This window comes from Procambarus clarkii, chromosome 21 (assembly GCF_040958095.1).
Source record: "Procambarus clarkii isolate CNS0578487 chromosome 21, FALCON_Pclarkii_2.0, whole genome shotgun sequence".
Lineage (NCBI taxonomy): Eukaryota > Metazoa > Arthropoda > Malacostraca > Decapoda > Cambaridae > Procambarus > Procambarus clarkii.
In genome coordinates this window covers 13,414,747-13,482,967 of record NC_091170.1, presented here as the reverse complement: position 1 = coordinate 13,482,967, position 68,221 = coordinate 13,414,747, and the positions used below count along the sequence as shown (strand labels likewise).

At 43.8% G+C, this 68,221-nt stretch overlaps 14 protein-coding genes across 14 annotated transcripts; all 14 read right to left on the bottom strand.

Annotated features, from left to right (window-relative positions):
* Positions 1–5,311: 5,311 nt before the first annotated feature.
* LOC123760791 (uncharacterized) lies at positions 5,312–5,782 on the bottom strand. The gene has a single exon (XM_045746577.2). It carries the CDS (start codon positions 5,780–5,782, stop codon positions 5,312–5,314), a length of 471 nt encoding a protein of 156 aa, XP_045602533.2.
* A 745-nt stretch (positions 5,783–6,527) lies between these two features.
* On the bottom strand, positions 6,528–7,163 carry LOC123760792 (sarcoplasmic reticulum histidine-rich calcium-binding protein-like). Its single transcript, XM_045746578.2, has one exon. It carries the CDS (start codon positions 7,161–7,163, stop codon positions 6,528–6,530), a length of 636 nt encoding a protein of 211 aa, XP_045602534.2.
* Positions 7,164–14,466: 7,303 nt separating this feature from the next.
* Positions 14,467–15,237, bottom strand: LOC123753834 (putative uncharacterized protein DDB_G0292636). The gene is made up of 2 exons (XM_069328494.1): positions 15,127–15,237; positions 14,467–15,039 (listed from the first exon to the last, which is right to left on the bottom strand). The coding sequence occupies exons 1-2, from the start codon at positions 15,235–15,237 to the stop codon at positions 14,467–14,469; spliced, it is 684 nt and encodes a 227-aa protein (XP_069184595.1).
* Positions 15,238–16,772: 1,535 nt separating this feature from the next.
* Positions 16,773–17,246, bottom strand: LOC123753832 (putative uncharacterized protein DDB_G0292636). The gene has a single exon (XM_045735783.1). The coding sequence runs from the start codon at positions 17,244–17,246 to the stop codon at positions 16,773–16,775; it is 474 nt and encodes a 157-aa protein (XP_045591739.1).
* A 5,181-nt stretch (positions 17,247–22,427) lies between these two features.
* On the bottom strand, positions 22,428–22,805 carry LOC138367092 (uncharacterized). The gene has a single exon (XM_069328493.1). It carries the CDS (start codon positions 22,803–22,805, stop codon positions 22,428–22,430), a length of 378 nt encoding a protein of 125 aa, XP_069184594.1.
* Positions 22,806–25,094: 2,289 nt separating this feature from the next.
* Positions 25,095–25,502, bottom strand: LOC138367091 (salivary glue protein Sgs-3-like). The gene has a single exon (XM_069328492.1). It carries the CDS (start codon positions 25,500–25,502, stop codon positions 25,095–25,097), a length of 408 nt encoding a protein of 135 aa, XP_069184593.1.
* Positions 25,503–25,718: 216 nt separating this feature from the next.
* LOC138367090 (sarcoplasmic reticulum histidine-rich calcium-binding protein-like) lies at positions 25,719–26,582 on the bottom strand. Its single transcript, XM_069328491.1, has one exon. The coding sequence runs from the start codon at positions 26,580–26,582 to the stop codon at positions 25,719–25,721; it is 864 nt and encodes a 287-aa protein (XP_069184592.1).
* Positions 26,583–26,878: 296 nt separating this feature from the next.
* Positions 26,879–27,510, bottom strand: LOC138367089 (uncharacterized). Its single transcript, XM_069328490.1, has 2 exons — positions 27,490–27,510; positions 26,879–27,343 (listed from the first exon to the last, which is right to left on the bottom strand). Exons 1-2 carry the CDS (start codon positions 27,508–27,510, stop codon positions 26,879–26,881), a joined length of 486 nt encoding a protein of 161 aa, XP_069184591.1.
* Positions 27,511–29,431: 1,921 nt separating this feature from the next.
* Positions 29,432–29,959, bottom strand: LOC123753831 (sarcoplasmic reticulum histidine-rich calcium-binding protein-like). The gene has a single exon (XM_045735782.2). It carries the CDS (start codon positions 29,957–29,959, stop codon positions 29,432–29,434), a length of 528 nt encoding a protein of 175 aa, XP_045591738.1.
* Positions 29,960–31,158: 1,199 nt separating this feature from the next.
* On the bottom strand, positions 31,159–31,476 carry LOC138367088 (uncharacterized). The gene has a single exon (XM_069328488.1). The coding sequence runs from the start codon at positions 31,474–31,476 to the stop codon at positions 31,159–31,161; it is 318 nt and encodes a 105-aa protein (XP_069184589.1).
* Positions 31,477–31,592: 116 nt separating this feature from the next.
* On the bottom strand, positions 31,593–31,955 carry LOC123753829 (uncharacterized). The gene has a single exon (XM_045735780.1). The coding sequence runs from the start codon at positions 31,953–31,955 to the stop codon at positions 31,593–31,595; it is 363 nt and encodes a 120-aa protein (XP_045591736.1).
* Positions 31,956–33,010: 1,055 nt separating this feature from the next.
* Positions 33,011–34,009, bottom strand: LOC138367087 (ribosome-binding protein 1-like). Its single transcript, XM_069328487.1, has 2 exons — positions 33,304–34,009; positions 33,011–33,243 (listed from the first exon to the last, which is right to left on the bottom strand). Exons 1-2 carry the CDS (start codon positions 34,007–34,009, stop codon positions 33,011–33,013), a joined length of 939 nt encoding a protein of 312 aa, XP_069184588.1.
* A 110-nt stretch (positions 34,010–34,119) lies between these two features.
* LOC138367085 (uncharacterized) lies at positions 34,120–34,687 on the bottom strand. The gene is made up of 2 exons (XM_069328486.1): positions 34,497–34,687; positions 34,120–34,393 (listed from the first exon to the last, which is right to left on the bottom strand). Exons 1-2 carry the CDS (start codon positions 34,685–34,687, stop codon positions 34,120–34,122), a joined length of 465 nt encoding a protein of 154 aa, XP_069184587.1.
* A 2,069-nt stretch (positions 34,688–36,756) lies between these two features.
* On the bottom strand, positions 36,757–42,205 carry LOC138367084 (putative uncharacterized protein DDB_G0292636). Its single transcript, XM_069328485.1, has 2 exons — positions 41,874–42,205; positions 36,757–36,895 (listed from the first exon to the last, which is right to left on the bottom strand). Exons 1-2 carry the CDS (start codon positions 42,203–42,205, stop codon positions 36,757–36,759), a joined length of 471 nt encoding a protein of 156 aa, XP_069184586.1.
* Positions 42,206–68,221: the final 26,016 nt, after the last annotated feature.

The following is a 68,221-nucleotide window of genomic DNA, read 5'->3' as shown; positions in this document are numbered from 1 at the left end:
CTAGTAGCCAGAACGCACCTCTCAGCCTAATATGCAACGCCCGATTTGCCTAATAAGCCAAGTTTTCATGAAATAATGTTTTTTCGACTACCTAACCTACCTAACCTAACCTAACCTAACTTTTTCGGCTACCTAACCTAACCTAACCAATAAAGATAGGTTAGGTTAGGTTAGGTAGGGTTGGTTAGGTTCGGTCATATATCTACGTTAATTTTAACTCCAATAAAATAAAATTGACCTCATACATAATGAAATGGGTAGCTTTATCATTTCATAAGAAAAAATTAAAGAAAATATATTAATTCAGTAAAACTTGGCTTATTAGGCAAATTGGGCCTTGCATAGTAGGCTGAGAAGTGCGTTCTGGCTATTAGGTACGACATATATATATATATCAGTCGTGTTTTTAAATATAAAATTTCCATTTTAACGTCATATCTTAAGTGATTAGCGAAGCTGAAGATCACGTGATTGGTATACCATCCTTGCTATCTATGTAAATAATAATGGAAATGTTTGTTTATTCAAAATCGCTAATCTTCGAAAGTTCTTCACTGATTGCTTTGAAATTTTCACACAACATTCCATTCGCAGCCGAGCGGGTTTTTATATTCATACTATATGGGTGTCACGTCGGTGAGGAAAAAAAAACGTTTTTTTTTTAAAGCTGTGTTTTCCGTGTTTTTCATGTGAGGGAAATCTGAGAAACCTCTTTACCGATTGCTTTCAAATTTTGACACAACATTGCATTCGAATTGTCGAGTGTTTTTTTTTTATACCTACTATATACATACTTCACCTGTGACAGGAAAAAGATACTTTTTTTGAAAAACAGCGCCATCTGTAGGACGTAAGAGCAACACACGCTGTAATCTCCAAAAGTTCTTCACTGATTGCTTTGATATTTTGACACAAGGTTCCATTCGAATACCTGCATATTTTTATATACCTACTATTTAGATGCCACACCTGTGATATGTAAAAACGGGCATTTTTTGAAAAACAGCGCCATCTGTTGCACGTAAGAGCAACACACGATCTACAAAATATGTTACAATTCCATTTCAATGCTTCCGATTGCACTGATAAATGGAATTTTCATAGATTTCGATTTATTTTCAATTTGATTTAATTACTTGCGTTGGAATTGAGCTGTGTTGTTTACCATACCGTTCATTTCTTGTGTTTAGCTTATTTGTTTCTTTTTTCATTGCTTTTTTTTATTTTTCCTAAGTTTTCTTCTTATTTTTCAGTGCAATTGGTGGTGAAATTGATCTGTGTCGATTGATCTGCGTTTAAATTGAAATATTTCGTTAGTATTTTTTTATTTTTGTTTTGAAAACAAGAAAATGGACAACACATTTATTTCACAGCTGCAGATGTGCAGCAAACAACTATGAATCCACCGGCTACAACGTTAACTGCTTTCTTCACGTTATGTCAAAATGACGCGTTTTCGAAAACACTGCTGTATTCGGAAGTGCCTACGTATTACACATGGAATGCCAGTAGAAAATAATTTGAACGACTCAAACAAAGAGAGCGAGTCGTCGGACAACCTGGCATATTCAAATAAACTACGATAGGCAGACTGTATACCGTGCATTCCAATCATGATGAATGCTTCTTTCTTCGCATGCTGTTGGTAAATGTGCCCGGTCCAACGTCTTTCCAGCCATTGAGGTTTGTCAACGGCGTAACACAAGCTATTTCCCATAGTGCATGTCATGCTCTGAATTTATTGGAGAACGAACAACAATGGGATGTATGCATTAGTGACGTGTCCAACACGTCACATCCAAATCAAATTCGTGCATTGTTTGGTATCATATTGACCGCCGGCTCTCCTTTATCTCCAGCAGAGTTATAGGAGAAATATAAATCGCATATGGCTGAAGATATTATCCGTCGAATACGCAAGGAAGATTCAAATGCAAACATGGATTTCACAGCAAAAATATACAACGAAACATTGATAATGATTGAAGACTTGTAGTTAGAAATCGCGAACGAAATTCTAAATCAATTGGGAATGCCATCACCGAATCGATCTGCTGCTGCTTCGTTCGAAGCAGAATTGCGTCGTGAACAAAATTACAACACGGGTGATCTGTTGTCGTATGTGCAATCAAATATTCCTAAGCTAACGCTTGAGCGAAAAAGCATCTTAGTTAGTTTAGTTCATTTATTATGCACCCCATACCCATCTTGTGGGCGGTAGTGGAAAGGGTTACAGAGGCACATAATGGGCTCAGGGACTGAACCCCACAATTCATTTAATTCAAACTGTCAATAAAGGGATTAGAGAAATCTTCTTAGATGCGCCAGGAGGAACTGTAAAACATTCCTAATTAGATTGATTCTGGCAGCATTTCGATCCCAAAATGGCATAACCTTAGCTCTGGCATCGTCCGGATTAGCTGCGACATTGCTACCAGGTGGAAGAACTGCTACTTCGGCTTTGAGATTGCCATTGAACATTCAATTCATTGAAACTCCCACGTGCAACATTTCCAGAGCATCTGGCATGAGAAAAGTATTGCAGAAATGTAAACTTATTGTTTGGGATGAATGCACAATGACCCACAAAAAATCGGTCGAGGCTCTTTATCGATCATTGCAAGATTTGCGTGGAAACATCAGGTCATTTGGGAATGCATTAATATTACTTGCAGGAGATTTCAGGGAAACAGCACCTGAAATTCCTGGATCGACACCAGCGGACGAAATAAATGTTTCCCTGAAATACTCCACTTTGTGGCGCCACGTAAAGACGTTAAAATTAACTTCAAATATGCATGTCCAGCTGCAAAACGATCCATCAGCTGAGATATTCTTACATCAATTTCTGGAAATTGGGAACGGAAACGTACCGGTTGATCTAACCTCAGGACGAATTTCATTGCCACATAACTTCAACAATATAGTGACGTCAAAAGAGAATTGGTTTAAAAAATATTTCCCATTATTCAAACCAATTATATGAATCACGATTCGCTGAATGAACGAGCTCTTCTTGCGGCGAAGAACAAAGTCGTCTACGAACTTAATAACAAGAACTTCAGTCTAACATCCAAAGCGAGGCAGACACATATAAGTCCGTCAACACTGTTGAGGAAGCATATGAAGCGTTTAATTATCCAACAGAATTTTTGAAGTCACTCTGCCGGGGATACCATCACACGTACGGCAATGGAAAATCGGCGTGCCAATTATCATGTTGCGAAATATCAACCAGCCAAAACTTTGCAACGCCACGCCCCTTGCTGTAAAAAAAATTAATTAGCAACGTCGTAGAAGCAACAATCTTGACAGGACCTTTCAAATGTGAAGATGTCCTCATTCCTTGCATTCCTATGATTCCAACAATTATGCCATTTCAGTTTAAGAGATTAAAAGTTCCAATTCCATTGGCGTTTGCAGTCACCATCAACAAAGCTCTGGGCCAATCTTTAGAATTTTGCAGTTTATACCTAGACACGGATTGCTTCTCACATGGACAATTAGATGTTGCGTGTTCTAGAGTCGGCAAACCAGACAATCTCTATCTCCACGGACAATGGAACAACAAAAAATATTGTATACCCACAGGCACTGTGAAATTAAACGTATTAGGAATGTACGCTTTCACTTTTCTTTTCCATTTAACCAAACTGAGTCACTGTAACACGTGGCGGGTACATCTAGTTATAAATAATTGCAATCAGTCCCATTCTATTTATCTATGAAAATAGATTATACATATTAACATATCTATGCAACAACGATCATGGAAACACTTACACAAGTTTGGAGAACAACTACTTTGAAAATTATAAGAACGCTTAACGTGTTTTCATTCGTGTGGCCTTCATCTGCGTGGCCTTCATCCGTGTGTCCTTCATCGGTGCAGCCTTCATCCGTTTGGCCTACATCCGTTTGGCATTCATTCGTGTGAACTTCATCCGTGTGGCCTTCATCCGTTTGCCTATCGTCCTTGTAGCCTTCATCTTTGTAGCCATCATCCTTGTGGCCTTCATCAGTGTGGCCTTCATCGGTATGACCTTCATCGGTGCAGCCTTCATACGTGTGGCTTTCATCCATGTGGCCTTCATCCGTGTGACTTTTATCCGTGTTGACTTTATCCTTGTAGCCTTCATCTGTGTGGCCTTCGTACATTTTTCCTTTATCTGTGTGTCCTTAATATGAGTGGCCTTCATCTGTAAGGCCTTCATCCATGTGGCCTTCATGCATGTGGCCTTCAGGGGCCATGGTACCCGAAAATCCGAAGAAAAATGGAATATTTACGAAAAATTACGAAAAATACTACAACGTTCTGGCAACATTGTGGTCCAAACCGTTTAATGTTATCTTGAAAAATAACGTAATTAGAGTCAAATTTCCCGCTGCAACTTTCGTGAATCTGGTCCTCGCGGCGTGAGTGCGCCGCGGGGTATTGTATCTTACGTTGTAGAAGTCTTTTTTTTCGTAATAGCGTTGAAAATAACATGTTATGCATAAAATGAATACAAACTCACTCATTGGCAACAGTATCGTGTGAGAGAGAGAGTGGTACGTGGCTCAGCCCCTCAGTCACTGTGTGTCTCATAGGGAGTGGAGGTATCGCTGACGCGCTCTCACAATATCTCCCAGAACTCATGCTATTTTTGCTATTTGTACTGCAATATGACTTACCAAACGAACACGAGAAAAGCATTGAAAGCTAGATGCATGCGAGCTCTCCATAGAAGGTACGAGCTTGCCGCAATGCGTAAATCACGCATTGTCACGAGTGAAGATCGTGACCGCGAGTATGAGTATCTTGTCGCGGCGCGTTTATGCCACTGCAACTTTTACAACTAGATCTGCTCTCACAGCCTTTATTTATTATTCAATTTACATGAAACTTGCACATTATATGTAGAGTTTACGCCTCTAAAAAGGATGTCATTATTCTTATCTACGTAGATTTATTGATTTTATAAATAATGATACACTTCATTTTGTTGCATACGTTTTTGGGAAACTTTTAAAAATCAGTATTATTGCACTAAATACATCTGGGATAAAGATGTGACAACCAAATCTTTATTATATAGTAAGGTCATAGCTGAGTGTCGTAGAAATGATTTTGGTTCACAATTGTGGGCTGTGAAATCAATTGAACATGGTTGAAAAAATTCTTTTTTTTTTTTTCTTTTTTTTCTCCTTCTCTATTTAGGCTGAGTTCATCTGTGTTGCCTTCATCCGTCTGGCCTTCATCCATGTGGCCTTCATCCGTTTAGTCTTCATTTGCGTGGCCTTCATCCTTGTGGCTTTCATCCTTGTAGCTTTAATCCTTTTGGCCTTCATTCGTGTGGATTTCATCTGTGTGGCTTTCATCCATGGAGCCTTCATCCATGTGGCCTTCATCTGAGTGGCCTTCATTCTTGTGGCCTTCATCCTTGTGGCCTTCATCCATGGAGCCTTCATCCGTGTGGATTTCATCCGTGTGCCTTTCATCCTTCTGGCCTTTATCCACGTGGCCATCATCCGTGTGGCCTTCATTCTTGTGGCATTCATCCATGTGGCCTTCAACCATGGAGCCTTCATCCGTGAGGCCTTCATCCTTGTGGCCTTCATCCGTGAGGCCTTCCTCTGTGTGACTTTCATCCGTGTGGCTCACATCCGTGTGGCTTTCATTTGTTTGGATTTCATCCGTGTCGCTTTCATCCGAGTGGCTTTCATCTGTGTGGCCTTCATCTGTGTAGCCTTCATCCTTGAGTCCTTTATCCGTGTGGTTCTTCATCCGTGTGGCATTCATCCTTGTGGCGTTCATTCATGTGGCCTTCATCCTTGTGACCTTCATCCTTGAGGCCTTCATCCGTGTGGCCTTTGTCCTTTTTGGCCTTCATCCTTGTGACCTTCATCCGTGTGGCCTTCATCCTTGTGGCCTTCATCCTTTAGGCTTTCATCCGTGTGGCCTTCATACGTGAGGCTTTCATCTGTGTGGCTTTCATCCGAGTGTCCTTCATCCGTTTGAACTTCATCCGTTTGGCCTTAATCCGTGTAACCTTCATCCGTGTGGCCTTCATCCGAGTGGCCTTCATCCGTGTGGCCTTCCTCCGTTTGGCCTTCATCCGTTTGGCATTCATCCATGCGATCTTGATCCGTGTGGCTTTCATCCGTGTGGCTTTCATCTTTGTAGCCTTCATCCGTGTGGCCTTCATCCGAGTGGCCTTCATCCATGTGGCCCTTCATCCGTTTTGTCTTCATCCGTGTGGCCTTCATATGAGTGACCGTCATCCGTGAGGCCTGATCAACCAGGCTGTGACTCATACGTCAGGCTGCGAACAGCCGCGTCAAACTGCTTGGTTTATCAGTCCAGCAACCAGGAGGCCTGGTCGACGACAGGGCCGCGGGGACGCTAAGCCCTGGAAACATCAGTTAAGGTAAGGTAGGCCTTCACCCGTGTGGCATTCATCCACGTGGCCTTCATCTGTGTGGCCTTCATCTGTGTGGCCTTCATCCGTGTGGCTTTCATCCATGTGGCTTTCATTCTTGTAGCTTTAATCCTTGTGGTCTTCATCCGTGTGGCCTTCATCCGTGTGGCCTTCATATGAGTGGTCATCATCCTTGTACCCTTCATCCGTGTGGTTTTCATTCTTGTGGCCTTCATCCGTGTGGCCTTCATTCTTGTGGCCTTCATCCGTGTGGCCTTCAACCATGGAGCCTTCATCCATGTGGCCTTCAACCAAGGAGCCTTTATCCATGTGGCCTTCATCCTTGTAACCTTCATCCATATAGCTTTCATCCATGTCACCTTCATCCGTGTAGCTTTCATCTGTATGGCTAGCATTCGTGTGTCTGTCATCCGTGTGGCCTTCATCTGTGTGGTTTTCATCTGTGTGGCTTTCATCCGTGTGTCCTTCAGCCTTGAGTCCTTCATCCTTGTGGTCTTTTTGCGTGTGACCTTCATCCTTGTGGCTTTCATCCTCAGGGCGTTCATCCCTATGGCCTTCATCCTTGTGGACTTCATCCTTGTGGCCTTCGTCCGAGTGGCCTTCATCCTTTTTGGCCTTCATCCTTGTGGCCTTCATCCTTGTCTCCTTCATCCATGTAACCTTCATCCGGGTGGCCTTCATCCTTGTACCCTTTATCCGGGAGGCCTTCATCTTCCTGGCCTTTAATCTTGAGGCCTTCATCCTCGTGGACTTCATTCATGTGGCTTTCATCCTTGAAGCCTTAATTCGTTTGGTCTTTATCCGTTTGGCATTCATCCTTGTAGCCTTCATCCTTGTGGGCTTCATTCTTTGTGCCTTCATCCTTGAGGCCTATATCCTTGAGGCCCTCATTTGTGTGGCTTTTATCAGTGTGGCATTCATCCTCGTGGTCTTCATCCTTGAGGCGTTCATCTATGTGGCCTTCATTCCAGTGGCCTTCATCCTTGTGGCCTTCTTCCTTGTGGTCTTCATCCTTGTGGCCTTCATCCTTGTGGCCTTCAACCTTGTGATCTTTATCCGTGTTTTCTTCATCCTTGTGGCCTTCATACATGTGCCTTCATGTTTGTAGCCTTCAATTGGGTGGCCTTCATTCGTGTGGCCTTCACCCGTGTGGCCTTCATCATTGTGGCCTTCATCCGTGTGGCCTTCATCCTTTGTCGGAAACCCGACATACATAAGTTACCATTAAAGAAATCAGAGAACAGGTATTCTGTGACGTCATCCAATAATACGTGATATATTTAACTCTTATTTCTTTTAAACCTCACTCTAGTATATAAACTCAATAAAGTGTTTACTTGAACTGAATATAATTTCCAACACCTGGAATATAGCTTAACTCCCTATTCCTTAATCATAAATAGAACCACCAAATATTTTAGGACGTCTCCGCTAAGGAGGCGTCGGCATGTACACAACACAGAATCATAACAAATGACACGCTGTAGAGGTGCCTCCTTACGAGCCGGTCAAAACTCGTTAAGATACCCAAATTACGTGTCAACAAGCGAGTAGCAACCACAACAGCCTCTCAGCAACCACAGCAATGCTTTAGTATCTGAGTGCTTTGTATTCTGGTGTTATTTGGTGCTCCATATAATATAGATTATGTAGCCGGTTATTAGCATGAGAAAAACACAAACACAGTGAGTAGCATTTTACTCAGCTCTTTACTACATACACAAATATTCATGTCACCTGTACCTTATATGTTAATGTACACCCACTAATTCTAAACATCCCAAACAGTTAATTGTGAGGGAAGTTACTGTTGCAAGCTCAGCTGGCCCCCAACGTAACGGTGTATATCAAGCTACTAGCATGCCCAGGCAGCCATTTTATGCACACTGACTACATGTAGCCACACTCTTAGCAGATATTTGGAGAATGCTAGCCCTAGCAGGCCCCACCTACAGTATCAGATAAGACCTAGAATTCTTTAAAACTGTAATATAATAGTAGATTAGACCACAATATGTGGTATAATTTATAATTTAATTTGTAACAATAAGGTAAACATTTGCTTAAAGTTATTCACTCACAGTGGTGTAAGCATTTGTCCCTCCCTACAAATAGACGAAGTATTTTTACAACCAAATCTTACACAAGGGTAGGACATTTTAGGCTGGTGTTGTACAGCAACCTAGTCTAACTTATTGTGCTAACCTGGTATAAGGTTTTTTACTTGTCTAGAGTTGATCCTATATTACAACCTAGCAAGCATATATTTTATGCAGTTTCTTATGAAAACCCGAGTTGTGTTGTCTTCATAATATTACCATAAACATATGTAATTTAACTATAATAATTTTGCCTTTGATTGCTATTCTGTGTCTCTGTACCAATGAAGAGTGATATTAAAGAGCTAACTTGAGGTAAATCCAGCATAGTTGTCGGAAAATCCGACACCATTTAATATAACATACAGACAGATAATAATTGCTGTATTGTATAAACAATTTCCCATAGAAAACGTAACTTGTAGTGGAATTACCGTCTATAGAAAACGGGATATCATCACCACATACTATTATAAATTCACCAGCTATTCTGCTGGGAATTATTCTTAAATACATTAGTCTTTGGACTTTACCATCATAAAACATCTCATATAAATTAACTTAATTATCAATATTAAAGTAGAGTAAATGTGACCCTTCTATCACTTTCTGTCATCTGGACAATGTAAGCCAGGCGTCAGGAGTGAGGAAGGAGGGGCAGCCATTGTTATACTAAGACCACAGAGGCTCACGGGAGCAAATACAGCTCCTGTTAATTTTACTTGGACGTAGTGTTATGGAAACCAAAGGTGTACCATCTTCAACACGCTGTCAACAAATCAAGTTAAGTGTTCTTCCGAAACCCATTTATCTTTCATTTGTGGCCATTAATGTCAGTGTATATAGGGTGAGCCGGTTAGAGCACGAGATAGCCTCATACTAAAGGTAATTAAGCCAGGTCTTCATGGTTCCATGTACAGTGCTTTCTCTGATATAGTTGTCATATATATAGGATTCTGGCTTCTTAGCTAGCGCCCTTTTGACAGGTCAAGACGAGGAAGCATGCTTTGTGCATCAGTTACCAGGGTGATGGAAGCTACCTCACACGAGGAAAATGTGGTGTCTACATCCTGGTTATACCTGGTGGACTAAGGCCTGCTGTACTATAAGATAAGGAACCTCTTCAATGTATGTAGTCAAATACTGTAGTTTGATTGGCTGCATATCTATAAATTCAATTAATATAAACCCCCCTAATGTGTAGAGGATCGATTTGTGAGATTATGAGATTATTGCAGAAATACAGTCCACTTATCATTATACAAATTGCTATCAAAGTATATAAATTAATGTAAATATAAATTCTATATATATTCATATAAATTAAATAAATATAAATCTCACAGGTCAGTTCCCACAATAGTTACAAGGTTACTACTCAATTTATAGTGTGTATGATTATATATTGTGTGCATTTGTAAATGATAAACAGCTTTAGTTCGGAGACTAATAGCTTTACTAGCTCAAACGCTAGTAATTGTCCAAATCAGAGGCCAACAAGGCTTGGCACTAGTACATCTGCAACAGGGCTAGCTAATACAGCCATCATGTCTACTCCAAAAATTGTAAAAGCAACCCTTGCAGGCATGAAGGGCCATTTAGCGCGACAGATCAATAAATGTGATGATTTATGTAAACAAACTCCAGTTGATTATGTAGAACTGGAGGGCCATCATAAGGTTGCAGAGAGCAAATTAGAGCATGTAAGAAACCAAATCCTGAAATATCAGTGTGCTAGCTGATACTAACATAGATGAAGAAACAACGGAAGCTGCTATAAATGAAAATGCAGATTATGAAGATGCAATACAAACAAATTTACAACACTTTGACAAGTTAATAACCATACACAAGGCCACTACGAACATTGCAGCCACAGCTTCCCAAAACTCGACACAACCAGAAGTCAAATTACCATCACTCAGTCTAGCAACTTTCTCTGGTACAGAGGATGAAAGTTGGGATAACTTGTGGAACAAATTTGTCAATTCAGTGGATTCTAATGCCACTATAGCCAAGACCACAAAATTTACACATTTGCAGAGTGTCTTAAGGTATGAAGCGTTAAAAGTGGTCTGCAATTTTACATTAACAGATAATGGTTATGATAGCACAGTGGAGCTCCTTAAGGAAAATTATGCTAAGCCTGAAAGGGCTATCAGATTTCTAACCCAAAAACTGTTAGATATACTTCATCCAGATGGATCAGCTGACTCACTCGAAGCCTTTAGATTGGCGATTGAGTCCTTGCTCAAGGCGCTTAACAATAAAGTGAATCTGGATGAATTAGACTGGATAATCGAAATCCATATGAGATGCAAATTACCCAGTGACGTACTATATAAGTTGTTATTCATATACAACAAATCTTATCTGACAGTAAAGGAGATAACAGAAGGTTTGCGATCCATCATAGAAAGACAAAGAGATAACACAGATGGAAAATCAACATCTAACCACTAATAGTAAACAACAGAGTACAAACAGTACTCCAAATAAATCTAAAACAACTTCCCCTTCCCCAAGGTAGAATCATGGTAGTTTGGGCACATATGCAGTGGGTCCCTCCATACCTACAGTTAATGTGTCACCCAAACCGGTGACTCCCGAAGTTGCTGTTAACATCTGGAGGCCATGTCTGTTCGGTGAATAACAACATACCATGTACAACTGCAGAGCTTACCCTTATCGTGCAATATGTATAAAACGACTCAAAGAGTTACGTCAATGCACCAGGTGTATAAGGTCACATAATCCCGACACCTGTACAACTCAAATACATACCTGTAATAGATATGATAAGGGTATACACCATACAGCATTCTGTGGGGAATCAAGTACAAAGTCTCCCAAACCACAAGTGGAGGAAGGAACTTCCACTTTAGTACAGCTCTGTACCATACTGCCAGACATAAGTGTCTGAACAACCAGGTCTGATCATAAATCAGGTCTACCCACTGCTCAATTGATCATTAAAAATGGAAAGTCCAAGGTCACCATACGTGGATTATTTGACCAAGGATCCCAAATGACTTTTATCTCAAAGGAGGAGGAGAAATACAGATGCCTTGAAACTCAAGCCTGTACGAGAAACATGAATAGACATAGCAGCATTCCTGACTAACTCAGGAGCCCGAGTCTTCAAGGTAGTTCAACCTAAAGTACGTTTAGACGGTTATGTCTGAACGATACAAGCTTTTGTAGTAGATAGATTCCCTTCAGATCTGTATGTGTATGGTTTAGGGACAACAGCCAAATTCCTGGAAGAAAAGGCAATCAAATTGTCTGAAAACATTACGTCAGACAACCTCTCCAATATTGGAATCCTTATGGGTTCAGATGTCTACCATAAGTTTATCAAAGGACAGGATGAAAAACAGGGAATGAACCTGTTACCGTCTGCAGGTGGCTACTTGCTAATAGGCCCAGTATTACGGCTGAAGCAACCCATACCTGTGGACCACCAACATGCCAACCCAATAATGGTTGCATGACTAGAACAGTCTCCATTACAATTCAGAGACATGACCGAGTATTAGCTTGATCCCTCTGTACATAAATTATAGGACCTGGCAACTCTCGGCATTGTCCCTGAACAACCTAGTCCAGATGGTGACTGGACTTACAAATAATACCTAGACTCAGTTATGTACAGAGATAATCATTACTGGGTCAGGTTACCATGGAAGCTGAATCACCCTCAGCTAACCATCAACCCTTTTATGGCACAAAACCAATTAGGATCACAGGTGTTGCACTTACAAAGACATCCTGAGAACTTGAAATTGTACCACGTATTAATACAGAAACAACTCGATGACAGATTTATCGAAGTTGTCACAAATGATAACCCCAAAGTAAGGACACTACCTGCCTCACCACCCTGTACTGAAAATTGCAGCTACTACCCCACTACAGATAGTTTTTAATTGCAGTGCAAAGACCAGGCAGAATAGTGTTTCCTTAAATGACTGCCTTCAAACTGGCCCTAGCCTGACTCAAAGGCTACACGACGTGCTGTTAAAGTTCTGCATTAGGACTTACACATTTATGGCCGATATCAGCAAGGCCTTCCTTATGGTAGGTCTCCAAGAAGAAGACCGTAACTACACCAAGTACTTACGGATTAAGGATCCTAACAATCCAAACAGTGAATTAATTAATCACTGTTTGCGTCTGTTTTGTTTGGTGCCACTTCTCCGTTTCTGCTTCAAGCTACCTTAGACATGCACTTGAAGAAGTCCAATAACCCAAATAAAACAGAAATTAGCAATAGCTTGTATGTGGACAATTTCAGAGGAACAGCCAGCAGTGAAAGTAAACTGCTGAACATATATGACGAGGCCAATCGAGAATTAATTGGAGCAAATATGCCTCTCCAGTCATGGTCTCCAACAATGCCAAATTAAATCAACTGATCGAAAAAGAGTTTCACAACTACCAGGTACCCAAGAAGACAAAGGTACTAGGCGTTGAATGGGATACAACAGCAGATCAGTTGACAATCAAGTCAGTGGAGCCGGATACCACCAACCTAACAATGAGAAAATTACTCTCCCTAGTCAGCAAACCCTTCGAACCATTGGGACTATTAAGTCCAATCTTAATAAATGGGAAGTTGATAATGCAGGAATGTTGGCTACAAAAGATAGGCTGGAATGATCTTATAACGCCTATCTTACAAGTAAAATGGCAAGGGCTGGTGAAAGATTTAAGTATCCTACTGTTTGTCAAGTTCCCTCGGAACACAGTAAATGAAAAAGAACCAATTAAGATTCATGTATTCTGTGATGCCTCAGGAAAGGCTTATGGCGTAGTAGCTTACCTGGTCTCAAATGGGCAAGCCAATTTGCTCACATCAAAGGCCAGAGTGGCACCGTTAAAGAAACGATCATTGCCACAACTGGAATTAACAGCCTTACTGCTAGGAACAAGATTGGCTCATTATCTGATCAAGGCCTTAAGCAACATCCACTTTGAAGAAACAGTGGTATGGTCAGATAATGAGGCAGTTCTACAGTGGGTGAAAAACAATAATAGTAAAAATCCTTACGTGAGTAACTGCATTAAGGAAATAGGCAGAGATGTGGTTCAGTGGACCTCAGTGGCAAGTCAGCGACCAGTGGCCTGAACAAAAGCCACAAGTCATTGTGACCAATGTCACTGTTCCCACTGAGAACCTAGAACTAACTCGAACTATAGTAATTGATCCTAATCGGTACTCTGAACTGAACAAACTAATGGGTGTCACCCAAGTGGTGTTTGATTTTCTAAAGAAAATAGGAATCAAGCATAAATTCCCTAACGCCCTTAGGTACTGGGTCAAAAGCTCAGACAGACACATGCGTGACAGAATTTGATAATGTCCCTAAGAAGCTTCAAAATGATTTGGGTCTCTGGTAGGCAGACTGTAAAATCCATAATTAAATCCTGTGTTATTTGCCGGAGATACGATGCCAGAGTGTGTCCATATCTGGGACCTCCTCCACTCCCGAGGGAACGAGTTGTACATATTCGTCCCTTTGAGACTACAGGAGTAGATTTCACAGGAGAACTAACACTAACAGGCAGCAAGGACAAAAACAATAGTAAAGGCATATATCTGCCTTTTCACTTGTGCCACAACAAGGGCAGTCCATCTAGAAGTGACTCCCGATATGAGTGCCAAGGCATTCTTACAGGCTTTCCGCAGGTTTGCTTCACGTACATCCTGTCCAAAGTTAATGATCTGAGACAATGGGTCCAACTTAGTGACAGGAGAAGCATGTATGAGGAAAATCTGGAACCACCAAAAGGTGCGCACGACCCTAAATCAACGGCAGTGCTACTGGAAAGTCATACTTCCCAGAGCATCATGGCACGGAGGCTTCTATGAACGCATGATTGGTACGGTGAAACGTTCTCTATGGAAAACCCTACACCATCAAACGACTGACCAGCAAGAGCTAGGATTTTTCCACAATCCTTGTGGTCTTCATGCGTGTGGCCTTCATCCTTGTGGCCATTATACATGAGGTCTTCATCTTGTGTCCATCATCCGTATTGCCTTCATCTTTGAGAAGTTCATTCTTCTGGCCTTCATCCGCGTGGTCTTGATCCTTGTGGTCCTCATCTTCGAAATCTTCATCCTCATGACCTTCATCCGTGTTGCCTTCATCCTTGTGTCCTTCATTCTTGTGGCCTTCATCCTTGTGGCCTTCATACGTGTGGCCTACATCCTTGTGGCCTTCATCCCTGAGGCCTTCATCCTTGTGGTCTTCATACGTGTGGCCTACATCCTTGTGGCCTTCATCCCTGAGGCCTTCATCCTTGTAGCCTTCATCCTTGTGGCCTTCATCCTTGTGGTCTTCATACATGTGGCCTTCATCCTTGTGGCCTTCATCCTTGTAGCCATCATCCTTGTGGTCTTCCTCCTTGTGGCCTTCATCCTTGTGGCCTTCATCCTTGTAGCCATCATCCTTGTGGTCTTCCTCCTTGTGGCCTTCATCCTTGTGGCCTTCATCCTTGTGGCCTTCAAGCTAGTGGTCAACATCACTACGGCTCTCATACACGTGGCCTTCATTCGTGTTGCCTTCAACCTTGAGGACGTCATCCTAGTCGTCTACACCCCAGTGGCCTTCATCCATGTTACCTTCATCTGTGTGGCCTTCATCCGTGTGGCCTTCATCCTTGTGGTCTTCATCTTTGAGGTCTTTTTCCGTGTGGCCTTCATTCATGTGGTCTCCATTCGTGTTACCTTCATCCGCGTGGCCTTCTTCCGTGTCGCCCTAATCATTGTGGTCTTCATCCATCGTGCCTTCATCTGTTTGGCCTTCATCCTCGTGGCCATCATCCTTTTATCCTTTATTCATTGGCCTTGATCAGTGTGGCTTTCATCTGTATGGCCTTCAACCTTGTGGCCTTCATCCTTATGGCCTTTATCCATGTGGTCTTCATCCATGTGGCTTTCATCCGTGTGGCCTTCATCCGTGTGGCCGTCATCATTGTGGTCTTCATCTTTGAGGTCTTTCTCCGTGTGGTCTTCATCCTTATGACCTTCATCCTTGTGCCCTTCATCGATGTAACCTTCATCCGTGAGGCCTTAATCCTTGTGGTCTTCATCCGTGTGGCCTTCATCCTTGTGGTCTTCATTCGTGTCATCTTCATCCATGTGGCCTTCATCCGTGTCGACCTAATCCTTGAGGTCTTCATCCATGGTGCCTTCATTTGTTTGGCCTTCATCCTCGTGGTCTTCATCCTTTTGTCCTTTATCCGTTGGCCTTCATCTGTGTGGCTTTCATCTGTGTGTGGCCTTCAACCTTGTGGCCTTCATCCTTGTTGCCTTCATCCTTGTAGTCTTCATCCGTGTGGCCTTCTTCCATGTCGCCTTCATCTGTGTGGCCTTCAACCATGTGGCCTTCACATGTGAGGCCTTCATCCTTGTGGCCGTCATCCTTGTGGCTTTCATCAATGTGACTTTCATCTATGTCGCCTACATCCTTGAGGCCTTCATCCTTGTGGTTTTCATTCATGTGGCCTTCATCCTTGAGGTTTTCATCCTTGTAACCTTCATTCTTCTGGCCTTCATTCATGTGGCCTTCATCCGTGTGGCCTTTAACCTTGTGCTCTTTATCTTTCAGGTCTTTCTCCATGTGGCCTTCATCCTTGTGGTCTTCATCTATAAGGTCTTTCTCTGTGTGGTCTTCATCCTTATTACCTGAATTCTTGTGGCCTTCATCCGTGAGGCCTTATTCGTTGTGGTCTTCATCTGTGAGCCCTTCATCTTTGTTGTCTTCATTCGTGTGACCTTCATCCGTGTGGCCATCATCCGTGTGGCCCTAATCCATGTGGTCTACATCTGTTTGACCTCAATCCTCGTGGCCTTCATCCTTGTATACTGTCCCCGTTGGCCTTCATCCTTGTGGCCTTCACATGGTTGGCCTTCAAACTTGTTGCCTTCATCTTAGTGGTTTTCATCCCTGTGGCCTTTATCCATATGGCCTTCATCCTTGTGGCGTTCATGCTAGTGGCCTTCAGGCTAGTGGCCATCATTCTAGTGGTCTACATCCCTGTGGCCCTCATCCGTGTGGCCTTCAACCTTGTGGATGTCACCCTAGTGGTCTATATCCCAGTTGCGTTCATCCGTGAGACCTTCATCCATGTGGTCTTCATCCATGTGGCCTTCATCATTGTAGCCTTCACATGTGTGACCTTCAACCATGTGGCCTTCATCTTTGTGGCTTTCATTCTTGTGGCCTTCATCCTTGTGACCTTAATCCCTGTGGCCTTCATCGTTGTGGTCTTCATCCTTGTAGCCATCATCCTTGTGGCCTTCATCCTTGTGGCCTTCATCCATGTGATCTTTATCCGTGTGTTCTACATCCTTGTGGCCTTCATCCTTGAAGCCTTCATCCTTGTATCCTTCATGCTTGTGGTCTTCATCCATGTGGCATTCGTGGTTTTTGTTTTCTTCCTTAGGACCTTCGTTCTTGTGGCCTTCATTCATGTGGCCTTCATCCGTGTAGCCTTCATCCTTGTGGTCTTCATCTTTGAGGTCTTTCTCCGTGGGTCCTTCATCCTTGTGGTCTTCATCTTTTAGGTCTTTCTCCGTGTGGTCTTCATCCTTGTTACCTGTATGCTTGTGGCCTTCATCCGTGAGGCCTTTTTCGTTATGGTCTTCATCCTTGAGGCCTTCATCCTTGTGGTCTTCATTCGTGTGACTTTTATCCGTGTGGCCATCATCCATGTGGCCCTAATTCATGTGGTCTTCATCCGTTGTGCCTTCATCTGTTTGGCCTCAATCCTCGTGGCCTTCATCCTTGTTTCCTTTATCCATAGGCCTTCATCTGTGTGGCCTTCATCTGTGTGGTTTTCATCCGTGTGGCTTTCAACCTAGTGGCCTTCACACGTGTGGCCTTCACACTTGTTGCCTTCATCCTAGTGGTTTTCATCCCAGTGGCCTTTATCCATGTGGGCTTCATCCTTGTGGCCTTTATCCGTGTGACCTTCAAGCTAGTGACCGTCATTCTTGTGGTCTACATCCCTTTGGCCCTCATCCGTACGGCCTTTAACCTTGTGGACGTCATTCTAGTGGTGTTATATTCCAGTTGCGTTCATCCGTGAGACCTTCATCCATGTGGTGTTCATCCGTATGGCCTTCAACCTTGTGGACGTCATCCTAGTTGTCTATATCCCAGTTGCGTTTATCCGTGAGACCTTCATCCATGTGATGTTCATCCGTGTGGCCTTCATTATTGTAGCCTTCACCTGTGTGACATTCAACCGCGTGGCCTTCATCAGTGCGGGTCTTCATTTGGAAGGCATTTTTCCATGTGGTCTTCATCCGAGTGGCCTTCATTCTTGTACCCTTCATCCGTGTTGCCTTCATCCTTGTGACTTTTTTCCGTGTGACTTTCATCCGTGTGGCCGTCATCCTGGTGTAACAAACTAGCTGTTGTGGGAATGATCTAGAATGTTTTATCTCAGACATGGGAGTTTGGTAAGATTGGAGTCAAGTGGTAGTGACCTGACTCTGGAAGCACAAGGCGCATCCCCCTGGGAATTAGCAAGTCTGAGTCACAAAATGGCTGGCGCCCTTTGTCTCATAGCAACGTATAATGAATCATTCTATAGTATTCACCCTGGAAACACAAACCGAAACTGTCCCTATTTTCCGCTTGTTACAACTTGTAATAAAGTTGTTACATATTGGCTTAACGTGTTTATGACGTATTAGAACGTTGTTACAACTTGCTATATTGGTTGTTATAACTGGTTAGGAGGCGTTAAAACTTGTTCGAACGTTGTACCAACGTCGTAGTTTCAGTGTGTGTTTGGCGGGCACTTATTTAGAGAAATTAGTCTTCATTCAAATTGTATAATATTACTGATTATAATATCAAGAGGATTCTAATTGTCAGGATAATGAGTTAAGTCACCATCAGGGACGTCACGAGCCAGGACTAGGCTGTAGCGCGGAGTGACCTCGGCGACCTGGCGGTCACAGGTCAACAGAGTTTCCACATTCAGTAATTCTCAAAGGTCAAATAGCCATTTTGTAATTGAGAATAGCTCTTCCCTAAGATGCTTGTGTAAGTAACTTCAGTTAAAATAATTCAACCAATCTGAATCATTCAGTGCAACAGAGGTTAGTTGTTAAACTTAAGCTTTGCTAAGTAAGTTGGTAAACTACCTTACCTTGAGGTTACCTTGAGGTGCTTCCGGGGCTTAGCGTCCCCGCGGCCCGGTCGTCGACCAGGCCTCCTGGTTGCCGGACTGATCAACCAGGCTGTTGGACGCGGCTGCTCGCAGCCTGACGTACGAGTCACAGCCTGGTTGATCAGGTATCCTTTGGAGGTGCTTATCCAGTTCTCTCTTGAACACTGTGAGGGGTCGGGCAGTTATGCCCCTTATGTGTAGAGGAAGCGTGTTGAACAATCTCGGACCTCTGATGTTGATAGAGTTCTCTCTCAGAGTACCAGTTGCACCTCTGTTTTTCAACAGGGGTATTCTGCACATCCTGCCATGTGTTCCGGTCTCATGTGATGTCATTTCTGTGTGCAGGTTTGGGACCAGCCCCTCTAATATTTTCCACGTGTAAATTATTATGTACCTCTCCCGCCTGCGCTCAAGGGAGTACAGTTTTAGGCTCTTTAGTCGGTCCCAATAGTTTAGATGTTTTACTGAGTGGATTCTAGCAGTAAAGGATCTCTGCACGCTCTCCAGGTCAATAATTTCTCCAGCTTTGAAAGGTGCTGTCATTGTGCAGCAGTACTCCACTCTAGAGAGCACAAGCGTTTTGAAAAGTATCATCATCGGTATAGCATCTCTAGTGTGAAATGTTCTTGTTATCCAACCTGTCACTTTTCTTGCAGTTGTGACGGCTACTTTATTGTGTTCTTTAAAGGTAAGGTCTTCCGACATGAGTACACCCAGATCCTTTACATTGCCTTTTCGTTCTATGTTATGATTTGCCTGAGTTTTGTACGTGGTTTCCGTTTTTATATTTTCATTTTTTCCATAGCACATGAGCTGGAACTTATCTTCGTTAAACACCATATTATTTTCTGTAGCCCATAGAAAGACCTGATCTACATCTGACTGGAGGTTCGCCGTGTCCTCTATGTTGCCTACTCTCATGAAGATCCTAGTGTCATCTGCAGAGGATGATACAGTGCTATAGGTTGTGTTCTTGTCTATGTCCGAAATGAGGATGAGAAAAAGCACTGGAGCAAGCACAGTACCCTGGGGGACTGAGCTCTTCACGGTTGATGGGCTGGATTTTATTTTGTTGACTATTACACATTGGGTTCTGTTGGTCAGGAAATTGTAGATCCATCTGCCTATTTTTCCGGTTATTCCTTTTGAACGCATTTTATGTGCAATAACACCATGGTCACATTTATCAAAAGCTTTTGCGAAATCTGTGTAAATTACATCCGCGTTATGTTTGTCTTCTATAGCATCTAATGCCATATCATAGTGGTCCAGCAACTGCGACAGTCAAGAGCGCCCTGTTCTGAAACCATGTTGTCCGGGGTTATGGAGTTGCTGTGATTCCATGTATTTTGTGATTTTACTTCTTAGCACTCTCTCAAAAATTTTTATGATGTGCGATGTTAGCGCTATCGATCTGTAATTTTTTGCCTCTGCCTTATTTCCTCCTTTATGAAGTGGTGCTATCTCTGCTGTTTTTAGTATATCAGGAATAACGCCAGTATCTAGGCTTTGTCTCCACAGAATGTGGAGGGCCTGCGATAGTGGTTTTTTACAGTTCTTTATGAATATGGAGTTCCAAGAGTCCGGGCCTGGTGCAGAGTGCACAGGCATACTGTTTATGGCTTCTTCAAAATCCAGTGGGGATAGGGTGACGTCTGATATATGATTTGATGTTGGTATCGTATCCATGAAAAATTCATTTGGGTTATCAATCTTTAGTGTGTTTAATGGCTCGCTGAAAACAGAGTCGTACTGCTTCCTCAGTAGCTCGCTCATTTCTTTGTTGTCATCGGTGAATGTTCCATCTCTCTTTCGCAGGGGCCCGATACTAGATGTGGTTTTTGATCTTGATTTTGCATAGGAGAAAAAATATTTCGGATTTCTTTCTATTTCACTGATGGCCTTTTGCTCTCTTTGCCTCTCCTGGGCTTTGTATGATTCTTGTAGCTTCCGTTCAATTGTTTCTATTTCTCTACCTAATCTTCTTCGCCGTTCTTGAGATAGGGTGCGACTCTCAAGTTGTTCCGCGATTCGTTTTCTTCGCCTATATAGGGAACGACGTTCCCGTTCCAATCTGCATCTCTTCCCCTTTTTTCTTAGAGGTATGCGATTTGAACATATTTCTAGTGCTACTGAGCTTATTTTTTCCAGGCACTGGTTCAGGTTTGCATTTTCTAGCTGTTCTTCCCAGTTTATTTCTGTGAAGTCCTGGTTTATTTGCTCCCAGTTTATCTGTTTATTATTGAAGTTGAATTTGCTGAAATCTCCTCCACCGGGAATCTGGACTGGTTGTGCAGGTCTACTCCCCATGGTTGTCATAACTTCAATTAAGTTGTGATCTGAGTAACAGGTATTTGTAATCATTATGTTCCTGATCAATTCATCATTATTAGTGAAAATGAGGTCCAGCGTGTTCTCCTTCCTAGTTGGTTCTACTATTTGCTGGTTTAAGGCAAACCTGTCGCACATCCGTAGCAGGTCATTTGCATGTCCCTGTTCATTTAGGCGGAACTAGGCGGAACAATACTCTGCTCTGGGCTCCTGGGTAGAGGAGCATCAGAGAGAGGACAGTGTGGTATCCGGATCATCCCAGGAAAGGTGTCCACTCCACCTCTCCCCAAGACCTTAGCACAAACATCTAGCTGGTCGCCAAAAGGGTAAAGGTTGCTCAGAATTTTTGTATAGGGAATAGGTCAACTCATTGCCGATAAGGTCAAGTAGGAAGTGTTCAGGTTAGGGAGTGAATTGATTTAGATTTTGTTTAGTTTTTGAATAAACCATTTAGCTATTAAATTTTCTTTTTTTTATTAATTTCCATTTTTGTGTAATTTATGTGAATTGGTCAATACCACATGGGTAGCCGGCGAGGCCGAGTTGAGTTGGGCGCCAATTCTAACACCGAATCATAATTCAGTATTCCCTTTGATTACTAATTAATTCCACACTTAGGGATACCCAAGTCATCTAACTAGTGGGGATCAAGCCCCAAAGTTATTGATTAGCATGATCGATCCAGACCTCGGTCATCGATCAGTGTTTCTGGTCTGGTGGTGGCAGCAGAGGCGACTCTAGAGCTTTGCTAGGAATCTATATCACGTTATACGAGTTGTAAAATCTTAAGTCGGTCAATCGTCTTAAGACCACGTGGCGTGGGGTCGACTCGAGTAAAATTTGTGGGGTCCCTTGGATAGAGAGTTTAAGTCAGAATATGGCTACAGAGAGAATTAGAGAGAACAATGATACGAAGTACAGAACGAATACCCCTCCCGTGTTACACTGGTGGTCTTCATCTTTGTGGCCTTCACCTTGTAGCCATCATCCGTGTAGCCTTCATTATTGTGGCCTTTTTCATGTGGCCTTCATCCGTGTGGCCATCATCCTAGTGGTCTACATCCCTATGGCCTTCATCCTTGTGGCCTTCATCCGTGTGGCCATTTTCTATGTAGCCTTCATCCGTGTGGCCGTCATCCTAGTGGACTTCATCCATTTGGCCTTCATCTGTGTGGCCTTCATCCTAGTGTTTTACATCCCTGTGGCCTTCATCTCTGTGGCCTTTATCAATGTGGCCTTCATCCTTGTAGCCTTCATCAATGTTACCTTCAATTGTGTGGCCTTCATCCGTGTGGCCATTTTCTATGTAGCCTTCATCCGTGTGGCCGTCATCCAAGTGGACTTCATCCATTTGGCCTTCATCAGTGTGGCCTTCATCCTAGTGTTTTACATCCCTGTGGCCTTCATCTCTGTGGCCTTTATCAATGTGGCCTTCATCCTTGTAGCCTTCATCAATGTTACCTTCAATTGTGTGGCCTTCATCCGTTTGGCCTTCATCCATGTGGCCTTCATCCGTGTGATCTTCTTCCATGATGTCTTCATCTGTATGGTCCTCATCCTTGTGGCCTTCATCCGTTTGGCCTTCATCTGTGTGGACTTCATCCTTGTGTCCTTCATCCGTGTGGCCTTCATCCTTGTGGCCTTCATTCGCGTGGTCTTCATCCGTGTGGCTTTCATCCATGTGGTCTTCATCCTTGTGGCCTTCATCAGTGTGGCCAGGCTTCATCCTAGAGGCCTTCATCTGTGTGACTTTCATCCATGAGGGCTTTAATCCATGCGGCCTTCATCAATGAGGCCTTCATCCGTGTGGCTTTAATTCTCTTGGTCTTCATCCATATCGCCTTCATCCATGTGGCCTTTATCCTTGTTACCTTCATGTTTGTGGCCTTCATTCGTATGGGATTCATCCATGTGGTCTTCATCCGTGTGACTTTCATCCTAGTGGCCTACATCCGTGTGGTCGTCATCTGAGTGGTTTTCATGCTTGTGACCTACTTCCGTATGGCTTTCATCCGCTTGGCCTTCATCCTTCTAGTTATCATCCGTGTTTCCTTCATCTTTGCAGCTTTTATCTGTGTTACCTTCGTCCTTGTGTCAATCATTCGTGAGGCCTTCATTCGTGTGACCTTCAAACATGAGGCCTTCTCCGTGTGGCCTTCATCCTTGAGGCCTTCATCCCTGCGGCCTTCAACCATGCAGCCTTCGTTCATTTGGCCTTCATCCATGAAGCCTTCATTTGTGTGGCCTTCAGCCTTTTCGCTTTCATATTTGTGACCTTCGTCCATGTGTCCTTCATCAGTGTGGACTAAATTCATAAGACCTTCATCCGTGTGGCCTTCATGCTTTTGATCTTCATCTTTGTGCTCTTCATCCAAGTGGCCTTCATCCGTGTGGCCTTCATCCTTGTGGCCTTCCTCCCTGTGATCTTGACCCTTGTGGCCTTCATCCTTGTTTGCTTTCGTCTGTTGTTTTCATTTGTGTGGCCTTCCTCCTTTTGACCTTCATCCGTGTGACCTTCCTCCTTGTGTCTCTCATTCGTCTGGCCTTCATCCTTGTGTCTTTCATTCTTGTGGACTTCATCTTCGTGGTCTTCACAATTGTAACCTTCATCCATGTGGCGTTTATCCGTGTGGCCTTCATCCTTGTGACCTTCATTCATTTTGCCTTCATCCTTGTGACCTTCATCCATGATGCCTTAATTATTGTGGTCTTCATCCGTATAGTCTTGTGGTCTTCATTTGTGTGATTTTTATCTGTATGGCCTTCATACAGATACAAATTCTTTTGGCCTTAATCCTTTAGGCCTTCATCCGTGTGTTCTTCATTCGTATGACCTTCATCCGTATGGCCCTCATCCGAGTGGCCTTAATCTTTGTGGTCTTCATCAGCATGGTCTTCATCCGTGTGGCATTCATCCGTGTTGCCTTCATCCTTATCGCCTTCATCCTTGCAGACTTCATCCTCGTGGTCTTCACCCGTGTGGCCTTTATCTGTGTGGCCTTCATCTGTGCGGCCTTCACCCGTGTGACCTTCATCAGTGTGGCTTTTACCCATGAGGCCTGCACCCATGTGACCTTCATCCTTATGGCCGTCATCCTTGTGGCCGTCATCCTTGTTAAGGTTATCTTGAGTTGATTTCTGGGCTTAGTGTCCCCGCGGCTCGGTCCTCGACCAGGCCTCCACCCGCAGGAAGCAGCCCGTGACAGCTGACTAACTCCCAGGTACCTATTTACTGCTAGGTAACAGGAGCATCAGGGTGAAAGAAACTCTGCCCGTCGTTTCTCGCTGGCGCCCGGGATCGAACCCGGGACCACATCAATCACGTGCTGTCCAGCGTGCTGTCCGCTCGGCCGGCCGGCACCCGACCCTTCATCATTGACCTTCATCAATGTGGCTTTAATCCATGTGACCTTCATCCGTGTTTCTGTCATCTGTTTTGCCTTCATCCTTGTAGCCCTCATCCATGTGGCCTTCATCATTGTTGCCTTCATCTGTGTTACATTCATCATTGAGGCACTCATCCGTGTTGCCTTAATCGATGAGACCTTCATCCTTGTGGCCTTCATCCGTGTGGTCTTCATCAATGTGGTCTTCACCGTGTGATCTTCATCATGGTGGTCTTCATCTGCGTGGCCATCACCCGTGTGGCCTTCATCCGTGTGACCTTCATGTGTGTGGCTTTCATCCTTATGGTCTTCATCCTTGTGCTCTTCATCCTAGTGGCTTTCATCCTTGTGGCATCCATCCTTGTAGTCTTCATCAGTGTGGCCTTCGTCAATGTGGTCTTCAGTCTTTTGGCCTTCATCCATGTTCTCTTCAACAGTGTGTCCTTCATCAGTGTGGCCTAAAGCTATGTTTCCTTCATCTTTGTGGCCTTCATCTTTGTGGCCTTAAATATTGTGGTCTTCATCCTTGTGGCATTCATCTTTGTGGTCCTCAGCTTCGTGATCTTCATCCCTGTTGCCTTCCTTCTTGTGGCCTTCATTCTAGTTGTCTTCATCCATGTAGCCCTCATCTTTGTGGTCTTCATTCTTGTGACCTTCTTTCATGAGGCCTTCATCCTTGTGACCTTCATCCGTGTGGTCTTCATCCTTGAGGCCTTCATCGTTGTGTTCTTTATCCATGTGGCTTTAATCCATGTAGCCTTCGTCTTTGTGCTCTTCATTCTCGTGACCTTCATTCTTTTGGCCTTCATCCATGTGGCCTTCATCATTGTGGCCTTCATCATTGTGGCCTTCATCATTGTGGCCTTTATTTGTGTGGTCTTCATCTTTGTGGTCGTCATCCGTGTGACCTTCATCCGTCTGGCCTTCAACCATGAAGCCTTCATCCTTGTGCCTTCATCTGTGTGGTCTTCATCTTTGTTGTCTTCATCCGTGTTGCCGTTATCTGTGTGGCCTTCATCATTGTGGTCTTCATCCTTGTACCCTTCATCCTTTTGGCCTTCATCCATGTGGCATCCATCCTTATATTCTTTATCAGTGTGGCTTTCAATAATGTGTTCTTCATCCTTTTGGCCTTCATCCTTGTTGTCTACAACAGTGTGGCCTTCATCCGAGTGGCCTAAATCCGTGTTTCCTTCATCTGTGTGGCCTTCATGTGTGTAGCCTTCGTCCTTGTGGTCTTCATCCTTGTGACCTACATCCTTGTGACCTTCATCCTTGTGTCCTTATTTTTTGTGGTCATCATCCTTGTGGCCTTCATCCTTGTTGCCTTCATCCTTGTAGCCTTCATACTTGTGGCTTTCATCCTTGTGGCCTTTATCCTTGTGGCGTTCATCCTTGTGACCTTCATTCTTGTGGTCTTCATCCTTGTAGCCTTTATCCTTGTGGCCTTCATCCATGTGGTCTTCAACCATGTGACCTTCATACGTGTGGCCTTCATCCATGTGGTCCTCATCATTGTGGTCTTTATCTGTGTCGCCATCACACGTGTGGCCTTCATCCGTGTTACCTTCATCTGTGTGGCCTTCATCCTTGTGGTCTCCATCCTTGTGTCCTTCATCCTTGTGGCCTTCATCCTTGTGGCATCCATCCTTGTAGTCTACATCAGTGTGGCCATCGACAGTGTGGTCTTCATCCGTTTGGCCTTCATCCATGTTGTCTTCAACAGTGTGTCTTTCATCCGTGTGGCCTAAAGCTATGTTCCCTTCATCTGTGTGGCCTTGATTGGTATTACCTTCAACATTGTGGTCTTCATTCATGTGGCCTTCATCCTTGTGGCATTCATCTTTGTTGTCTTCAACCTCGTGATCTTCATCCTTGTGCCCTTCCTTCTTTTGACTTTCATCATAGTTGCCTTCATTCTTGTAGCCCTCATCCATGTGGTCTTCATCCTTGTGATCTTCATCCTTGTGACCTTCATTCATGAAGCCTTCATCATTGTGGCCTTCGTCCGTGTGGTTTTCATCATTCTTGTCTTCATCAGAGTGGCCTTTATCCGTATGGCCTAAATCTGTGTTTCCTACATCTGAGTGGCCTTCAACCGTGTGGCCCTTATCCGTATCGCCTTCTTCCTTGTGGTTTTCATTCATGTGGTCTTCATCCTTGTAGCCTTCATCATTGTTGCGTTCATCCTAATAATTTTCATTCGTGTGGCGTATTTCCGTGTGGCCAACATCCATGTCGCCCTCAACTTTGTGGTCTTCATCTTTGTGACCTTCATCTTTGTTGCCTTCGTAAATGTGGCCTTTTTCCGTGTGGCATTCACCAGTGTGGCCTTCATCCTTGTGACCTTTGTCCTTGAGGCCTTCATCCGTGTGGCCTTCAATCTTTTGGCCTTCATTCGTGTGGCCTTCAACCTTGTGGTCGTCTTCCTAGTGGTCTACATCTATGTGGCCATCATCTGTTTGGCCTTCATCCATGGGGCCTTCATCCTTTGGCCTTCACCCATGTGGTCTTCATCCTTGTAGAATTCTTCCATGTGGTTTTCATCTGTGTGGTCTTCATCCTTGTGGAATTCTTCCATGTGGCCTTCATTCGTTTGGCAATCATCCTTGTGGCCTTTATATGTGTCATCTTCAGCCATGTGGCCTTCATACTTGTGGTCTTCATCCTTGTGGCCTTCATCCGTGTGTACTTCATTCTTCTGGCCTTCATCCTTGTTGCCTTCATCTTTGTGCCCTTCATCCTTGTGACCTTCATCCTTGTGGCTTTCATACTTGTGGTCTACATCCTTGTGGCTTTCATCCCTGTGACCTTCAACCTGTTGGCCTTCAACCGTGTGGCTATAATGCTTGTGGTCTTCATCCGTGTTGCCTTCATCTGTTTGACCTTCATCCTCGTGGCGTTCATCCTTTTATCCTTTATCCGTTGGCATTTATCCGTGTGGCCTTCATCCGTGTGGCCTTGATCCTTGTAGCTTTCATACTTGTTGCCTTCATCTATGTAGCCTTCACACGTGTGGCCTTCAAACTTGTGGCCTTCATCCTAGTGTTCTACATCCCTGTGGACTTTATCCATATGGCCTTTATCCTTGTGGCCCTCATCCGTGCGGCCTTCAAGCTGGTGGTCGTCATTCTATTGGTCTACATCTCTACGGCCCTCATCCGTGTGGTCTTCAACCTTGTCGCCGTCATCCTAGTGGTCTTCAACCTTGTCGCCGTCATCCTAGTGGTCTTCATCCGTTTGGCCTTCATCATTGAAGTCTTTATCTGTGTGTCCTTAGCCCGTGTGGCCTTCATCTGTATGGCCTTCATTTGTGTGGCATTTATCCATGTGCTCTTCATCCAGTTGGCCTTCATCCTTCTAGCCTTCATCCGTGTGGCCTTCATCCTTGTGGTTTTTTTCCATGTGACCTTCATCCGTGTGGCCGTCATCCTAGTGGTCTTCATCTTTGTGGCCTTCACCTTGTAGTCTTCATCCATGTAGCCTTCATCATCGTGGCCTTTTTCAATTTTTCCTTCATCCGTGTGGCTGTCATCCTAGTGGTCTACATCCCTGTGGCCTTCATCCTTGTGGCCTTCATCCGTGTGCCCTTAATCCGTGTTAACTTCATCCTTGAGGCCTTTTTTTCATGTGGTCTTCATCCGTTTGGCCTTCATCCTTGTGGCCTTCATCCGTGTTGCATTCATCCGTGTGGCCTTCATCCGTAAGGCTTTAATACTTGAGGTCTTGATCCGTGTGTCCATTATCCTTGTGGTCTTCTTTCGTGTGACCTTCATTCAAGTGCCCTTCATCCATGTGGCCTTAATCCTTGTGGTCTTCATCCGTGTGTCCTTCATCCCTGGGGCCCTTCGTCCTTGGGTTTTTATCTTTGAGGCCTTCATCTCTATGGCCCTCATCCTTGAGGTCTACTTCACTGTGGCCTTAATCCGTGTTGCCTTAAACCTTGAGGCCTTCACACGTGTGGCCTTCAACCTTGTGGCCGTCATCCTAGTGGTCAACATCCTTATGGCACTCATTCCTGAAGCCATTATCCATGTGGCCTTCCTCCATGTAGCCTTCATCCATGTGGCCTTCAAACGTGTGGGCCTCAACCTATATGGCCGTCATCCTAGTAGTCTCCATCCGTGTAGCCTTCATCCGTGTTGCCTCCATCCATGAGGTCTTCACCCGTGTGACCTTCATCCTTGTAGCTTTCATTTGAGTGGCCTTCATCCGTATGGCGCTCATCCGTGTGGCCTTCATCCGTGTGGCCGTTTTCCATGTGGTCTTCATCCATGTGGGCTTTATCCTTGGGGCATTATTCAGTGTGGCCATCATCCTGGTGGCCATTTTCTATATTGCCCTTGCCCTTGTGGTCGTCATTCTAGTGGTCTTCATCCTTGTAGCATTCATCCCTATAGCCTTCATCCGTGCAACGTTCAACCGTGTGGCCTTCATCCGTGTGGCATTTTTCCATGTGGCCTTCATCCGTGTGGCAGTCATCCGTGTGGCAGTCATCCTAGTGGTCTACATCCTTGTGACCTTCATTTGTGTTGCCTTTATCCGTGTGACCTTCATCCATGTGGTCTTCTTCCGAGTGTGGCCTTCATCCTTATAGCCTTCATCTGTGTGGCCTTCATCTTATTGGTCTACATCCCTGTGGCCTTCATACGTGTGGCCTTCATCCTTGTTGCCTTCATCTGTGCTTCCTTCATCCGTGTGTCCTTCATCCGAGTGACCTTCATCCATTTGGCCTTTTTCCATGCAATCTTCATCCGGGTGGCCTTCATTCTTGTGGCCTTCATAGTTATGGTTTCCATCCTTGTAGCCTTAGTCCGTGTAGCCTTTTTCCGTGTGGCATTCTTTCATGTTGTCTTCATCCGTGTGGCCTTCATCCTTGTCGCGTTCATCTTTGGGGGCCTTCATCCATGTGGCCTTATACCATTTGGTCTTCATCCAAATGGCCTTCATCCTTGTGGTCTTCATCCATGTGGCTTTCATCTGTGTGGCCTTCATCCTAGAGGCCTTCATCGGTTTGGCCTTCATCTGTGCGGCAATAATACTTGAGGCCTTCATACGTGTGGTCTTCAAATTTGTTCCCATCATCCATATTGCCTTCATCGTTGAGGCCTTCATCCTTGTGGCCTTCATCTGGGTGGCCTTCATCCTTGTGGTCTTCATCTTCGTGACCTTCATGCTCGTGACTTTCATCCATGTAGTTTTCATCCTCGTGGCCTTCATCCATGTGGCTTCCATCCTTGTGGCCTTCATCTTTGGGGCCTTCATCCTGTAGGCATTCATCCTTGTGGCCTTTATCAGTGTAGCCTTCATCCATGTGGCCTTCATCCTTTTGGCCTTCATCCTTGGGACTTTCATCCTTGTAGCCTTCATCCGTGTGGTCTACATCCTTGTGGCCTTCTTCCTTGCGGCCTTCATTCGCGTGGTCTTCCTCTGTGTATCCTTCATCCATGTGGCCTTCATCTGTGTGGCCTTCATCTTTGACGGCTTCATCCGTATGACCTTCATCCGTGTGGCCTTCATCCATGTGGCCTTTTTCCATGTGTTCTTCATCCGAGTGGCCTTCATCTGTGTGGCCGTCATCCTAGTGGTCTACATCCCTGTGACCTTCATCCATGTGGCATTTATCTGTGTAGCCTTCACCTGAGTGGCCTTCATCCTTATGGCCTTCATATCTGTGGTCTACATTAGTGTGGCTTTCATCCTTGTGGTCTTCATCCTTTTGGCCTTCATCCTTGTGGCCTTCATCCTTGTTGCTTTCATCCGTATGACCTTCATCCTTCTGGCCTTCATCCTTCTGGCCTTCATTCGTGTAGCCTTCATCCAAATGGTCTACATCTCTGTGACCTTCGTGCTTCTAACCTTTATCCGTGTGGCCTTCATCCTTGTTGACTTCATTGGTGTGGTCTTCATCTGTGTGGCCTTCATCCTTCTGGCTTACATCCGTGTGTGGCGTTCATCCTTGTTGCCTTTTTTTATGTGGCCTTTTTCTGTGTGATCTTCATCCGTGTGTGGCACTCATCCGTGCGGCCATCATTTGTGTGGCCTTCATCCGTGTGGCTTTCATCCGTGTGGCCTTCATCTGTGTGGCCTTCATCCGATTAGCCTTCATCCTTGTGAACTTTTTCCATGTGGTCTTCATCCGAGTGGCCTTCATCTGTGTGCCTTATTCTGTGTGGCCTTGATCCTTGGGACTTTTTTTCATGTGGTCTTCATCCGTGTAACCATCATCCGTTTGGCCTTCATTCTACTTGCCTATATACAATTGGTTTTCATCATTGTGTCCAGCATCCGTATTGCCTTTATCCATGAGGCCTTCATCCTTCTGGCCTTCATTAGTGTGGTTTTCATCCTTGTTGTCTTCATCCTCGTGGCCTTCAAGCTCATGACTTCCATCCGTGCTGCCTTCGTTCTAGTGGTCTACATCCCTGTGGCCTTCATCCGTGTGGCATTTATCTGTTTAGCCTTCATCTGGGTGGACTTCATCCGTCTGGCCTTTATCCGAGTGGCGTTCATCTGTTTCGCCATTTCCCTGAGGTCTTCATCCGTGTGGCCTTCATCCATGTTGCCTTCATCTTTGAGGCCTTTATTCTTGTAACTTTCATCCGTGTGGCCTTCATCCATGTGATCTTCATCCGTGTGGCCTTCATCCTTGTAGCCTTCATCTTTATGGCCTTCATCCTTGTGCACTTTTTCCATGTGGCCTTCATCCGTGTGGCCGTTATCCTACAAGCCTTGATCCGTATTGTCATCATCCTTGTTGCCAAAGTCCATGTGGCCTTTGTCCGTGTGGCCTTCATCCTTGAGGTCTTTTTCCATGTAACATTTTTCCATATGGTCTACGTCCGTGTGGCCTTCATCCGTGAGGCCTTCATCCGTGTGGCCTTCATCCGTGTGGCCTTCATCCGTGTGGCCTTCATCCGTGTGGCCTTCATCCTTTGGGGCTTCATCCGTGTGGCTTTCTTCCTTGTGTTCTTCATCTTCATGGCCTTCATGCTCGTGACTTTCATCCGTGTGGGCTTCATCCTTGTAGCCTTCATTCATGTGGTCTTAATCTGAATTTTCTTCTTCCGTGTGGCCTTCATCCTTGTGGCCTTCATCCTTGTGGCCTTCATCCTTGTGGCCTTCGTCCTTGTAGTTTTCATCCTTGTGGCCTTCATCTATGTGGCCTTCATCCTTGTGGTCTTCTTCCGTGTGGCTACATCCTTGTGGCTTTCATCCGTCCATCCATCATCTGTTTGGTCTCCATCCTTGTGCCCCTGTTCCGTGTGACCTACATCCATGTAGCCTTCATCCTTGTAGCCTTCATCTACGTGGCCTTCATTCCAGTAGCCTTCATCCTTGTAGCCTTCATCTACGTGGCCTTCATTCGAGTAGTCTTCATCAGGATGAACTTCGTCCTTGAGGCCTTCATCCGTGTGGCCTTCATCCTTTTTGCCTTCATTCGTGAGACCTTCATCTGTGTGGCAGTCATACTTGTAGCCTTCATCTGTGTGGTCTTCATCCGTGTGGCCTTCATCCATGTGGCCTTCATCCTTCTGGCCTACATACGTGTGGCGTTCATACTTGTAGCGTTTTTCAATTTAGCCCTTTTCTATGTGATCTTCATCCGTGTGGCACTCATTCGTGTGTCTTTCATTCGTGTGGCCTTCATCCGTATGGCTTTCATCCTTGTGGCCTTTATCCGTGTGGCCTTCTTCCGTGTGGCCTTCATCCATTTGACCTTCATCCTTGTCGCCTTTTTCCATGTGATTTTCATCCATGTGGCCTTAATCCATGTGCGTTCATTCGTGTGGCCTTCATCCCTGTGGACTTTTTTATGTGGTCTTCATCCGTGTAACCTTCCTCCGTGTGGCCTTCATCCTTGTTGCCTACTTACAATTGGTCTTCATCTTTGTGTCCATCATCCTTATTGCCTTCATCCATGAGGCCTTCATCCATGAGGCTTTCATCCTTCTGCCCTTCATCCGTGTTGCTTTTATCCTTATGGTCTTCATCTTCGTGACCTTCATGCTCGTGACTTTCATCCGTGTAGCCTTCATCTATGTGGTCTTAATCTGAATTTTCTTCATATGTGTGGCCTTCATCCTTGTGGCCTTCATCCTTGTGGTCTTCATCCTTGTGGTCTTCATCCTTGTGGTCTTCATCCGTGTGGTCTTCATCCATGTGGACTTCATCTTTGTGGCCTTCATTCTTGTGGTCTTCATCCGTGTGGTTTCATCCTTGTGGCTTCCATCCGTGCATCCTTCATCTGTTTGGTCTTCATCCTTGTGTCTCTGTTCCGTGTGGTCTTCATCCTTGTGTCTCTGTTCCGTGTGGCATTCATCCATGTGGCCTTCATCCTTGTGGCCTTCATATTTGGGGCCTTCATTCTTGTGGCTTTCATCCGTGTGGTCTTCATCTTTGTAGCCTTCATCCATGTGGTCTTATTCTGAATTTTCTCCATATGTGCTGCCTTCATCCTTGTGGTCTTCATCCTTGTGGTCTTCATCCATGTGGCCTTCTTTGAGGTCTTCATCTTTGTGGCCTTCATCCATCTGGTCTTCATCCGAGAAGCCTTCATCCATGTAACCTTCATCTACGTGGCCTTCATTCGTGTAGCCTTCATCCATGTGGTGTCATCCGGATGGAATTCGTCCATGTAGCCTTCATCCGTGTGGCCTTCATTCTTGTTGCCTTCATCCGTGAAGCCTTTATCTGTGTGGCAGTCATCCCTGTAGCCTTCATCCGTGTGGCCTTCGTCCTTGTAGCCTTCATCCGTGTGGTCTTCATCCATGTGGCCTTCATCCGTGTGACCTTCATCCTTCTGGCCTACATCCGTGTAGCGTTAATACTTATGGCCTTTTTCCATATAGCCTTTTTCTATTTTACTTGTCGCGTTCAACCCGGTAGCCTTCATCCGTGTAGTCTTCATCCGCGTGGCCTTCATCCATGTGGTCTTTATCCGTGTGGCCTTCATCCTTGTAACCTTCGTCTGTGTGGCCTTCATCCGTGTGGCCTTCACCTTTTTTGTCTTATCCGTGTGGCCTTCATCCGTATGGCTTTTATCAGTGTGGCCTTCATCTTTGTAGCTTTCATCCGTTTGGCCTTCATCCGTGTGGTATTTTTCTGTGAAGCATTCATCTGGGTGGCCTACATCACTGTGGCCTTCATTCGTGTGGCCTTCATGCATGTGGCCTTCATCCATATGGCCTTCATCCCTGAGGCCTTCATCCTTGTAGCCTTCATCCTTGTAGCCTTCATCAGTGTATCCTTCATCCGTGTAGCCTTCTTCCGTGTGGCCTTCATCCATGTGGACTTCATCCAAGTGACCTTCATCCTTGATGCCTTCATCTGTGTGGCCTTCATCCGTGTGGCCCTCATCCATGCGGACTTCAACTGTGTGCCCATTTTCCATCTGGTCTTCATCTATTTGGCCTTCATCCTTGTGGCCTTCATCCACGTGGCCTTTACTCATGTGACCTTTTTCCATGTGGTCTTCATCTGTTTGGCCTTCATCCTTGTGGCCTTCATCCACGTGGCCTTTACTCTTGTAGCCTTTTTCCATGTGGCCTTTACCCTTGTGGCCTTTTCCCATGTGGCCTTCATCTGTGTGGCCGTCATCCTAGTAGCCTTCATCTGTATGGTCTTCATCCTTGTTGCCTAAATCCATGTGGCCTTCGTCAGTGTGGCCATCATTCTTGAGGCCTATTTCCATGTGGCCTTCATCCGTGAGGCCTTCATCTGTGTGGCCTTCGTCCTTGTGGCCGTGTTGTCTTCATCTTTGTGTCCATCATCCGCATTGCCTTTATTTTTTAAGCCTTCATTCATTTGGTCTTCATCTGTGTGGCCTTCCTTGTGGTCTTCATCTTCGTGACCTTCATTCTCGTGACTTTCATTCGTGTGGCCTTCATCCTTGTGGCCTTTATCCTTGTGGTCTTCATCTGTATTTTCTTCATTCGTGTATCCTTCATGTTTAGGCCTTAATCCATGTGACCTTCATCCTTGTTTCTTTCATCCTTGTTTCTTTCATCCTTACGGTCTTCATCCGCATGGCTTCATCCTAGTGTCTTTCATCCATGAACCATTCATCCGTTTGGTCTTCATCCTTGTGACACTGTCCCGTATGGCCTTCATCCGCGAGGCCTTCATCCTTGTAGCCTTCATCAGTGTGGCCTTCATTCGTGTAGCCTTCATCCATGTGGTTTTCATCCGTGTTGCCTTCGTGCTTGGTGCCTTCATCCGTGTGGCCTACATTCTTGTTACTCTCATCCATATGGCCTTCATCTGTGTGGCCATCTTCCTTTTAGCCTTTATTCGTGTGGCATTCATCCTTGTAGCCTTCATCCGTTTGGTCATCATCCTTCTGGCTTTCATCCGTGTGACCTTCATACTTGTGGTCTTCATCCGTGTGGCCTCATCCTTCTAGCCTTCATCTTTGTGTCCTTTATCCGTGCGGCCTTCATCCGTGTGGCGTTCATGCGTTTCACCTTTTTCCATGTGGTCTTAATCCGTTTGGCCTTCATCCATGTTGCCTTGATCTTTGAGGCCTTCATCCTTGTAACCTTCATCCGTGTAGCCTTCATTCGTGTGGCCTTCATCCATGAGGTCTTCTTCTGCGTAGCCTTCATCCTTGTAGCCTTTTTCTGTGTGGCCTACATCCGTGTGGCGTTCATTCGTGTGGCCTTCATAAGTGTGGACTTTTTCCACGTGGTCTTCATGCGAGAGGCCTTCATTCTTGTGGTCTTCATCAGTGTGCCTTCATCCGTGTGCCTTATTCCGTGTGGCCTTCATCCTTGGGCATTTATCTGTGTTGCCTTCATCCGTGTGGCCTTCATCCGTGTGGACTTTTCCCATGTGGTCTTCATGCTTGTGGCCTTCATTCTTGTGGTCTTCATCCATGTGGCCTTCATCCGTGTGGTATTTATCTGTGTTGCCTTCATCAGGGTGGCCATCGTCTGTGTGGCCTTCATCCTTATGGTCTACATCCGTGTGACCTTAATCCTTGTAGCCTTCATCTGTGAAGCCTTCCTCCGTGTAGCCTTCATGGGTGTGGCGTTCATCCGTTCGGCCTTTTTCCATGTGGTCTACATTACACGTGGCCTTTATCTTTGAGGCCTTCACCCATGTAACCTTCATCCGTGTAGCCTACATCCGTGTGGCGTTCATCCATGTGGTCTTCATCCGTGTTGCCTTCATCCTTGTAGCCTTCATCTGTGTGACCTTCATCCATGTGGTATTCATGCGTGCGGCCATTTCCCATGTGGTCTTAATCCGGTTGACCTTCACTCTTGTGGCTCTTCCCATGTGGCCTTCATCCATGTGGCCATCATCGTAGTAGCCTTCATCCCTATGGCCTTCATCCGTATGGCCTTCATCCCTGTTGCCTAAATCCATGTGGCTTTCGTCCGTATGGCCTTCATCCTTGAGGCCATTTTCCATGTGGAATTTTTCCATGTAGTCTTTATCCGTGTGGCCTTCATCCGTGAGGCCTTCCTCCGTGTGGCCTTCATCCATGTTACCTTCATACATGTGGCCTTCATCCGTGTGGCCTCATCCTTGTATCCATCATCTTTATGTCCTTTATCCATGAAGCGTTCATCTGATTGGCCTTTTACCATGTGGTCTTAATCTGTGTGGCCTTCATTCATGTTGCCTTCATCTTTGAGGCCTTCATCCTTCTAACCTTCATCCGTGTAGCCTTCGTCTGTGTTGCCTACATCCGTGTGGCGTTCATCCATGTGGCCTTCATCAGTGTGGACTTTTTCCATGTGGTCTTCATGCGTGTGGCCTTCATTCTTGTGGTCTTCATCCGTGTGGCCTTCATCCGTGTGCCTTATTCCGTGGGGGCTTCATCCTTGGACATTTATCTGTGTTCCCTTCATCTGGGTGGCCTTCATCCGTGTGGCCAATTTCCACGTGGTCTTAATCCGGATTTCATCCTAGAGGCTTTCATCCATGTGTCCTTCATCCGTGTGGTCTTCCTCCTTGTGGCCTTCATCCGTGTGGCCTTCATCATTGTGGCCTTCATCTGTTTGGCGTTCATCCACATGGTCATTTCCTTGTGGCCTTTTTCCAAGTCTTTCTCATCCGTATAGCCTTCATCCGTGTGGCCTTTATCTTTGTGGCCTAAGTCCGTGTGGCCTTCATCTGTGTGGCCTTCTTCCGTATAACCTTTTTCCATGTAGCCTTAATCTGTTTGTCTTTTATCTGGGTTGCCTTCATCCTTGTGGACTTATTCCATGTGGTCTTCATTCATGTAGCCTTCTTCCGTGTGGCCTTCATCCTTTTTGCCTAACTTCATGTGGCCTTCTTCCGTGTGGCCTTCATCCTTTTTGCCTAACTTCATGTGGCCTTCATCCGTGAAGTCTTCATCCGTTTGGCCTTTTCTATGTTTTCTTCATCCGTGTGGCCTTCATCCTTGTGGCCATCACCCATGTGGCCTTCATCCTTGCTGTCTTTTTCCGTGTGGCCTTCATCCTTGCTGTATTTTTCCATCTATCCTTTTTCTAAGTGATCTTCATCCGTGTGGCCTTCATCCGTGAGGGGTTCATTCATGTGGCATTTATCCTTGTGGTCTTCATGTGTGATCTTCATGTTTGTGACCTGTCGTGACGCTGAACCCCGGTTCATTCCGAACACAGCGATTACACAACACATAACACCTTGCCTCAGCAACCGTTACTACCACCGTGTACTCCTACACACACCAGACCCTTGAGGCGTACCACTAGGTTTGTACTGGAACACAATGAGTGAACATATGGAAGGTATTTAAAGGCCGTCGGGTTTTGTCATTTAATTACAAAGAATAGACTCTGACAAATAATAATATATTAACATACTCTATTAGGTCAATACACTTCCAATACCCATAGACCACCTGACCTCCGCGATCACCACCCACACTCGTAACTTCCGCCTAAGCCCCTAATACGGAATGATTACTACAACGCTCCACACCCGGTTAGTCTTACATTCAATACTCACATACTGCAGACTTAACTTGGTCACTAAGATCACAACAGGTTCTCGCATAGCTGTCTGCTACACTTCGCTGCTGCCACAAGCGGAGACCTCAGAGGACTTGCTAGTTCCACTTCCACAACCAGACTGACTCTAGCCAACCGTGGCCTCAAACATTTCACCACTCCTCTCAAGGAAGGTATAATCCGATTAACCTTATCCCTAGAGCGGTAACCTTGTTCCTAGAAGCCTGACGAAAAATAATTCCTCTTTCCCGGAATTATTAATTTGGCTAAACAGCTTCGGTCTTAATCCATTGACCTTTCTTAGATATGTGATCCATAGTCTGTCTACTTACATGTACTTTCAATCATCATTCGTTAAGTGTTGTAGTAATGATCCTCTAGCTAATAATTCCTACTAACTTGTGGATTACAACACCACTCCCCTCCTTAAACACGCATATGTCCCCATATGCATCATTGCAATGGTTCCATTAGTGCAAGGACCTGGAGGATGCACCCACCATATGTGTACAACTAAAAAATCATCCAATAAGTTCATCATACACACAATGAAATAAATTAAAATTTTCCCCGACATGACTCACAACACTTCTCCAACATATACATTATATTCACATCATAGTACAGGTAAAATAGTCTGAAATAATTTTTCCCATCTCCAACAATGCACATATACCTAAACTGCTGACATAATTACATACAAACATAACCATAAAATTACATGGACCAGAATGCTGGCACTTAAACAGAAATGACACTAGTCATTAATATATACACAACACATATATATCTAAGGTTCTTCATCCTTAGTAACACGTTAATAATTTAACATCTTGCCCTGTACTGTTAACATAAGGGCTTACAATGATCACACAATGTTGCACTAGCCTCCTCCACAATTGGCAGCATCACTTCTCTTGTCTTCGTGTCCCATGGTTGCTAGGTCATAGATCCTCCATGACCCAGACAAAACCCAGGCTGTCCAGCCTGGTGAATGTTGTCAATGTCCCATCGTTGCTCTGAGGTAACGTGATCCTGGCCTCCAGAGCAACGGAGATTCCTACCCCAGGGTCATTTTCCCTTGGGTCTGTGCTGACGTCTCGTTCCAGGGCACCAATCCCAGAACGCTGTAGATCCCTCACAGCTCTCTGGTCTAGGCCCATCCGCCCAGAGTGTGTCCACCTGTATTCACACCTTCCCGACCGCTGTACCTGCAAAATATTCCCTCGGAGCCCCCTGGCTCGATCCCATTACATAACCCCCTCGGCTCCTTACTCTCTCCCCGTATATAGCCTGAGCGCAGCTGCAAAACCATTGCAGCTGGCCCTTATCCCTGCTTTGATGTCAGGGGGCGAATTTCGCCTATAACGTCACGTTGGCTTCACTTCCCCTTTTTTTTCTCTAGAATTACTGAGTGTAGCCTCATGGCTTCCCTTCTACTCTACCTGAAGCTCTGTGACATGATCCCGGGGGACCTTCTCAAGCCTAACACTCAGTAATGGTGCCGATGAGGTAATATACAGTATATACATACACATACATTATCACAATAAATACTTCATTAAAATAATTTCACAACTAATGTTACTAAAGCATCATACTGCCACTGGCTCGCCTCAAGCGAGATTCCTGTAACAACTTAATTAATGAGACATTAGTATATCTACTTGGCTCGCCCACTGCAACCACCAACACCTGAAATTTTGAAATTCTACATTGTAATCTTATCCATAAGACTTACCCACTGCGACATAATTAATGAAAATTTTAATGAAAATAATGAATTTTTATTAGTCTTTTATGAGTCTTGCTAGAGATATCGACTTGACTCGCCTACTGCAGCCACCAACTCCTGCAATTATCCACATTTCATCTTATCCATAAGACTTACCCACTCCGACACACCATTACCACTGGTCATCCCAACCACTGATGACCTCAATATAACGCCACACATCCCTACAACCACTTCCTGCGTCCTAACGCACCGACCTTGCTACGCCAATACTCACCTTACCGACCACTACCTGGCGCCCCTGCGCCACCATATACTCCACAACACCACACTCCATACCAGGCGTCCAAACGCCACTACACTACACCACCCAATGGCGTCCCCAACGCCCTCAACACAGCACACGGCGTCCCCAACGCCCTCAACACAACACACGGCGTCCCCAACGCCCTCAACACAACACACGGCGTCCCCAACGCCCTCAACACAACCCACGGCGTCCCCAACGCCCTCAACACAACACACGGCGTCCCCAACGCCCTCAACACAACACACGGCGTCCCCAACGCCCTCAACACAACCCACGGCGTCCCCAACGCCCTCAACACAACACACGGCGTCCCCAACGCCCTCAACACAACACACGGCGTCCCCAACGCCATCAACACAACACACACGGCGTCCCCCAACACCATTACCACCACAGGCATATGCCTTGCGCTAGAGCGCATCAAACACCACGAGACGTCACCACCAATAACACCACCAATAAGTAACCAGACGCCACACACACTCCCTTTTCTCTCGTAATCCATTAATTACCTGACCAACACTCGTCAGGCATAATTTCTTGTGTAGTGGCCACCCGCCACACACTACCACCTGCGTTAACATACTTCAACGCTAATGTCTACAATACACCCGGTGTTACAACAACCAGTTATGCTACACATGCTACACCTTGGCGCTACAATGCCAACAATGTCATGCACTATACTACATCCATGATATCCACAGTGAAAACATGCACATTTCACTACAGTAAATACTATGCATTACGCTGGCGTCTAATAAGCCACTACACATGCATTACACTACACACCACATGCATTACACTACACACCCCGGCGTACAAACGCCAATCCACAACCATGCACTACACTCCCGGCGCCACACACCCCCACCAACGGGACACGCCAAGGTAACACTCTCCATAATGCTACCTGCACCCACTAAAAATCTCCATGGACCTCTCCACGGTACACGAGACATCGAACCCCAGACGTCAAATTACGCGTCGCTCGCTATGCCTAGAAGTTCACAATTCACTTCGCCTATTTTCTGTTTCGATGTAACGCCTGAAATCGCTCGAATCTTTACGTAATATTTAATTATCTTTAAAATATTAGGTTTACACTTTACGTGAAATTTAATTAACTTTAAATTACGTAGTTTTCACGCTTAATTTCACCTTAGCAACGGTTTCTCACTATTTCCGCCTTACCAACGATATAAAACAAGCTCCAAGGTGCGGCTCGCTTGGCCCACCCATCGCTTGGCCCGCACATGGCCCACGCTGGCCCACATTCACCCGCGCTAGTTTACCTCGCCACGCTGTATAATCCGCACTACGAACACTGTATACTCCGCACTACGAACACTGTATAATCCGCACTACGAACACTGTATAATCCACACTACGAACACTGTATAATCCGCACTACGAACACTGCACTTGTTTTGGATCCCGATGCTTCAGTGGTCCAAACTTGCCTTTTAGCCGTCTCTCGTTGCGGGAATCTGGAAAGAAAGAAATAAACCCCACATGTGCCCCACAATGGCCTAGTCCCTTTAATTAACTAACTCCTCTGACCTGGTCTCACCTGACCCTTCTTTCCTCCGTCTAGTAACCACCATTCTCACCACAACCCGACGTCTACCATTTCCCGAACATTCCCTCACCAACTAAACCAGAACCACACTTCCTTCATCTCGCAAAGTGTTCAACAACCTGTTTGCGCTGCCACCAAATATGTCGCCTACCAATTCCCTAACATTCCCTCACCAACCAAACCAGGAACACTATGAAGGGACATATCGAAGGTATTTAAAGGCCGTCGGGTTTTGTCATTTAATTACAAAGAATAGACTCTGACAAATAATAATATATTAACATACTCTATTAGGTCAATACACTTCCAATACCCATAGACCACCTGACCTCCGCGATCACCACCCACACTCGTAACTTCCGCCTAAGTCCCTAATACGGAATGATTACTACAACGCTCCACACCCGGTTAGTCTTACATTCAATACTCACATACTGCAGACTTAACTTGGTCACTAAGATCACAACAGGTTCTCGCATAGCTGTCTGCTACACTTCGCTGCTGCCACAAGCGGAGACCTCAGAGGACTTGCTAGTTCCACTTCCACAACCAGACTGACTCTAGCCAACCATGGCCTCAAACATTTCACCACTCCTCTCAAGGAAGGTATAATCCGATTAACCTTATCCCTAGAGCGGTAACCTTGTTCCTAGAAGCCTGACGAAGAATAATTCCTCTTTCCCGGAATTATTAATTTGGCTAAACAGCTTCGGTCTTAATCCATTGACCTTTCTTAGATATGTGATCCATAGTCTGTCTACTTACATGTACTTTCAATCATCATTCGTTAAGTGTTGTAGTAATGATCCTCTAGCTAATAATTCCTACTAACTTGTGGATTACAACAGACCATCATCCGCATTGCCTTCATCCATCTGGTCTTCATCCATGTGGCCTTCATCCTTGTGGTCTTCATCTTCGTGACCTTCGTGCTCGTGACTTTCAACCGTGTGACCTTCATCTATGTGGCATACATCCATGTGACCTTCATCCGTGTAGCCTTCATCCGTGAGGTCTTCATCCTTCTGGTCCTTATCCGTTCGGCCTTCATACGTGTGGCCTTCATCCTTGTAGTATTTTTCCATGTGCTCTTCATCTGTGTGGCCTTCATCAGTGTGCTCTTCATCCGTGAGGCCTTCATCCGTGTGGTCTTCATCATTGTGGACTTTTTTCATTGTGGCCATTTTCATTTTCAATTCATTCATTCACGGATGAAGGCCATTCATTTTCAGTGTATCCTTCATCCATGTGGTATTCATCCTTGTGGTCCTCATCTTCGTGACGTTCATGCTCGTGACTTTCATCCGTGTGGCCCTCATCCTTGTGGCCATAATCCAAGTAGTCTTCATCCTTGTGGTCTTAACCCTAGTGGCCTTCATTCTTGTGGCCTTCATCCTTGGGGCCTTCATCTATGTGGCCTTCATCCGTGTGGTCTTCATCCTTGAGGCCTTCATCCTTGTGGTCTCTATCCATGTGGCCTTCACCCTTGAAGCCTTCATCCTTGTCGTCTTCATCCTTGTGGCCTTCATTCGTGTGGTCTTCATCCTCGTGAATAGATCCATGTGGTCTTCATCCTTGTGACCTTCATTTATGTGGTCTTCATCCATGTGGCCCTCATCCGAATGGCTTTCATCCTTGTGACTTTAATCCTTGTTTCCTTCATCTATGTGGCCTTCTTTCTTGTGATTTTCATCCATGTGGACTTCATCCTTGTGGCCCTCATCCTTGTGATCTTAATCCTTGTGGTCTTCATCTGTGTCACCTTCATCCATGTGGCCTTCATCATTGAAGCTATCATCTGTGTGGCCTTCATCCGTGTGGCCATCATCCACGTGGTCTTCATCCGTGTTGTCTTCATCTTTGTAACCTTCATCCATGTGGCCTTCATCCTGATAGCGTTCATCCATTTGGCCTTCATCCCTCTGGCCTGCATCCTTGTGGCCTACATCCGTGTTGCCTTCATCCTTGTGGCGATTTCCATGTGGCCTTTTTCCATCTGTTCTTCATCCGTGTGGCCTTCATCCCTGTGGCCTTCATACGTGTGGCCTTTATCGTTGTTTCCTACGTCCGTGAGCCCTTCATCCATGTGAAATTCATAATTGTTTTTTTCATGTATTCTTCATCCGTGTGGCCTTCATCCGTGTGGTCTTTTTTCCTTGTGTACTTTCTCCATGTTCTCTTCATCAATGTAGCCTTCATCCGTGTGGCTTTCATTTGTTTACCTCATTCCTATGGTGTACGTCCGTGTGGCCTTCATCCGTATGGCCTTTTTCCATGTTGTCTTCATCCGAGTGGACTTCATACATGTGGCCTACAACCTTGTTGCCCTTTTCCATGAGGCGTTTATCCATGTGGGCTTCATCCGTGTGGCCTTCATCCTTGTAGCCTTCGTCTGTGTAGCCTACATCCGTGTGGCGTTCATCCGTGTGGCCTACATCTGAGTGGATTTTTTCCATGTGGTCTTCATGCGTGTGGCCTTCATTCTTGTCTTCATCCGTGTGCGTTATTCGGTGCGGCCTTCATCCTTGGGCATTTATCTGTGTTGCCTTCATCTGGGTGACCATTTCCCATGTGGTCGTAATCCAGATTTCATCCTTGAAGCTTTCATCCATGTGTCCTTCATCCGTGTGGTCTTCATCCTTGTGGCCTTCATATAAAGGCCACAAGCTTCGGCGACTAATCTGAGTATCTAGTGGGTAAGCAGAACTGGCGCTGTGGGATAAACCAAACGTCGAGTTAAGGGGCCTAAATGAATGCTCATTCGTACACCACTACTACCATACCACACAAAGGTATGGTAGTAGTGGTGTGGTAGTAGTGGTGTACTAGTAGTGGTGTACTAGTAGTGGTGTACTAGTAGTGGTGTACTAGTAGTGGTGTGGTAGTAGTGGTGTACTAGTAGTAGTGTACTAGTAGTGGTGTGGTAGTAGTGGTGTGGTAGTAGTGGTGTACTAGTAGTGGTGTGGTAGTAGTGGTGTGGTAGTAGTGGTGTGGTAGTAGTGGTGTGGTAGTAGTGGTGTGGTAGTAGTGGTGTGGTAGTAGTGGTGTACTAATAGTGGTGTACTAGTAGTGGTGTACTAGTAGTGGTGTACTAGTAGTGGTGTACTAGTAGTAGTGTACTAGTAGTGGTGTGGTAGTAGTGGTGTGGTAGTAGTGGTGTACTAGTAGTGGTGTGGTAGTAGTGGTGTGGTAGTAGTGGTGTGGTAGTAGTGGTGTGGTAGTAGTGGTGTACTAGTAGTGGTGTACTAGTAGTGGTGTGGTAGTAGTGGTGTACTAGTAGTAGTGTACTAGTAGTGGTGTACTAGTAGTGGTGTACTAGTAGTGGTGTGGTAGTAGTGGTGTACTAGTAGTGGTGTGGTAGTAGTGGTGTGGTAGTAGTGGTGTGGTAGTAGTGGTGTGGTAGTAGTGGTGTGGTAGTAGTGGTGTGGTAGTAGTGGTGTGGTAGTAGTGGTGTGGTAGTAGTGGTGTGGTAGTAGTAGTGTACTAGTAGTGGTGGGGTAGTAGTGGTGTGGTAGTAGTAGTGTACTAGTAGTGGTGTGGTAGTAGTGGTGTGGTAGTAGTTGTGTGGTAGTAGTGGTGTGGTAGTAGTGGTGTGGTAGTAGTGGTGTGGTAGTAGTAGTGTACTAGTAGTGGTGGGGTAGTAGTGGTGTGGTAGTAGTAGTGTACTAGTAGTGGTGGGGTAGTAGTGGTGTGGTAGTAGTAGTGTACTAGTAGTGGTGTGGTAGTAGTGGTGTGGTAGTAGTGGTGTGGTAGTAGTGGTGTGGTAGTAGTGGAGTGGTAGTAGTGGTGTGGTAGTAGTGGTGTGGTAGTAGTGGTGTACTAGTAGTGGTGTGGTAGTAGTGGTGTGGTAGTAGTGGTGTGGTAGTAGTGGTGTACTAGTAGTGGTGTGGTAGTAGTGGTGTGGTAGGAGTGGTGTACTAGTAGTGGTGGGGTAGTAGTGGTGAGGTAGTAGTGGTGTACTAGTAGTGGTGTGGTAGTAGTGGTGTGGTAGTAGTGGTGTGGTAGTAGTGGTGTGGTAGTAGTGGTGGGGTAGTAGTGGTGTGGTAGTAGTGGTGTGGTAGTAGTGGTGTGGTAGTAGTGGTGTACTAGTAGTAGTGTACTAGTAGTGGTGTGGTAGTAGTAGTGTACTAGTAGTGGTGTGGTAGTAGTAGTGTACTAGTAGTGGTGTGGTAGTAGTGGTGTGGTACTAGTGGTGTGGTAGTAGTGGTGTGGTAGTAGTGGTGTGGTAGTAGTGGTGTGGTAGTAGTGGTGTACTAGTAGTAGTGTACTAGTAGTGGTGTGGTAGTAGTGGTGTGGTAGTAGTGGTGTTGTAGTAGTGGTGTGGTAGTAGTAGTGTACTAGTAGTAGTGTACTAGTAGTGGTGTGGTAGTAGTGGTGTGGTAGTAGTAGTGTACTAGTAGTGGTGTGGTAGTAGTGGTGTGGTAGTAGTGGTGTGGTAGTAGTGGTGTGGTAGTAGTGGAGTGGTAGTAGTGGTGTGGTAGTAGTGGTGTGGTAGTAGTGGTGTACTAGTAGTGGTGTGGTAGTAGTGGTGTGGTAGTAGTGGTGTGGTAGTAGTGGTGTACTAGTAGTGGTGGGGTAGTAGTGGTGTGGTAGTAGTGGTGTGGTAGTAGTGGTGTGGTAGGAGTGGTGTACTAGTAGTGGTGGGGTAGTAGTGGTGAGGTAGTAGTGGTGTACTAGTAGTGGTGTGGTAGTAGTGGTGTGGTAATAGTGGTGTGGTAGTAGTGGTGTGGTAGTAGTGGTGGGGTAGTAGTGGTGTGGTAGTAGTGGTGTGGTAGTAGTGGTGTGGTAGTAGTGGTGTACTAGTAGTGGTGGGGTAGTAGTGGTGTGGTAGTAGTGGTGTACTAGTAGTGGTGTGGTAGTAGTGGTGTGGTAGTAGTGGTGTACTAGTAGTGGTGTGGTAGTAGTGGTGTACTAGTAGTGGTGTGGTAGTAGTGGTGTACTAGTAGTAGTGTACTAGTAGTGGTGTGGTAGTAGTAGTGTACTAGTAGTGGTGTGGTAGTAGTAGTGTACTAGTAGTGGTGTGGTAGTAGTGGTGTGGTAGTAGTGGTGTGGTAGTAGTGGTGTGGTAGTAGTGGTGTGGTAGTAGTGGTGTACTAGTAGTAGTGTACTAGTAGTGGTGTGGTAGTAGTGGTGTGGTAGTAGTGGTGTTGTAGTAGTGGTGTGGTAGTAGTAGTGTACTAGTAGTAGTGTACTAGGTGTGGTGTGGTAGTAGTGGTGTGGTAGTAGTGGTGTGGTAGTAGTAGTGTACTAGTAGTGGTGTGGTAGTAGTAGTGTACTAGTAGTAGTGTACTAGTAGTGGTGTGGTAGTAGTGGTGTGGTAGTAGTAGTGGACTAGTAGTGGTGTGGTAGTAGTAGTGTACTAGTAGTGGTGTGGTAGTAGTGGTGTGGTAGTAGTGGTGTGGTAGTAGTAGTGTACTAGTAGTGGTGTGGTAGTAGTGGTGTACTAGTAGTGGTGTGGTAGTAGTGGTGTGGTAGTAGTGGTGTACTAGTAGTGGTGTGGTAGTAGTGATATGGTAGTAGTGGTGTACTAGTAGTGGTGTACTAGTAGTAGTGTACTAGTAGTGGTGTGGTAGTAGTGGTGTGGTAGTAGTGGTGTAGTAGTAGTAGTAGTGTACTAGTAGTGGTGTGGTAGTAGTGGTGTGGTAGTAGTGGTGTGGTAGTAGTGGTGTACTAGTAGTGGTGTGGTAGTAGTGGTGTACTAGTAGTAGTGTACTAGTAGTGGTGTGGTAGTAGTGGTGTGGTAGTAGTGGTGTACTAGTAGTAGTGTACTAGTAGTGGTGTGGTAGTAGTGGTGTGGTAGTAGTGGTGTAGTAGTAGTAGTGTACTAGTAGTGGTGTGGTAGTAGTGGTGTGGTAGTAGTGGTGTACTAGTAGTAGTGTACTAGTAGTGGTGTGGTAGTAGTAGTGTACTAGTAGTGGTGTGGTAGTAGTGGTGTGGTAGTAGTGGTGTGGTAGTAGTGGTGTGGTAGTAGTGGTGTACTAGTAGTAGTGGTGTGGTAGTAGTAGTGTGGTAGTAGTGGTGTACTAGTAGTAGTGTACTAGTAGTGGTGTGGTAGTAGTGGTGTGGTAGTAGTGGTGTGGTAGTAGTGGTACTCACCTATTTGTACTCACCTATTTGTGCTTGCGGGGGTTGAGCTTTGGCTCTTTGGTCCCGCCTCTCAACTGTCAATCAACTGGTGTACAGATTCCTGAGCCTACTGGGCTCCATCATATCTACATTTAAAACTGTGTATGGAGTCAGCCTCCACCACATCACTGCCTAATGCATTCCATCCGTTAACTACTCTGACACTGAAAAAGTTCCTTCTAACGTCTCTGTGGCTCATGTGAGTACTCAGTTTCCACCTGTGTCCCCTTGTTCGCGTCCCACCAGTGTTGAATAGTTTATCCTTGTTTACCCGGTCGATTCCTCTGAGGATTTTGTAGGTTGTGATCATGTCTCCCCTTACTCTTCTGTCTTCCAGTGTCGTAAGGTGCATTTCCCGCAGCCTTTCCTCGTAACTCATGCCTCTTAGTTCTGGGACTAGTCTAGCGGCGTACCTTTGGACTTTTTCCAGCTTCGTCTTGTGCTTGACAAGGTACGGGCTCCATGCTGGGGCCGCATACTCCAGGATTGGTCTTACATATGTGGTGTACAAGATTCTGAATGATTCCTTACACAGGTTCCTGAACGCTGTTCTGATGTCAGCCAGCCTCGCATATGCCGCAGACGTTATTCTTTTTATGTGGGCTTCAGGAGACAGGTTTGGTGTGATATCAACTCCTCGATCTTTCTCTCTGTTCGTTTCATTAAGTACTTCATCTCCTATTCTGTATCCTGTGTTTGGCCTCCTATTTCCACCACCTAGTTTCATTACTTTGCATTTACTCGGGTTGAACTTCAACAGCCATATGTTGGACCATTCACTCAGTCTGTCTAGGTCATCTTGTAGCCTCCTACTATCGTCCTCAGTTTCAATCCTCCTCATAATTTTTGCATCATCGGCAAACATTGAGAGAAACGATTCTATACCCTCTGGAAGATCATTTACATATATCAGAATCAGTATAGGTCCAAGGACTGACCCCTGCGGTACTCCACTCGTAACGTCTCGCCAATCTGAGACCTCACCCCTCACACTGACTCGTTGTCTCCTGTTACTTAGGTACTCCTGTATCCAACGGAGTACCTTCCCTTTCACTCCAGCCTGCATCTCCAGTTTTTTCACTAGCCTCTTGTGTGGCACTGTGTCAAAGGCTTTCTGACAATCCAAAAATATGCAGTCTGCCCACCCTTCTCTTTCTTGCCTTATTTTTGTTGCCTGGCCGTAGAATTCAAGTAACCCTGTGAGACAGGACCTGCCATCCCTGAATCCATGTTGATGCTGTGTTACAAAGTTCTTTCGCTCCAGATGTTCCACTAGCTTTCTTCGCACAATCTTCTCCATCAACTTGCATGGTATGCAGGTTAGGGACACTGGTCTGTAATTCAGTGCCTCCTGTCTATCCCCTTTCTTATATATCGGGACTACGTTAGCTGCTTTCCAAATTTCTGGCAGTTCCCCTGTTGCCAGTGATTTGTTATACACCATGGAGAGCGGGAGGCACAGTTCTTCTGCTCCTTCCTTTAGTATCCAAGGGGAGATTCCATCTGGACCTATAGCCTTTGTCACATCCAATTCTAGTAAACACTTCCTTACTTCCCCGCTGGTAATCTCAAACTCTTCCAGTGGTTCCTGGTTAGCTATTCCCTCTCTTATCTCTGGGATTTCTCCTTGCTCTAAGGTGAAGACCTCCTGGAATTTCTTATTCAGTTCCTCACACACTTCCTTGTCGTTTGTAGTGAATCCTTCTGCCCCTAGCCTTAATTTCATAACCTGTTCCTTTACTGTTGTTTTTTTCCTGATGTGGCTATGCAGCAATTTAGGCTGAGTCTTTGCCTTGCTTGCGATGTCATTTTCGTATTGTCTTTCTGCCTCTCTTCTCATCCTAACATATTCATTCCTGGCATTCTGGTATCTTTCTCTGCTCTCCAGTGTCCTGTTATTCCTATAGTTTCTCCATGCCCTTTTACTTTGCTGCTTAGCTAGCCTACATCTCTGATTAAACCATGGGTTTCTCATCTTCATTTCACTGTTTTCCTTTTGGACTGGGACAAACTTGTTTGCTGCATCCTTGCATTTTTGCATGATGTAGTAGTGGTAGTGGTGTAGTAGTAGTAGTGTACTAGTAGTGGTGTGGTAGTAGTAGTGTACTAGTAGTGGTGTGGTAGTAGTGGTGTGGTAGTAGTGGTGTGGTAGTAGTGGTGTAGTAGTAGTAGTGTACTAGTAGTGGTGTGGTAGTAGTGGTGTGGTAGTAGTGGTGTACTAGTAGTGGTGTGGTAGTAGTGGTGTACTAGTAGTAGTGTGCTAGTAGTGGTGTGGTAGTAGTGGTGTGGTAGTAGTGGTGTACTAGTAGTGGTGTGGTAGTAGTGGTGTGCTAGTAGTAGTGTACTAGTAGTGGTGTGGTAGTAGTGGTGTGGTAGTAGTGGTGTGGTAGTAGTGGTGTACTAGTAGTGGTGTGGTAGTAGTGGTGTGGTAGTAGTGGTGTGGTAGTAGTGGTGTGGTAGTAGTGGTGTGGTAGTAGTGGTGTGGTAGTAGTGGTGTGGTAGTAGTGGTGTACTATTTGTGGTGTGGTAGTAGTAGTCTACTACTAGTGGTGTACTAGTAGTGGTGTGGTAGTAGTGGTGTGGTAGTTGTGGTGTGGTAGTAGTGGTGTACTAGTAGTGGTGTACTAGTTGTGGTGTGGTAGTAGTGGTGTACTAGTTGTGGTGTGGTAGTAGTGGTGGTGTCGAAGTGGTGGTGTAGTAATGGTGGTAGTGGTAGTGGTGTGGTAATGGTGGTGTGGTAGTGTGTCGTTGTGAGGGTAGTGGTGGTGTGGTAGTAGTGGTACTGTTGGTTTGGTACTGGTGGTGTGGTACTGGTGGTGTGGTAGTGGTGGTGTGGGTGGTTTGGTGTGTGTGTGGTTGTGGTGTGTGTGGTAGTAGTGGGGTGAGTGTGGTTGTGGTGGTGTGGTAGTAGTGGGGTGAGTGTGGTTGTGGTGGTGGGGTAGTAGTGGTGGTGAATGGTTGTGGTGGTGAGTGTGGTGGTGTGATAGTAGTGGTGGTTAGTGTGGTTGTGGTGTTGTGGTAGTAGTGGTGGTGAGTGTGGTTGTGGTGGTGTGGTAGTAGTGGTGGTGAATGGTTGTGGTGGTGAGTGTGGTGGTGTGATAGTAGTGGTGCTTAGTGTGGTTGTGGTGGTGTGGTAGTAGTGGTGGTGAGTGTGGTTGTAGTGGTGTGGTAGTAGTGGTGGTGAGTGTGGTTGTGGTGTTGTGGAAGTAGTGGTGGTGAATGGTTGTGGTGGTGAGTGTGGTGGTGTGGTAGTAGTGGTGGTTAGTGTGGTTGTGGTGGTGTGGTAGTAGTGGTGGTGAGTGTGGTTGTGGTGTTGTGGAAGTAGTGGTGGTGAATGGTTGTGGTGGTGAGTGTGGTGGTGTGGTAGTAGTGGTGGTTAGTGTGGTTGTGGTGGTGTGGTAGTAGTGGTGGTGAGTGTGGTTGTGGTGTTGTGGAAGTAGTGGTGGTGAATGGTTGTGGTGGTGAGTGTGGTGGTGTGATAGTAGTGGTGGTGAGTGTGATTGTGGTGGTGTGGTAGTAGTGGTGGTGAGTGTGGTTGTGGTGGTGTGGTAGTAGTGGTGGTGAGTGTGGTTGTGGTGGTGTGGTAGTAGTGGTGGTGAGTGTGGTTGTGGTGGTGTGGTAGTTGCGGTGGTGTGGTAGTTGCGTGGTGTGTATGTGGTAATGGTGTTGTTCAGTAATCTTACCCAACAGAGGAGGGTAAGCTGCTGCCAGGACTTGGGTTGGCGACACACTGAGGGTGGGACCTGCCGCGGGGTCTCCACATGCTACGCTGCCATTTTTATGTACATTTTTTTTATTTAAATCTCAACATAAACAAAGTATAGCAAGATAATCATTTTATACTGTGTAACAACTCTTTTCCTTGCAGGTAATATAATTTGGAACATATGTACATATAAATACATGAACGTAAAAAAATGAACCAAAATATGGCATTGCGGAATGATGAGGCCGCACTTCATAAAAAGGATGAGTGACTGGTTCGCGGAATGCCAAATCCCAGAAGACATTGACACATTTGTTGATGACCTTAATCACCAAATTGAGAGCTGTCTAAGAGTTCCGCGCCGTACACCTGGGCGAAGTAACCCTCAGAGGAAGAAAATAAAATGGTATGAGAATGATTACATAAAGATGCTTAACGCAAATGTGCGAGACATGAGTAGAGAGTACCGGAGACATCCCACTGAAAGTAACCAAGAATTGTTTAAAACTGTGTGTCAAGTAGCCAGGGAAGAGAAGATTAAAGAGCGGGAAAGACATTGGCTTGAGTTCACTAGCTCTATTGGACGGGAAACATCTGCAAGACAAGTGTGGGCAAAAATTCAGATAGCTAAGGGTGGCAGAGCCCGGCCTGCGGCTCACAAAGACCCCCAAGGTAAGGCTGAGAACTAATTCATTAGTGGAGTAATGCAGCATCCTCTTCCTCCCTCCCCGCAGAAATCAGCAGGGAACAGTTCCTGCGACATGATGACAGAAGAATTAGGATAACAAGAGCACTGTCTAGTGATGACGAATATGGGGAACCAATCACAGCCCAAGAAGTAAGGGGCGCTATGAAAAAGGGTAAAAGTACAGCACCTGGTGAAGATGGCGTCACCTACGACATACTCAATGCACTGTGTGAAGTGTCTGGGAATCCACTACTCCACCTGTTTAACAAGTCATTCTTAAGTGGAGTGTTGCCCACACAATGGAAACACTCAATAATTGTTCCCATACCGAAGCCTAATGACCCTGGTAATTACAGACCTATCAGTCTCGTGTCATGCACTTGCAAGATGCTTGAAAGGATCATCCTAAACCGACTGTTGCACAAAATAGGCAGGTTAGGGGAGGGGGTCAATGGATTTGTTAAAGGACGGAGCACAGCAAATTGTATAGTTAATTACTTGGCTAATGACACGGCTAGGTACTCTGTATTTGTTGACATCAAAGGAGCCTTTGACAAAGCACAGGGGATTGCGATCCTGGACGAGCTTGCATGCATGGGTGTCAAGGGGAGACTCATGAAATGGGTTGAAGACTACCTCACAGGAAGGAAAGTCAAGACTGCTCATTGTTCTGGAGACTGCTCCAATGGAGCAGTCTCCAGAACAATGAATATGGAACTCGGGACCCCCCAAGGTGGAGTCTTAAGCCCTACACTATTCAATGTACTTATGAACGCCATTGCAAATATTGATTTTCCGGAAGGAACACAACAAGTGGGATATGCAAATGATGTCCTAATACAAGCTCCCACCTTGGGAAAAATTGAACAGTCCATTGAACTCCTTGGAAGGAAATGTACTGAGCTCGGTTTCACTCTCTCCACAAACAAGACGATGGCATACTCCCATCGCAAGCGGAGAGCAAATGAAGAACTGCAAATTAATGGTGTAACACTTGAATGGGTTGACCACTATCGGTACCTTGGCGTCACTGTCGGCTCTAACAAGAGAAAGAAAGAGGAGCTCAATCAACTCATAGGAACATGCAAAAGTCGACTCAGGGCACTGAAAGCTATGACCTGGAATGGACATGGAGCCTCTATTGCCGTGCTCAAAATGATGTACACAGCCTATAGTAGTAGGGATGACATGCCACAGGTAACTTTTTTTCTGGGGGAAAAAGTTACCTGTGGCATGACAGGGTTTTCAGGTGAATTTAGGGAGTCACAGATTGGAAAAAAAGTTACCTGTGGCATGTCAGGGTTTTCAGGTGATTTTGGGGAGTCACAGATTGGAAAAAAAGTTACCTGTGGCATGTCAAGGTTTTCAGGTGAATTTGGGGAGTCACAGATTGGAAAAAGTTACCTGTGGTGTGTCAAGGTTTTCAGGTGAATTTTGTCAGTCACAGATTTTAGAAGTTGTTAAAAGTTCTTATGCTGAAAATAATTTCCGAGACTTTAGAAGTTTATTAAAGTTCTTATCATGAAATAATGTCATACGAGTTTTGTTAAAAGTTCTTATTTGTTTCTTACTTAGAAACTAGTATATTGCTATATATCTGATTCATTTCCCTGCCATCCCCCCCTCCCTCACCTTTCCCTCCCCCTGCATCTCCCACTCATATACCTCACACCCCCCTCCCTCCCCCCCTTACCTCACAATCTCTCGCGTCACCTGTATTTATCTTACGCCGGTCAGCCAGAGGTCGCATGCAGGTCACCTCTTATCGTATCTTATCTTCTCCATAATATCTGGACCATCCCTCCACCCTCTCTCTCTCTCTTCATATTATTCTCTCTTCCTATTTTTCTGACATCGTAATGTTTTATTCCTTTTTCATTAACCAGTCAGTTTTACACAAATCAACCGAAGCATCTCAATGTAACCTTTATTACTGAAACTGCCTCCGAGACTATCTAAGCTGGCACCAGCTACCTGCCCCCAGGCTATCTGCCCGAGGCAATCATCACCTGATTACCTGCCCTGACATCTACCAGTCATTGTCAGCGTTCACCACCGTAATAATTTATATATATACATTAGGCGTTAATAAAACATATTTATTTATTTATAATTTATTTAGTCATCTAATTCTTAGTTTACACAATTTATAATAAACGACTCATTTAGCCCGAAGTTCTAAGAAGCTCACTCCTCAATCCGCTTGTATAATATCCGTCCTATTCACTCTTCATCTCTATAAATAAAGAATAACAGTTTCAGATAGCGTTTACACATGTACAATATTTATCAGACACATAAAACCTCGAAACAAATGTACTCACCATTTTCCGTTAGATAATTTTGTTATAGCCTCATTCAGCCAGTCGTCTCCAAGCACATTTTCCAACAAATATCACTCTTATCATAACACAGCGTTTCATAGCAGCTCGGCATATTTTTAAATAAAGCATAAGATAGCCTCATTACGTTCCTATCATTCTGCATATAATCTCCGTAAGTAAAACTAGTTTCAAATAGCTTTATTACAGTTTTTAGATCCTTGTTTGAAAGATGGTAACAGAAAAACATCGCATATAGCCCGCATACGTATGTATTTAAACTCTGAAGTCTCTCTGTAAACGTGTATACATCACAGTCTTTATAATAATTTAAAAACTCTGAAATGTAGGGCGAATACACATTTATTCCATATGAATCTAGTATAACTATTTTCCGTTTAGATTTATATACAGCAATCCAGTGACCCATTACTTCCTTAGAGTCTCTTCCTAAGGTATTTATTATAAACATAATCGGCCTATCCCGTATTTGCTTCATTATTCTATATATATCCGTCGCTAAATAGCATCCAATATATTTAGCTTTACTACCCTTCATATTGTTCAATGCCGTACTAATTTGTTTGCAGTTCATGCTCTTGTATCACACACAACTCGCCTATCGGAATAAATTCTCAATACTCCCGTTGTATTTCCGAATAAAATAATAACTTTATTTGATTTCACTGGAACAGCAAATTCTAATGTAATTCTCAGGTTTCCCGAAGCCTCTATAGGAAGGGTGTCTCTCAATTCCTCAGGCGTTAGTCTAAATGCCAGTAACGTTCTTCCTTTTATAAATGAATTATATGTCAAGGTATTGCAAGCATTAAAGCCTACTGTATTTTGAGTCTCGTAGTATAGTTTCGAACATTAGTTAGAACATTAGAACACGTGTAATATATACATTAGATAAATCGCAGTGATCGAAATAAAGTGGATTAAGTGAATACGCTCCGGATATTGCTTCCATATCCATCATCATAATAAATAATTTATCTGGGATAATGCTCCCCCATGGCTGGTCAATACTTAATCTCTGCTGCCCATTACCAAGAATGAACGTCTTGTGGAGTGTCTTATCAAAGGTATATGTAACTGGCGTATTTTGTTCAGCCAGAGCTCTATTAATTGCCTCCAATCCAGATGCGAATGGAGTTATCCGATCAATCCACATTCTAGCTAGTTTTATGTTAAACTTATATCCAGATTCAATACTGTTTATAACCCACGGATCACTGTTAAGTTCTAATCTCAAACGAATATCAATTCCATCCAAAAGATATTCGCTCAAAGTTGTAATGTCCAATAGCAGTTTAAAGCAACAATTTACTCCCTCAGTTTTTAACTTTACAAATCTAGATTTAAGGTCTTCTGAGGCATTCTTAAAATAATCTGCTTCATATTTTTCAGGAAAAACATCATTATAGAAATACGTCAGTTCTTTAAATCTTTCAGCTTTACATTCCGGAAGCGTTGTCATTAGCTTTACATATGATAAATATGAAAATAGTGAATTAGTTTCCACCACTTGCTCATTTAAATAAACAGTTACAGCTTTAAACATTGTCTGGGACAAATCATTGACTATTGATGCATTTTTAATATCCGCTAAAGCCGTAATTCCATCAGGTCCCGTTAATTCAACCATCAGTTCTAGCGTCAAGCTCGAAAGATCAATAAATTGTCCCTTAACTCCTGGGATACGGAATTCAATAAAAGAATCTTTAAATTTATTGTTAATACTTGAATTCACAGGTAAAATATCCTGTGTCTGTCTTGAAAATATCGTACTTTCAATCATTCTGTGCGGATTAACTTTAGGAAAACCATCGCTTATAGCAGCTGTATAATTTTCTAAAGGAACTTGCAATACTGCACTAGGAGCATTTACACTCATCATGTCTGCGTCTAGCATACAACTAGTACTGTTTTATGAAAACACATCTTTATATCTATCCATTTTCTTTATATAGGCAGGTCTTTTCGATTTTCTTTTCGTTATTCGGCCGCCTGCTATCAATTTAGGACCTATACTTTTCAATGTTTCCATACCGCGTTTTCTAATTGAATCTTTCAAAGTACCTTGGCCTGCATTTATATCCTGCAAAACATTCTGTCCCATTGTCAATGCTGCTGGCATAATAGTTTTTAATAGAAAAGGAGTTGCTCTACGAGTTAGACCAGTTAAGAAACTTAATATTCCACCTCCTCTTAAATGTCTTCTATCAAAAACAGTAATATCGCCCAGTGCTCCACCTCTCTTCCCTCGAGGAGCGATAAATCGCCCTACCTCGTCAACAGAACGCTGTACAAACCCGACCCTCATGTTTAAACGTGCCAGGAGAGAATGATAAACTCCCTTTACTCTTACCATTATATATCAACGGGTCTAATATGTAATACTGCAATCGTACATCCATCCTTTTCAAAATATACAGGCTCCCCATCTTGATCTGTTAATTTAATACTATTGCCATCAATATTAGTCGTATTTAAAGGTTTATATAATTTCCTGTGTGTTACATTACTTTGAAACGAAACAACATCCAAGATATTTACAATCTGATTACCAAACATGGTGGGTTGCACCTTATCACAATATACACACAAGAAATCTATACGGCCTCCCGGCCTAGGATGATAATAGCATGTATCTTGTACAGTTAACCTGTTATTAGGTAGTTTATTCATAAAAAAAATATCATAGGCTTTACCTACTTCAGCTCCAATAACTTTACATATATTTCGACCGAAAGATAAAGAAATTCGAACAACTAATTTTCCATCCTTTGTAATAAATAATTTTAACAACTTCTCCCTAAATGCTGCATTAAACTTAATTCGATTAATACTCGAATCATATTTCATATAAACGTCCCCATAGTCTGGGAAATTATAATTAAGTACGGATCCTATAAAACTCAGTGAACCTTTTGAAAATATAGTTGAAATTTCTCTATTTAAAATAGTCGTAAGCTCTATGCAATTATCACTGGCTAAAATATCCGACTTTAAAGTGAAAGATGTATTCACCGTGCTCAAATCAGATAAATTTTTATTAGACACTAGAAGTTGAACTGAAATAAAACTTTCCGGGTCATTCCTCTTAACAGCGAAATAAGATGGAGGCAGGAATATATTCTTCTGGCACACTTCATAAGCTTTATTCGGGTCTAAAGGCAGCTGATTATGTAATCTATTTTCAAAAGCATTGGGAGCATTGTTTTTAAATACATCAGTATCAGAGTTACTCGCTGCATATATAACGTAACTATCTATCCTGTAGACTAATAGTAAATGATAAAAATAAACAGAAACTCACCTTAATATGGTATCCAGGTAGACTCTCTTTCATCTGCAGCCTTGATCTTCCTCTTCAAACTCGGAGGAGAAAACACTTGATTTTTCGCATCTACATTTCTAAATAAATTCTTAGGTGTAGAGGTCAAAGAAAAAAATAACTTGGCTATGGGCAGTTTATCTTCTGGGAATAACAATTTCGGAGTGCACATCCTGCCTATAACGTCATCAACAATATTGATCCCAGTAACTGGTGATGTAATGTTCCCTTCCTCATCCCACTTTACAAGTCCAGTTGTATTAAAATAATTTAACAAGGAGACAGCAAAATCATAATCCTTAAGCTTTAATCTTAAGTCTATCAAGTGTTGTATAACAGGATTTGTTCTCACTGTCGTCGTAGGCTTCTCAACACTTACTGCCGTAGGCTTCTGTTGATCAATAGCTTTTCGTGGTACAAGACAGAATTCTTTCATTATTCCTTATTAAATAGCCTTGAAATAAAATTTATAGCTATGGGAAGTAAAATGCCCAATAAATTACCTCCTCTTTTACTTGTTAATATGTCTTTCTTGAGTGAAATAGCCTTCTTCTTACAGGCTAATGTATGGAGTAGAGCTCTATATTTAGAAAGTCTCTTTAAAATAGGCTTCCCAACTTCAATTTTATTTTTTAAGAAATTATTAAATATTTCAGATAGGCAAAGTATATGTTCCTTTTTAAGAGTCTTAATTAACTTTTTCCTAGAACTATAACCTAATCTAGCTAATAGTTCAATAAATCCACGATACTTTCTAACTAAGGGCTGCTTCTTCATAGTTTCTTCACGTCATCTGAATTCACCCACTGATCAAATGAACTGTCGTAACCGACGTATCTAACTTTATATAAAGTAGTATTACCAACTTTACGTTTACTTATAATTCTCTCAATTTCAAATGTATCTGACAAGTAGGTGGGAGTCAACTCCTCTCTATAAAATCCGCCTTCTATAAGTCTATTATTTAAGTCCTCTAGATAATATAAAGGCACAGGTTGTTTAGTATCAATTTGAGCAATAGTAAATATTTCCTTAGTGTTCTGTTGATGAAAACCTCTTTTGAACTTTGAAATACGATTAGATAAGGCAAGCCGTACTGTATCTCCCACAGACAGATGATTACTGATGTGCTTAGTCTGCTGCTCTCCTTTATACATGAGCTTAAACTGCCTAGTCACATCTTGAGGCGAAGATAAAGCATGTACATCAATAGGTATTTTCCCCTTTAATCCTCTATGTGGTGTTCTATTATACGTTTTAACCATATCAGGTAAAACATTTATATAGGTTAAGGTGTTATAAGCCGTTAAATATTTATATATCTTAGTTTTCAATGTTCTTATAAATCTCTCTGCAATGCTGGCTTTAGTTTCCTGAGAAAATACACTGTACAGATCAATGTTTTTACTGTCTAACAATCGTTTCATATATTTATTATAGAATTCACCGCCCTTATCAGTGTTAAGCTTCCTTACACCTTTTGATGAAGGTAAATCCAGAATAGCTTTCATGGCTTCACTTACACTCTGACCTGATTTAGTGGATAGTGGAACTACATGTGCAAACCTTGAAAATATATTGTGACGGTAACGCGTTGGTGTTCGGCTGTTTAAGGCTAGGGGTATGGCCTCGTCACATAGTTATAAAAAAAAATAGAAAAACTGGAACTTCGTCTGTGGTAAGGTAAGGAGAAGACACACAAAACACAAGTAAAACTTTAACAATGAAATTTTAATTACGTTAAATAAATCAAAACATGAAAATATGGACAAACAAATATGTATAATAAAATCAATGAATCAAAATAATAAGAATACTTAAATGACAAAATGAAAAGTTACGTTAAGGCAAAATAACAAGAAGTGCAATACAACAGTAAGTGGGAGGTGCTGGAATATTGGCTTAAAGCCACCACCTCTCTCAGTACACTCTAGAGTCTAGCTGGGAGGTGTGCTGGCTACGAAAGCACGGAACATTCTGAGGACTGATGTTGGGGCGACCCCAGACATCAGGTAGTATTGGGGGGCGAGTGCAGGTGCAGCCAGACCGGCGACCAATCAGCGGAGCCGTAGCGATCAACGGGTAGTTTGGTGATTTGGGTCCGAACAGGTGGCGGGCTGCATACGTTTCTGCTCACCCTTGCAAGCCTTGCTGGTGCTGGTGTTGTTGTCGTTGTTGGACATTTCTTCCATAGTCTTTTATATAATTGTGAAGACGTAATTTTGGAGGGAAGAGCAGGCTCAATCTCTTGAAGGAGATTATCGTCACAACTCTCCCCCGAAGCCTGCGGTTCTGGAAGAAGTACGTCGTTATGTGGTGGAGTAATGGATGGAGTTGCTTCTACTTCATAAACTCTGGAGAGGTCATGGGCTAAGATGTTGTCAGACTCTTGGTATAGCGTGTCTCCAGGTTGAATTTCTGCAGTTAACAAGCCCATAGTAGAAGACGTTGAGATGAGAAGTGGGCGTGCTGCAGGAGGTGTAGGGTGGTGTGGTCCGTATTGATGGTGGACCGAGCACTTTTCAGGTGTGGAGTGAAGTGCTGAAGCTTCAGGATGAGGAAGAGTAGCTCCTTGCCAATTGTTCCGTCGTTCCTTGTAGCAGTAGTCGCTAACAGGTGTATTCTTCTCGCCTCGTTGCTGCATCACGACACCACCATCGTCGGTACCATTGGCGTCGACATGGAGGATGTAGGGCTTATCTGACGAGGTGAGAGTGGAATTAGAAGAGGGCATAGGAGCACGAGTATTATCCTGAAAGCATTTGGGAAGATCATTAAGGATTTTGGAATTAGAAAGCGCCGACTCCTTGTCAGTGCTTTCGGGAGAAGAAGCCGGGATGGTCTCACTGTGGATGTAGGGTTCTGTGAAGGTAGAACAATTAATCAAGACAGTGGGAGGAGTACCATTATATTGCTTCAGGAGGTTGACGTGGCACAGCTGGGTCTTCCGCCGCCTATCTGGAGTCTCTATCACATAATTATTATTATTCCTGCACTCTTTGACGCAGTAGGGTCCTGAAAATCTGTTTTGTAAAGGTGAACCTGGGATAGGGAAATAAGCAAGGACGAAGTCTCCCGGCTTGAATTTTCTTACTTTGCTGGTCTGGTCGTAATGAGTCTTCATTCTCACCTGGGCTTTCAATAGATTATCATGGGCAAAGCGGTGGACTCTCTCTAGAATGTGTTGAAGGTTTTGAAGAAACTGGGGCACATTCTGATGCTCACTGAAGGTGGCATCTCTGAGAGAGTCTTTGAAAGCCTTAAGGGGAGTACGGCACTTACGGCCGTAGAGCATCTCATAAGGAGATACTCCTAGGGACTCATTGGGGAGACTTCTGAAAATACACATTATTAGGTCAATCTGCTTATCCCAATCCTTCGAGGTTTCACTACAAAACTTTTTCAAGAGTGCTTTGATGGTCTGATGACTACGTTCAAGAGAACCCTGTGAAGCAGGATGATAGGGGCTGGACAATACCTGTTTGATGTTGAACTCCTCCAGTGTCCTTTTGAAGAGATCACTGGTGAAGTTGGTGCCACAGTCACTTTGAATCTCCCTGGGAAATCCGTATTGAGTGAAGATCTTCAGTAGATGTTTGATAACCGTAGCAGCCGTGATGTTCTTCACTGGAACTGCTATGGGAAATCTGGTGGTAGGACACAGGATGGTTAGGATGTAGGCGTTACCTGAACTGGTCCGAGGTAAAGGACCAACACAGTCTATTATGAGTCTGTGGAAAGGTTCCGCAGGCACCTGTATGGGAATCAGTGGTGCTCTGGGAATGGAGACGTTCGGTTTGCCTGCCATCTGACATGTATGACACTGTTTTACGTACTGTTTGACGTTATTTACCATACCTGGCCAGTAGTAGTCTTGACGAATCCCATGGTAAGTCTTGTTGAAGCCGTAGTGGGAGAATGCTCCGTGGGCCAGGTGTAGAATAGTGGGCCGCAGGCTGGTGGGAATCACAAGTTGTTCGGTGTTGGCCCAATCGTCCTCCTCCTTCAGTTTACTGGGTCTATATCTGCGGTAGAGCAAGTCGTTCTCTAGGAAGAACCCAGGAATACTGTCGGGTTGAGTCTCAGCCTGGAAAAACAATGGTGTTAAAGTAAGATCTTCCCTCTGCAACTTACGGAACTCCAACTTGGTCAGATGCGGGGGTAGTTTCTGAGGGTCTTGAGGGACAGCGGTAGCAGTAGAGTCAGCTGGCTGTGGACGTGCGGCTTGTGCACGGGTGGTCACGAGAACCGGAGGAGAAACTTCATCACTCTCTTGAACCTCTGCTGGAACATACTCGAGAATAGGATTTATGGGCACAGAGTTACACACCTGGGGTTTGTCCATGACGATCAGGTTGGTCGGTTGCAGGTCTTCTGCCAAGTCGTTGCCTAGGAGAAGTTGCACTCCAGGCATGGGAAAAGGCTTTTCCCTGACGGCGACTTGGACTTCCCCGTTCACGTAGGGACAATCCAGGTGGACTCTGGCGAGAGGGTATGGAGTAGTAGCAGTGAGGTCAGTGATGAAGACCGTTTCCCCGGTGTAGACTATGTTGGGCACAGCCGACTTCAAGATGATCGATTGTAGAGCCGCTGTGTCCCTCAAGATCTTCAATTTGAAACGTCCCTCCGGATTTGAACCGTTGGCAGAGACAGTTCCAGTATACAGGTGGTTACTGAAAAGAGAAAGATCATTAACATCAACACCAACATTCATCACAGGCTTACCGGACTTAGGAGGAGTTGGTTTGGGTCGTTGTTGGTCAGTGGTTCCCTTGTATTGAGACTTACCACACTTGTCTATGGTATGTCCATAGAGTCTACAATACTTGCAGTACAGTTGTGAACCAGCTTGATCGGGGCTCACCTTCTCGTAACTGTACCACGACTTCTTACTGGAGGATGGTTCAGGTGTCAGCCGGTGGATGAGGCTGTAAGTGTCAGCCGACTTAGCACACTTCAGGTAGTCGGTTTCTTCTTTATCTGCTAAGTAGAGGCGGACAGGAGGCGGCACACGTCTCAAGAATTCTTCAACAAGCATCAGGTTGACGAGTTCTGTAAAAGTAGAGACATGTGCTGCTTCCAGCCATTTCATGAAATACCTCCGTTTCGTGTTAGCAAACTCGAGGAAGGTAGTGGTACTTGCCTTCAGGTGGTCACGGAATTTCCTTCTATAACTTTCAGTAGAGAGGAGGTAGGCGTCCAACACTGCTTGTTTCAGAGTGTAGTAGTCATTCTCAGACGCCAAAGTACTGAGTGTGACTGCAGCTCTACCTGTAAGATGGACTCTGAGAAGTGTTGCCCATTGGTCGACAGGCCAACTGAGTTGATTAGCAAGGGTTTCAAAGGTGGTAAAGAACACATCAACTTCTGCTTCTACAAAGGATGGCATTAACTTACTTGCATGTGATATATTAAAACTGACGGGAAGATTTGCAGTAGCTTGCTGGCGTTGAGTGAAGTGTGAAGTTTCCAAGGCGATTTCACGTTGACGACACTCTAGAGCCAGAGTTGCTTGTTGCTTGTCATGTTCGCGTTGTATTTCCAACTCGCGTTGTTTTGTTTCAAGCTGTACTCTCTCACGTTCATGGAGCAAGGCGACCTCACGTTCGTGTTCTTCTCTCCTCAAAGCAGCTTCGCGTTCTTGTTCGTCTCTCCTCAAAGCGGCTTCGCGTTCGTGTTCTTCCCTTCGTATGGCAGCTGCTTCTCTTTGCTGCTCACGTTCAATCTTGGCCAGCTCTAGTTTAAGTTTCATCGTTGCCAAGTCAGTTTTCTCTGCAATATAGTAAGTTTCATGAGTTTCAGAGTCTATCTTACCTTGCTCTAAATAGTAATCCAGCAACAGGTTGTGTAGGTCATTTTTGTTGGCTTGGTAGGGAACTTCTAGTTGATACTCATGTGCAAGAGTTTGTAATTCAGTCCTCTTGGCACGACTTAAAGTCCCTATTTCACCTGCTGGATTTGCACGGAAAGTTTGGAGACGAAACATGGTGAAATTAGCAAATAAAGGTACACGAATGTTCAATAATGAAATGTCAGAAACAGGACAACGTGGCAACTGGCACCTATCCTGTGTGATTTTTAACAATTAACGTTAAGTGAAAGATATTAAATGATTAAATTAAATCAAGGGCGCAGGAAATCTTGTACCCGGTACTCATGTAAGAGAATAAGGGCAAGAAAATCCTACTAACAAATGAAACAGAGTTTCGAAAACAAATGAAACAGTTAAATGCTTCAAAAGTAAAATTGGTAGTCCAAGGATGTAGGCATACCTTGCCAAGTCTCTATAGGACATAAAGCAAGTTTTTCCTACTGAATTTAATATGATACTTACAGAATTAGCGAACTTTTGTGCTCTGAAAAAATAAGCTAATTCCCTACCGTTGTATGTATCATCATCTCTGACTGACGTGTAGGGGTGCGAGGTGTCAACTGGTGACGAGAACTGCTGCTGAGGTCCCAATTCAGCAACTAAAGTTCGAGCTAGAGGAACTATGGCCCTCTTTGTCCTCCTACAGTCAGATTGCAGAAGATTGGGTACTCTTGACCCGGGGCAGACCACAGTACCAGGGTACCAATATGATGATCTGTCAGAATGAGAAATATTCAAGGGACATAGATGGTAAATACGAGTAATAACAAGGAGGGAGAGATGACCAATTAAGAGTATGACTGCGGCCTACAGTCACCACGTAATCCAAAGTTGTCTCACCTTCACTATATGTTACTCTCGTAATGCACAATACACCGCACCTTATAAAAAATGAAATTGAATGAAAAATAGTAAAGCTACGTTAACAAAGTTAAATACGCTTACCATAAATTACCACTTGGCACCAGTACCTGAGTGAGGCTCCTAGGACAGGCCCCCATATAACTTGTGACGGTAACGCGTTGGTGTTCGGCTGTTTAAGGCTAGGGGTATGGCCTCGTCACATAGTTATAAAAAAAAATAGAAAAACTGGAACTTCGTCTGTGGTAAGGTAAGGAGAAGACACACAAAACACAAGTAAAACTTTAACAATGAAATTTTAATTACGTTAAATAAATCAAAACATGAAAATATGGACAAACAAATATGTATAATAAAATCAATGAATCAAAATAATAAGAATACTTAAATGACAAAATGAAAAGTTACGTTAAGGCAAAATAACAAGAAGTGCAATACAACAGTAAGTGGGAGGTGCTGGAATATTGGCTTAAAGCCACCACCTCTCTCAGTACACTCTAGAGTCTAGCTGGGAGGTGTGCTGGCTACGAAAGCACGGAACATTCTGAGGACTGATGTTGGGGCGACCCCAGACATCAGGTAGTATTGGGGGGCGAGTGCAGGTGCAGCCAGACCGGCGACCAATCAGCGGAGCCGTAGCGATCAACGGGTAGTTTGGTGATTTGGGTCCGAACAGGTGGCGGGCTGCATACGTTTCTGCTCACCCTTGCAAGCCTTGCTGGTGCTGGTGTTGTTGTCGTTGTTGGACATTTCTTCCATAGTCTTTTATATAATTGTGAAGACGTAATTTTGGAGGGAAGAGCAGGCTCAATCTCTTGAAGGAGATTATCGTCACAATATCAACACAAACTAATAAATATTTAATATCATTGTTATGCTTAGCTAACAATGTCATATCAGCCAAGTCACTGGTAAAAAAAGCTTTAGGTCTAGGTGCTAAGATACGTCTTCGTTTAAATTTACGTTTTTTTAATAGATGTAAGGTATATGCATTAGACGTTTTTAAATAGTCTTTCACATCTTTTATAGTTAATTCAGGGATTGTTTTCTTTGCAGCCTTATACAATTTTAAAACGCCACCAAACCCACCTATGGACTTGGGGTCATTGTATATCTTATTAAGAGTTTGTGTAATGTTCACCATTGATACACTATTTCATATGGGGGTTCATTTACAATATTTCCCCTAAATATTATGGATTCAGGTGTTTTAACGCCCAAGTCAACAAGTAAATACCCATACTGTCGAGAAATCACTTTCTTATATATATCTAAAAATTTCTTGGCATCTTGTTTTCCGAATATTTGCGTGCCTAATGTTTCTATCTGGGACAAGTCTCTTGATTTAAGCAGAATAAAATGAGATGCATTTAAACTTATAGATCTAGAAAATTTCCCACTGAAAAATATATTTTGGGTTATAAAAATAACAGAGATGTTCTCATGCCGTCCCTTAGTAAATATATCACTTACTATTTTAGAGTTTGTAGATTCAACATACAAGTCATCATAAACAACTAATATATGAGATGTGTCCTCTGGATCACGATCGTCTAAAGGGCTTACAATTTCAGAGTAAAAAGATATCTTATGTTTAATGAGTGGATTAGTTCTCAACTCTTTATACCCGCTTCCACAGACAATTATTTTTGCAAAGTTCTGCTGATATTTCTCTATCATTTTAGCACATAAATAGCTCTTCCCACCATTTGAAAATCCAGCAATAATAATTCTTGACGGTTCACTAAATATATTCAACTGGGTTTCAGTAATAACTTTTTTCTGCCCTTCCATGTTGCTAGGATTCAATAGACTAACTACAAATATATAATGAAAGGAGTATTTAAACAAAATCTACATTCTAGTTTTTATTTTAAACAGTCAATAAATCATAGTCATAACATATACATTTGAACATATCCAATACAGTAATAAAATCATAGAATATACAATATCAAAATAACATAAGACATTAAATCATAGTCATAACATAGCAATTTGAACATATCAAATACAGTAACAAATCATAGCCAATACAATATCAAAATATCCTAGACATTTAAATCATAGTCATTTCTTATCAAATTCAGTAATAAAATCATAGAATATACAATAACAAAAATATCATAGACATTTGAATATAGTCATTTCATATCCAATACAGTAATAAAATCATAGCCAGTACAATATCAAAATATCATAGCAAATAAAATCATAGTCATAATATATCCAATACAGTAATAAAATCATAGAATATACAATATCAAAATATCATAGACATTTGAATATAGTCATTAGAATATAGTTATAGATAATACATAGACAATACAGTAACAGACTTAGTTGTTGTTAGGGAATAATGGCTGAGCGACTCTATCCCGCTTTTCCCAAAGATTAAAAATGGGGAACAATTGACGTCTTGGTTGGGGATTATCTACAATTACTGGATCTTCTACCTGCACCTCTTCCTCTACCTGCATCTCTTCCTCTACCTGCACCTCTTCCTCTACCTGCACCTCTTCCTGTATCTGTACCTCTTCCTGTACCTCACGCTCTGGAATGTCTGGGTGACCGTAAGCTAATGACTCTGTGGGACTAATGAGGTACTTCTTGTCATCAAAAGCTGACAGACCGCGGTTAGTTGTTTTACACGTGCATATCTGTCCATTAACATTACGAATGGATCGGGATACAAAATTAAAAGTTGTATTTGTCTCTAATGTGTTCTGAAAAGATGCATGTGTTATTTTCTTTTGTTGGTGATAAGGAATCCCTTTACATTTACATAAATGTTCATTATCAAGGGTTAGGAGAGAGTAAGTTTTAGGCTTGAGTGCAATTAATTCAGTTATAATTTTCTGCTTTACTTCTGACTTGAGGAGTCCTAGTTCACCTTTGCGAGTAGCAGAATACATAGGATGATCTTTGTCGAAATTACTGAAATCCATATAATCTACTAGAGGAGCTTTTGTCATTTCTTGGAAAGCATCTTTACAGGTCAGAGTAAATATGAATGAGTCTGTATCCGTATAAATTAGTCTAGCTCTCTCCCCATAATGGGCTTTAACTACATTATACCAGAACTCGTATAAACGCCTCTTGGCTATCTGCAAGATCTGATATCCCATGTAAGAAGGAGTGGTAACTTTAAGGATGTCTTTCATTACTGTACAGAGAACCCTATCTGGACCTAAAGAGATAGCTCGTTTATACAAAGGGTTTCTTGCATGAGTTAAGAATGAATGTTTTGTCGTTACTAGATGGTGAGTATTAGCATATCTAGATATATTTGTCATTGATTTCCCGTACAGACTATTACTTATGAGTTTAAAGGCTTTTTCTTTAACTTTACAGGTGGTATTGGCTCGTTCTCGAATGTTGGTTGAAATAAAATCTTTTAAATAGGGAGCCTGATTAAATTCATAGATTGTTTTTACTCGTTCAACTTCTAGTCCGAGTTTTAATAGCAATTGCAGGAAATCAAGGCTTACTAAGTAGTTGTTTTGGGGCAAGTGGGATGCAATTAACTTAGTATTTTTAGGTGGGAGTTTACGCTTTTCATCATTAAGGGTTTTCTTACTGTACTCTGACAAAAACTCCTCAATTATATTAGTATGAGACAGTACAAGGGGCAGATCATCGGTATACCTGGCTACCTCGGGAGATACATGTTTTGTATCGCATAAAATCCAATAACCTTTGTCTTGATCACAGGGGATATGTTGTAACCCTTGCCCTAATAAGGTATCCTGCTCAAGGTCAGTTAATTGTCTAATCCCTCCCTGGGGAAGTACCTCAGCCATGCACGCTGCATATAGGCTGTTGAAGTCGAGGTACAAAATGTGAGTATCTTCATCAGAGCAAGGGTTAGATGTAGTGTGCTCGTTAACAGCCTGTGTAAATTGTCTTATGGAAGATGTGAACCCCCCTCTAAGATTCCTTCTCAACAAATCATATACATTCTGATCATACACATAGTCAAGTACAACTTTTGATTTAAATAAGAACGCGTCCCAAGCATAACTAGGAAGTGATACATAGAAAACAATATCTAGTTCATAAATTTCTTTCAGTGATGTTCGCCAAAGTGTAAATATATCAACTAACATTCCTACGTCAACTTTTAAATATAACATGAGGTAATCCTTGATGTTTGTACAGTTCCCTAAATTAAATACTTTAAGAGCATTGTTATAATCTTCTTCAGACAGTGGAGCGTCATGTAAAACATTGTAAAACTTATCTCGCGACGGGAGCTGAGGTTCGTCTAACAC

What these genes read in the sequence shown, in the direction of transcription:
- LOC138367091 (XM_069328492.1), bottom strand. Translation starts at nt 25,502, where the DNA reads ATGGATGAAGGCCAAAAGGATGAAGGGTACAAGGATGAAGACCACAAT.
- LOC123753831 (XM_045735782.2), bottom strand. Translation starts at nt 29,959, where the DNA reads ATGGATGAAGGCCACACGGATGAAGGTCATACGGATGAAGCCGTCAAA.
- LOC138367089 (XM_069328490.1), bottom strand. Translation starts at nt 27,510, where the DNA reads ATGGATAAAGTCCACAGGGAT. An exon ending in TGGATAAAGTCCACAGGGAT is followed by an intron (nt 27,344 to 27,489) that starts GTAGAACACTAG and finishes AAAGGATAAAAG; the next exon opens with GATGAACGCCACGAGGATGA.
- LOC123753829 (XM_045735780.1), bottom strand. Translation starts at nt 31,955, where the DNA reads ATGGATGAAGGCCACACGGATGAAGACCACACAGATGAAGGCTACAAG.
- LOC138367084 (XM_069328485.1), bottom strand. Translation starts at nt 42,205, where the DNA reads ATGAAAAAAGTCCACAATGATGAAGACCACACGGATGAAGGCCTCACG. An exon ending in AATGCGGATGATGGTCTGTT is followed by an intron (nt 36,896 to 41,873) that starts GTAATCCACAAG and finishes GGAAAAATACAG; the next exon opens with CAAGGATGAAGGCCACACGG.
- LOC123760791 (XM_045746577.2), bottom strand. Translation starts at nt 5,782, where the DNA reads ATGAATGCCACACGGATGAAGAACCACACGGATAAAGGACTCAAGGAT.
- LOC123753834 (XM_069328494.1), bottom strand. Translation starts at nt 15,237, where the DNA reads ATGAATGAAGGCCACACGGAAAAAGACCTCAAAGATGAAGACCACAAG. An exon ending in TGGATGAAGGCCACTGGGGT is followed by an intron (nt 15,040 to 15,126) that starts GTAGACGACTAG and finishes GTTGACCACTAG; the next exon opens with CTTGAAGGCCACAAGGATGA.
- LOC138367088 (XM_069328488.1), bottom strand. Translation starts at nt 31,476, where the DNA reads ATGAATGAAGGCTACAAGGATGAAGCCCACACGGATGAAAGTCACGAG.
- LOC138367085 (XM_069328486.1), bottom strand. Translation starts at nt 34,687, where the DNA reads ATGGATGAGAGTAACAAGAATGTAGGCCACACGGATGAAGGCACCAAG. An exon ending in GAAGACCAAACGGATGAATG is followed by an intron (nt 34,394 to 34,496) that starts GTTCATGGATGA and finishes ACATGGATTAAG; the next exon opens with GCCTAAACATGAAGGATACA.
- LOC138367087 (XM_069328487.1), bottom strand. Translation starts at nt 34,009, where the DNA reads ATGGGAAAAGGCCACAAGGGTAAAGGCCACATGGAAAAAGGCTACAAG. An exon ending in TACCGGGTTGAACGCGACAA is followed by an intron (nt 33,244 to 33,303) that starts GTAAAATAGAAA and finishes ACACGGATGTAG; the next exon opens with GCCAGAAGGATGAAGGTCAC.
- LOC123753832 (XM_045735783.1), bottom strand. Translation starts at nt 17,246, where the DNA reads ATGGATGATGGCCACACGGATAAAAGTCACACGAATGAAGACCACAAG.
- LOC138367090 (XM_069328491.1), bottom strand. Translation starts at nt 26,582, where the DNA reads ATGAATGAAAACCACAAGGAAGAAGGCGATACGGATAAGGGCCACACG.
- LOC138367092 (XM_069328493.1), bottom strand. Translation starts at nt 22,805, where the DNA reads ATGAAAGTCACACAGATGAAGGCCTCTAGGATGAAGCCTGGCCACACT.
- LOC123760792 (XM_045746578.2), bottom strand. Translation starts at nt 7,163, where the DNA reads ATGAAGGCCTCAAGATTAAAGGCCAGGAAGATGAAGGCCTCCCGGATA.